This window comes from Hyperolius riggenbachi, chromosome 1 (genome assembly GCF_040937935.1).
Source record: "Hyperolius riggenbachi isolate aHypRig1 chromosome 1, aHypRig1.pri, whole genome shotgun sequence".
NCBI lineage: Eukaryota > Metazoa > Chordata > Amphibia > Anura > Hyperoliidae > Hyperolius > Hyperolius riggenbachi.
The window spans coordinates 30,736,949-30,809,037 of record NC_090646.1 but is presented as its reverse complement, the minus strand read 5'-3'; the positions used below and the strand labels follow the sequence as shown (position 1 = coordinate 30,809,037).

At 47.2% G+C, this 72,089-nt stretch overlaps 2 pseudogenes; both read right to left on the bottom strand.

The window, feature by feature from the left end:
- Nucleotides 1-47,194: 47,194 nt before the first annotated feature.
- LOC137544959 (ATP-dependent DNA helicase PIF1-like) lies at nt 47,195-48,175 on the bottom strand (annotated as a pseudogene).
- A 108-nt stretch (nt 48,176-48,283) lies between these two features.
- On the bottom strand, nt 48,284-52,487 carry LOC137544896 (uncharacterized; annotated as a pseudogene).
- Between the last annotated feature and the right edge of the window lie 19,602 nt (nt 52,488-72,089).

Here is a 72,089-nt window from a genome sequence, read left to right as displayed (position 1 = left end):
CCTGAGGGGCAGGTGGCCCCCGACTGTGCAGGGACTATCTCTTTAAGCGGATAGAGATAATATTACAACCAGTGATTCCCTGATGGATTGGGAATCAGACTGTACTGCAGGCAGTGGACTCCTAGGGGTAGAGGCCACTGGCCGGACTGCAGGAAGGACTCTCTGAGGAGCAGGAGGTCCTTGCAGCTAACTGACACCTGGTGGATTAGTGTCACGGGTAATACAGACAGACTGATCACTTGAGGGATGAGTGACAGTCAGAAGGGTCAGACAGGCCAGGTCGGTAACACACGAGCAGATAAGGTACAGAGACAGAAGCTGATTCGGTAACCGGGTACAGGCAAGGTTGGCAACTGGTAGACAGATAGGCAGAGGTACCGAATCAGAAAGCAAGAGAGAGGTCAACAGAGCCAGAGGTCATAACAGATATCCGTATAGCACAATACTAGTATGGGGTGTGAGGTCCTTGGTCTCAACACCCGGGAACTAGTCTAGATAATAACAGAGGTAACACAGTTCCTAATCTTGGTGTGAGGTCCTTGGTCTCAACACCCTGGAACTAGTCTAGATAATAACAGAGGTGACACAGTTCCTAATCTTAGTTGTGAGGTCCTTGGTCTCAACACCCTGGAACTAGTCTAGATAATAACAGAGGTAACACAGTTCCTAATCTTAGGTGTGAGGTCCTTGGTCTCAACACCCTGGAACTAGTCTAGATAATAACAGAGGTAACACAGTTCCTAATCTTAGGTGTGAGGTCCTTGGTCTCAACACCCTGGAACTAGTCTAGATAATAACAGAGGTAACACAGTTCCTAATCTTAGGTGTGAGGTCCTTGGTCTCAACACCCTGGAACTAGTCTAGATAATAACAGAGGTAACACAGTTCCTAATCTTAGGTGTGAGGTCCTTGGTCTCAACACCCTGGAACTAGTCTAGATAAAAACAATAAAATAATAAAATAGAGATCAAGCGGATTCTGGCTAAGTGTGAATTCCCAGCTCCGGCTGGTTTTAACACACTGTACGATCTGACTGGTCTGAGTGCTCACACGTAAGTATTCGCAACGGCAGACCACCAGCAACTGACAGGCAAGATCTATATATACTACAGCGCTCCGCAGCGCCGCCCCCAGCCACTCAACCAATCAGGAGTTCCGCTGAGATCAGCTGATCGTCCTGATCAGCTGATACCTCTCCTACTGGCATAAAGGTCCTGTCTTCTGGCGCGCACACGCGTAGCTCTCCATATGTGTGCACTAGAAGGCCCAGACAAACCAGACACATGTTGCTGTGCGGAAACCGCCGGTCTGAACGCAGAGACAGCCGCCCCGCCGCCAGACCGCGCGGCGGCTTCTCCGCTATTCATTACAGTACCCCCCCCTGAGGAGTGGACTCCGGACACTTCCCACCCGGCTTCCCAGGATGTGTGTCATGAAATTCTTTCTTTAATTCTTCCGCATGCATGCGACAATCTGGCACCCAAGTTCTTTCCTCCACACCATATCCCTTCCAGTGGACCAGATACTGCACAGAATTTTGCACTAAGCGAGAGTCCAGAATCTTCTCGATCTCATATTCAGGTTGGTCATCAACCATCACAGGGGGGTGGGGGGGGAGGAATCCACGTGCACTGCCGGCTTCAACAGAGACACATGGAATGATCTCACATCTCTCATGCTGGCTGGGAGATCAATCGCATAAGTGACATTATTAATCTTTCTGGTCACTGGAAATGGTCCTATGAATCTAGGACCCAGTTTGGGTGACAGTTGCTTCAAGGCCAAATGCCGAGTGGATACCCACACCATGTCTCCTGGAGAAAACTTCCATTCTACAGACCGCCTTTTATCTGCCTGTTTCTTCTGAGTCTGGAAAGCTTTTCCCAAGTTCCTCTTAACCATTCCCCAAATCTCCCTCAGAGCTCTCTGCCAATCCTCCAGGGCTGGAAATGGTGTAGACGCCACAGGTAACGGGGCAAACTTGGGTGATCTTCCCGAAACTACCTGAAATGGGGAAAATCCTGAAGAGGAACTCTTCAGATTGTTGTGTGCAAACTCCGCAAATGGTAAAAATTTTACCCAATCGGATTGAGCATCTGCGACATAACATCTGAGAAATTGCTCCAGAGATTGGTTAACTCTCTCGGTCTGGCCATTGGTCTGTGGGTGGTAGCCTGATGAAAATGCAAGGTCCATATCCAGTTGATGGCAAAAAGCCTTCCAAAACTTCGATACAAATTGGACTCCCCGATCTGACACTACATTTTCCGGAATGCCATGCAGCCGGAAAACGTGCTGGATGAAGAGATCAGCCAACTCCTGGGCCGAGGGGAGTCCTTTTAATGGAACAAAATGGGCCATCTTACTGAATCTATCCACTACCACCCAAATGACTGTCTTGCCCTCAGACCTGGGGAGTTCTTCTACAAAATCCATGGACAGATGAGTCCATGGTTCACTTGGCACTGGTAAGGATTGTAACTTACCCACAGGTGCCTGGCGAGAAAACTTACTCCTAGCACATACTGCACATTCCCTCACGAACTCCTTACAATCTGTTGCTAATGTAGGCCACCAAGTGCATCTGGCCAGCAAATCCTGAGTTCTGGTGGCCCCGGGATGACCTGCATTCTTATGGGAATGAAACAGATGTAAGAGTTGCAGATGAAAAGGTAGCGGTACAAACATCACCCCCTCGGGTTTCCCCTCAGGAACATCCTGTTGGTAAGGACTCAGAGTGACTGTCCAATCTTTCCAGGTCTCGGTAGCTGCCAGGACTACCTTCTGAGGTAGAATGGTCTCAGGGGCTGAGGGCTGTACTGTCTCGGGCTCAAAACACCTGGACAAAGCGTCAGCTTTGATGTTTTTACTACCGGGGGTATACATTATAACAAATCTGAATCTTGAAAAGAACAAAGACCACCGGGCCTGACGAGGGCTAAGTCTCTTGGCGCCCTCTATGTACTCCAGGTTTTTATGATCTGTATAAACTGTGATAGTATGCTCTGCACCTTCTAGCCAATGTCGCCATTCTTCAAAAGCTAATTTAATAGCTAAAAGCTCCCGGCTGCCAATATCGTAGTTTTTCTCTGCAGGTGAAAACCTACGAGAAAAGTAAGCGCATGGGTGAAGTTTGCCCTGCAAACCAGAGCGCTGAGACAATACAGCCCCCACCCCAACTTCTGAGGCATCAACCTCGAAGGCCGTCTTCCATTCGTCACCATCTCTAATTCGAACTAGGTTGTATGCGCCTCTTAAATCTAGTTTAGAGAAAATCTTGGCGTTGGTAACCTGAGTGAACAAATCATCAATCAAGGGCAATGGATAACGATTTTTCACTGTAATCTTGTTCAAACCTCGATAATCAATGCAGGGGTGCAGTCCTCCATCTTTCTTTTTTACAAAAAAGAATCCTGCCCCTGCTGGTGAACGAGAGGGACGGATGAAACCCTTGGCCAAGTTCTCTTTAATGTACTCCTGCATTGCCACTTTCTCAGGCCCAGATAGATTATAGAGGTGACCCCTAGGAGGCATACAACCAGATCTTAATCTTAAATCGATGGGACAGTCGAAGGTACGGTGAGGGGGAAGTTTATCTGCCGATTTGGGACAGAATACATCAGCAAATTCTGCGTACTGAGTTGGCACACCTTTAACCTGAATCTTGGTGTTTCCTACGGTTACTTTTGCTAAACAGTGATGATGACAATGGATAGACCAGCTCGTTAGCTGACCTGAAGCCCAGTCAATCTGAGGGGGTGAAGTTGTAACCATGGCATGCCAAGAATAATGGTGGAGGTTGTCATACGCAGGACCAGAAACTGTAAACTCTCTTTGTGTAGTACCCCAACATTACATATCAACTCAGGGGTTCGAGAAAGGGGTTGTCTACTTTGCAGAGGAGAGTCATCTACAGCAGTGACCAAAAGCTGTTGGTCTAACGGAAGTAAGGGAATTCCCAAATTCTTTGCAAACTCGTAGTCTATAAAGTTAGCCGCTGAACCAGAGTCTAGAAAAGCTTCAGTGGGAACAGTCTGACCCTCCCATGTGATAGAGCAGGGAAGGAGCAGACGATCCTTGTTTAGAGGTAATGACTGCGTGCCTAGGGTATTACCTCTGACTACACCTAGGCGGCAGCGTTTCCCGACTTTTTAGGACAATTCTGTACCTTATGACCCTCCTCTGCACAGTACAAACAGAGCTGTTCTGTTTTCCTGCGATTCTTTTCCACCTGTGTCAATCTTGAATGTCCAATTTGCATTGGCTCTGGCGGAGGCAACACAGGTGAAGGAGAGGCGTAAGAGACATATCTTACAGTTTTCTTACCCCGGGTTTGTCTTTGATAGCGTAAACGGCGATCAACCCGAACTGCTAAAGAGATTGCCTCATCAATAGATTTCGGTTCAGGATGTCCCAACATCAAATCAGAAACTGTATCTGATAAATCTGACAGAAAGCAGTCTAACAATGCAAATGTCCCCCACCTAGCTGACACAGCCCACTTCCTGAATTCAGCTGCGTAAACTTCTACTGGATCTTTACGCAAAGTCTTAAGCTTCCGCTCAGCGGTAGAAGAAATGTCCGGATCATCATAAATTATGGCCATAGCCTTAAAAAATTCCTCAACTGATGACAAAGCTTCATGCCCTGCCTGAAGGCTATATGCCCATGTTTGTGAGTCCCCTGATAAAAGGTTCTTTATAAAAGTAATTCTCTGTGCCTCAGTTCCCGATAAATTAGGTCTTAACTCAAAATAAGACAATACTCGATTTCTAAAGTTTTAAAAGTCAGATCTATGCCCAGAAAACCTTTTGGGTACAGACATACGCAAGTCTGTAACAGGAGGAGATCGCACTGCATTCACAGCCATTTGGAGGACTTGTATGGACCCAGACAAAGCTGTGATCTGGGTCTGTTGGCCATCCAACACCCTGATGAAATTCTCCACCGAGGTGGTTAGTCCATCAATGCGGCTGCTGAGTGCATCCATTTTGTTTTATGGGTCTGCCGTTCTGTAACGATTGGTGTCAGCACACAGAGAGTATCTGATCATTGATGATCTGCAGAATCACCAACAATACAGATGTATACCTGATTATGGGTGATCTGCAGAATCACCAATAATACAAGTATGACTAACCTCTGGGCACCTAAAGAGTGTAAGTGCTTGGTGCAACTGTAAGGCTATCTCCAGTGGAGCGGGAGACACAGATACTACTGCAGCCAGTGACCACCTGAGGGGCAGGTGGCCCCTGACTGTGCAGGGACTATCTCTTTAAGCGGATAGAGATAATATTACAACCAGTGATTCCCTGATGGATTGGGAATCAGACTGTACTGCAGCCAGTGGACTCCTAGGGGTAGAGGCCACTGGCTGGACTGCAGGAAGGACTCTCTGAGGAGCAGGAGGTCCTTGCAGCTAACTGACACCTGGTGGATTAGTGTCACGGGTAATACAAACAGACTGATCACTCGAGGGATGAGTGACAGTCAGAAGGGTCACACAGGCCAGGTCGGTAACACACGAGCAGATAAGGTACAGAGACAGAAGCTGATTCGGTAACCAGGTACAGGCAAGGTTGGCAACTGGTAGACAAATAGGCAGAGGTACCAAATCAGAAAGCAAGAGAGAGGTCAACAGAGCCAGAGGTCATAACAGATATCCGTATAGCACAATACTAGTATGGGGTGTGAGGTCCTTGGTCTCAACACCCGGGAACTAGTCTAGATGATAACAGAGGAAACCCAGTTCCTAATCTTAGGTGTGAGGTCCTTGGTCTCAACACCCTGGAACTAGTCTAGATAATAACAGAGGTAACACAGTTCCTAATCTTGGTGTGAGGTCCTTGGTCTCAACACCCTGGAACTAGTCTAGATAATAACAGAGGTGACACAGTTCCTAATCTTAGTTGTGAGGTCCTTGGTCTCAACACCCTGGAACTAGTCTAGATAATAACAGAGGTAACACAGTTCCTAATCTTAGGTGTGAGGTCTTTGGTCTCAACACCCTGGAACTAGTCTAGATAATAACAGAGGTAACACAGTTCCTAATCTTAGGTGTGAGGTCCTTGGTCTCAACACCCTGGAACTAGTCTAGATAATAACAGAGGTAACACAGTTCCTAATCTTAGGTGTGAGGTCCTTGGTCTCAACACCCTGGAACTAGTCTAGATAATAACAATACAATAATACAATAGAGATCAAGCAGATTCTGGCTAAGTGTGAATTCCCAGCTCCGGCTGGTTCTAACACACTGTAAGATCTGACTGGTCTGAGTGCTCACACGTAAGTATTCGCAATGGCAGACCACAAGCAACTGACAGGCAAGATCTATATATACTACAGCGCTCCGCAGCGCCGCCCCCAGCTACTCAACCAATCAGGAGTTCCGCTGAGATCAGCTGATCGTCCTGATCAGCTGATACTTCTCCTGCTGGCATAAAGGTCCTGTCTTCTGGCGCGCGCGCGTGTAGCTCTCCATCTGTGTGCACTAGAAGGCCCAGACAAACCAGACACATGTTGCTGTGCGGAAACCGCCGGTCTGAACGCAGAGACAGCCGCCCCGCCGCCAGACCGCGCGGCGGCTTCTCTGCTATTCATTACAATTTTGTTTCAAGACTACTCCTCACGGTTTAGGGCCCCTAAAATGCCAGGACAGTAAAGGAACCCCACAAGTGACCCCATTTTAGAAAGAAGACACCCCAAGGTATTCCGTTAGGGGTATGGTGAGTTCATAGAAGATTTTATCTTTTGTCACAAGTTAGCGGAAATTGATTTTCATTGTTTTTTTTTTCACAAAGTGTCAATTTCCGCTAACTTCTGACCAAAAAAAAATCTTCTATGAACTCACCATACTCCTAACAGAATACCTTGTGGTGTTGTATTTCTAAAATGGGGTCACTTGTGGGGTTCCTAAACTGCCCTGGCATTTTATGGGCCCTAAACCGTGAGGCGTAGTCTTGAAACCAAATGTCTCAAAACGACCTGTGAAATCCAAAAGGTACTCATTGGACTTTGGGCCCCTTAGCGCAGCTAGGGTGCAAAAAAGTGCCACACATGTGGTATCGATGTACTCAGGAGAAGTAGTATAATGTGTTTTGTGGTGTATTTTTACACAGTTGTGTGTAAAAAAAATCAAAACATTGTCATTGACAGAGATATTTCTCCCACCTAGCATGGGTATGTGTAAAAATACACACCAAAACACATTATACTACTTCTCCTGAGTACGGCAATACCACATGTGTGGCACTTTTTTGCAGCCTAACTGCGCTAAGGGGCCCATAGTCCAATGAGCACCTTTAGGCTTTACAGGGGTGCTTACAATTTAGCACCCCCCAAAATGCCAGGACAGTAAACACACCCCACAAATGACCCCATTTTGGAAAGTAGACACTTCAAGGTATTTAGAGATGGGCATGGTGAGTCCGTGGCAGATTTCATTTTTTTTGTCACAAGTTAGCAGGAATTTTTGTCTCAACGTGTCATTTTCCGCTAATTCGTGACAAAAAATAAAATCTTCTAGGAACTCACCATGCCTCTCAGTGAATACTTTGGGATGTCTTCTTTCCAAAATGGGGTCATTTGGGGGGTATTTATACTATCCTGGAATTCTAGCACCTCATGAAACCTGACAGGTGGTCAGAAAAGTCAGAGATGCTTCAAAATGGGAAAATTCACTTTTGGCACCATAGTTTGTAAACGCTATAACTTTAACCCAAACCAATAAATATACACTGAATTTTGTTTTTTTATCAAAGACATGTAGCACAATAAATTTGGATACAAATGTATACAGAAATTTTACTTTATTTGATAAATGTTATCACAGAAAGTTAAAAAAATCATTTTTTTGACAAAATTCATGTCTTTTTTGATGAATATAATAAAAATTAAAAATCTCAGCAGCAATCAAATAGCACCAAAAGAAAGCTGTATTAGTGACAAGAAAAGGAGGAAAAATTCATTTAGGCGGTAGGTTGTATGACCGAGCAATAAACCGTGAAAGCTGCAGTGGTCTGAATGGAAAAAAAGTGCCTGGTCCTTAAAGAGACTCTGTAACAAAATGTTCAGCCTTAGTTCTTCTATCCTATAAGTTCCTTTGCCTGTTCTAATGTGCTCTGGCTCCTTCCCCCCCCCCCCCCCCCCCAGAATGGTCTGTCCACTTGCACCCCTTGAAAGGTGTCACTGTAACAAGGTAGCTTCTCACTTTAACTGTCAGTAACTTTGTGGGTGATCATTGTAAATTCTGCATCGATTAATTAATCTGTGAGCATACTGACCTACTGGAAGGAAGAACTCCCTAAAGAGGAAGATAAAGATGAAAAAACAACAACAAAAACAAAACAAAAAAGTTTGGAGTATATCATTCCAGGTCAATAAAAAGTCAAACTTCAGCTTTTACTGAAAAAGAAAAAAAACATAGCTTTGTGCAAACTGGATGAGAAGGGGATGTATTTACTTAAAAGATACATCATTGTTAGAGCATCATTCCAAGACAATTAACAATTATATCACACATTTCTCCTGGCGGACTCAAAGCACCAGAGCTGCAGCCACTAGGACGCACTCTATAGGCAGTAGCAGTGTTAAGGAGTCGTGCCCAAGGTCTCATTGAATAGGCGTGGACTTACTAAACAGGAAGAGCCAAGCTTTGAACCTCAGTCTCCTGTGTCCCTCCAGAGGCAGTACACTATCCAGCCATTCCTGTAGGTGTTGAAAATTAAATTGGAGAGGCCCTTTAACAAAAGTGAAGAAGAAAATGAATATTTACTTTGAACATTGAGAAAATATTTGTCGGCCTTCAGGATCAAAAGCTTCATCAAGAGTTTCACAATGAGCAGAAATCAGCCCCCCAATAATAAAATCTCCTGCTTGGTAATATTCATACTCTAAAACAGGCCTAATGGGGTAGAGACTGCAAGGAGAGGGAGGGCACTCAGTTGCTATTTCACAAGATTTTATGTGTAAAATAAAAGCAAGAACATAACAGAAAATGCCGAGCAAAGTCCTCTTCACGTCACACATCACATCCGCAGCTGTGCAGATCCTCACACAGTTGTGCTAAGTCACTAAAGGACACAGTTTATATACCTAGCTGAGGATATTTCAGTGCGTCACACAGAATCTCTGAGGAAAGTTATTGCAATGCTTGAAACTAGTATTAAAAAATAAATAGATAAATAAGTTGTGTCTCTATTTTCTTTTTGAGTGAAGAAACCAGTAAAACATAACTTAGTAATGAAGAGGAACTCTCTGAGATATTGCAGACTTTCTTTATTAAGATTGACTTTAAAGGGGTTCTGTGGTAGTCAAAATGTAAAACAAGCTGACACTTACCTGGGGCTTCTATCAGCCCCCTGCAGCGATGATGCCCCATGCCGTCCTCCTCCCATCTGCCGTTCCCCTCCGCCAGCACCGGGCATTTTACGTCCCGCATACCCGAATAATGCACGCTCCCGTTCGTGTCATTGGGAGCTTACTGCGCAGGCGCAGTACGAAGTCTTCTTGTACTGCGCCTGCACAGTAAGCTCTGATGGCGTGTGCAGAAGCGGGAGCTCGGCCGCGCAGCCGCAGTTTAAACACTCGCGTGATTACACAGGGACCGGCGGCGGGGAACGGTGCATCGGGGGAGGACGGCGCAGGACATTACCGATGCAGGGGGCTGATAGAAGCCCCAGGTAAGTGTTAGTTTGTTTTACTTTTTTACTGACACAGAACTCCTTTAAAAGTGTAAAAAAAGATGGTGTAACTGGAAATCCCTGCCCCTCCCCTCCTCAAAACTTTAGGTGCCCCCCCCCAAATGAAATTGGAAAGACAGGCCACAAAGGATATTTAAAAAAGGAAACCTTACAGTATAGCTAGCCAGATATAGGTGTCCCCAGTATAGTTAGCCTGTTATAGATGCCCCCAGTATAGGTAGTCAGTTATAGGTTCCCTCAGTATAGGTAGTCAGTTATAGGTTCCCTCAGTATAGGTAGCCAGTTATAGGTTCCCTCAGTATAGGTAGCCAGTTATAGGTGCCCCAGTATAGGGATGCAGGTATATGTGCCCCCAGTATAGGTAGACAGTTATAAGTATTCACAGTATAGGTAGACAATTATAGGTGCCCCTAGTATAGATAGCTTGCTATAGGTGCCCCAGGGTTAGTAGGGGGGAGCAGTAGGCACACACAGCAGCAGGTACTCTCCCCCTCCCTCACCTCATGCTCCCTGCTCCCCCTGATGGGCCCAAGGTGAGGGAGGGGGGAGTCACAAACCTCCACCACTGTATATGCCCACTGCTCCCCCTTCCTGCGCTGCACCTTTTCCTGCCCCTGAAAACGGCCCCAGTTGCGCCCCAGAGCCACCGGCCACCTCTAGGCTTCTCCCCCCACAGCCCGTTCCTTCCCCCCACATCTGCATCTATTGTGGGGTGACTATTATGCTTCTTCCCCCATGTTTAAAAATAATTAGAGGACCTCATAATTTTAGCACCATCGTAGCTGGTGATACCCTCCTGACAACAATACTGAATCCATGTGGTGAATTTGAGTTTGGCCATTGGTTGACACTGGAAGGATAAGAAGCACTGAAAATAACATTAGTAACAACACTAACACAATGGGCTCTATTCACAAAACTTTCCATAAATGACTTATTTATCAAGTAATTGATAAAAATAACCTTTCAGCACATTAACAAGCAAAATAATCTCTCACAATAAGCTGTTCCTGATTAACTTAATTTCAATATTACTTTTCTTACCTTAATTATATTACATTTTTGTTCTGTGGGAGCTTAAAAATGTAACATAGATGAAAACAGAGGAAAACAGGTGAACAAGCTTTATGAATCATGCTCATAGTGGCCATATTATTTTTTCAACATTTATATAAAAAAAAAATATGAACTAATAGCCAATAACTAAAGGCAAACATTGATTTTATACATTACTATCTGATTGCCCGGCGTTGCCCAGGTATGTATTTGGCTGGTGTTGGCTCCACCCATTTTTTCTAGCTCTAACACACAATTACTCAATGACCAAGTTTGTGAGCTTTGCAGTCTTTGGTATCAATAATTTGCATTGAAATTAAAAAATCTGATTGGCTGTTTGTGGCACCACACCCTTTTCTGAATTTGAACCCCAGTCACCCAATGACCAACTGTACCAGGTTTGAGGCTTGTGCCATTAACAGTGCAAGAATGGCAGCAATTAAATATTCCCCTTGAAAAGCAATAGGTGAAGTTTGATTCACTTTTGTAGGCTCCACCCACTTTTCTGAATATTAATCTCAGTCACCCAGTGACCAACTGTGCAAAGTTTGAGAACCCTGCCATTAACAGTGTAAGAATGGCTGCAGTTTACATTTTTCCAGGGAAATTTGTATTTGTCTCCACCCACTGATGACCCGGCGTTGCCTGTGTATGTATTTGACTGTTGTTGGCTCCGCCTACTTTCTAGCCCTAACGCACAAACACTCAATGACCGAGTTTGTGAGCTTTGGGGTCCTTGGCATCAATAATTTGTATATTCCCATGAAATGAAACAAATCAGATTGGCTGTTTGCGGCTTCACCCCCTCTCCAGCATTTGAACTCCAGTCACCCAATGATCAACTGTAGCAGATTTGAAGCATCTGCTATTGGCAGTGTAAAAATGGCAGCAATTTAAATATTCCCCTTGAAAATCAACAGGTGAATTTTTATTGGCTATTATAGGCTCCATCCACTTCCCTGAATATTAATCTCAGTCTCCCAGTGAACATCTGGGCAAAGTTTGAGAACCCTGCCATTAACAGTGTAAGAATGGCTGCAGTTTATATTTTCCCAGTGAAATTTGGTTTTGGTTCCACCCACTTTTTGTAACCTGGACACACAGTCACTCAATGACCAATTTTGTGAGCTTTGGGGTCCTTGGCATCGATAATGTGTACTTTCCCATGAAATGAAACAAATCTGATTGACTGTTTGTGGCTCTGTCCCCTTTTCTGAATTTGAACCCCAGTGACCCAATGGCCAACTGTACCAGGTTTGCGGCTTGTGCCATTAACAGTGCAAGAATGGCAGCAATTTTAATATTCTCCTTGAAAAGCGATAAGTGATTTTTGATTGGCATTTTTAGGCTCCACCCACTTTTCTGAATATTAATCCCAGTCACCCAGTAACCAGCTGTGCAAAGTTTGAGAACCCTGCCATTAACAGTGAGGAAAGGCTGCAGTTTACAATTTCCCTGAAAAATCTGTCTTTGACTCCAAGCAGTTTTTGTAACCTTGACACACAGTCACTCAATGATCAAGTTTGTGAGCTTTTGGGTTCCTGGCATCAAAATTCTGCTAATGGAAGCAGTTTATCCAGCAAAGAAATCTGATTGGCAGTGTTTGGCTCCGCCCCTTTACTGAATTTGAACCCCAGACACTTAATGACCGACTGTAGCAGGTTTGAGGCCTCTGCCATTAACAGTGTAAGAATGGCTGCAGTTTCAATATTCCCCTTGAAAATCAATAGGTGAATTTTGATTGGCTCTTGTAGGCTCCACCTACTTTTCCGAATATTAATCCCAGTCACCCAGTGACCAACTGTGTGAAGTTTGAGAACCCTGCCATTAACGGTGTAAGAAAAGCTGCAGTTTATATTTTCCAATGTAAAAAGTTAGTTGTTTTTGGCTCCTCCCACTATTTCTAACCTTAACCACTTGAGGACCCAGCCTTTACCCCCCCTTAAGGACCAGCACTGTTTACAGAGATCTGTGCTGGGTGGGCTCTACAGCCCCCAGCACAGATCAACCGTTAGGCAGAGCGACCAGATCGCCCCCCTTTTTCCCCCACTAGGGGGATGATGTGCTGGGGGGGTCTGATCGCTCCTGCCTGCGTGTGGCTGTCCTACACCGCAGGATTCCCCCTCTCCCTCTCCTTCCTCCCTGCCCCGGAGATCGGAGGCTGCACAGGAACGGATCTGTCCTGTGCAGCCTCTAACAGGCTCCTGCCTGTCATGTGACAGCGATCCCCGGCCGCTGATTGGCCGGGGATCGCTGATCTGGTGTGTTTACATTTAACCTGCGAGCCGCGATCGGCGGCCCGCAGGCTATTCACGGAGCCCCCCGCCGTGAATTAACAGGAAGCAGCCGCTCGCGCGAGCGGCTGATTCCTGATTAATTAGCCTGCAGCCGGCGACGCAGATGTGCGTCGTTGGTCCTGCAGCTACTGCTTTGCCTATGCGCGTTATGAGTGCGCGGTCGGCAAGTGGTTAACATACAGTCACTCAATGACCACGTTTATGAGCTTTGGGGTCCTTGGCATAAATAAGTTGCATTTTACCATTGAAATTAAACAAATTTGATTGGCTGTATTTGGCCCGCTCCCTTCAGAATTTAAACCCCAGTCTCCCAGTGACTGACTGTACCAGATTTGAGGCCTCTGCCATTAAGAGTGTATGAATGGCAGCAATGTAAATATTCCCCTTGAAAATCAAAAGGTGAATTTTGATTGGCTGCTGTAGGCTCCACCCACTTTCCTGAATATTAGTCCCAGTCACCCAGTGGCCAACTGTGTCACGTTTGAGAACCCTGCCAATAAGAGACCGGCTGAAATCAATCAAACAAATCGGATTGGCTGTTTGTGGCTTTAGTGAATTTGGACCCCAGTCACCCAATGACTGACTGTATCAGGTTTGAGGCCTCTCCCATTAACAGTGTAAGAATGGTAGCAATGTAAATATTCCCCTTGAAAATCAATAGGTCAATTTTGATTGACACTGTAGGCTCCACCCACATTTCTGAATATTCATCCCAGTCACCCAGTGGCTAATTGTGTAAAGTTTGGGAACCCTGCCATGTGAAAAATTTAGTTGTTGGCACTGGCCACTTTTTCTAACCTTGACATACAGTCACTCAGTTATCAAATTTATCAGCTTTGGGGTCCTTGGTATCAATACTTTGTATATTCCCATTGAAAAATAAACAAATATGGCTGTTTGTGGCTCCGCCCCCTTTCTGAATTTGAACCCTTGTCACCCAATGACTGACTGTATCAGGTTTGAGGCATTTACTATTAACAGTATAAGAATGGTAGCATCTTAAAGAGAATCTGTATTGTTAAAATCGCACAAAAGTAAACATACCAGTGCGTTAGGGGACATCTCCTATTACCCTCTGTCACAATTTCGCCGCTCCTCGCCGCATTAAAAGTGGTTAAAAACAGTTTTAAAAAGTTTGTTTATAAACAAACAAAATGGCCACCAAAACAGGAAGTAGGTTGATGTACAGTATGTCCACACATAGAAAATACATTCATACACAAGCAGGCTGTATACACCCTTCCTTTTGAATCTCAAGAGATCATTTGTGTGTTTCTTCCCCCCTGCAGCTATCTTCCACTGAAGTGTCAGGCTGTTTCTTCCTGCAGAGTGCAGACAGCTCTGCCTGTATGTAATTCCTCAGTATGTGAAAGCCCAGCCAGCTCAGAGGAGGATTTATCCAGCTTGTAAAAGAAGAGAGAAGCTGTCCTAATCTAAATAATACACAGGCAGTGTGCAGAGAGGGGCTTGGAGGGGGGAGATGCATCACAGAACCACAACACTGAAGAACTTGGCAGCCTTCCAGACACAGGCTGACAAGTCTGACAAGAGAGAGATAAGTTGATTTATTACAGAGGTGGTGATAGTAGAACATGCTGCAGTAAGCCAGAACACATTAGAATAGCTTTTGGAACTTGCAGGATGATAAAAAACAGGATGCAATTTTTGTTACGGAGTCTCTTTAAATATTTCCGTTGATCAGAAGGTGAATTTGTATTGGCTGTTGTAGACTCCACCCACCTTCCAAAATCTTAATCTCATTCACCCAGTGACCAACCATGCAAAGTTTGAGAACCCTGCCATTAACAGTGTAAGAATGGCTGCAGTTTATATTTTCTAGTGAAATTAGTTTTTAGCTCCGCCCACTTTTTGTAACCTTGACACACAGTCATCCAGTGACTAAGTTTGTGAGCTTTCAGGTTCATGGCATCAGAAATGTGTGAATGGAAGCAGTTTATCCACCAAGGAAATCTGATTGGCTGTAGGTGGCCCCGCCCTTTTAGTGAATTTGGACCCCAGTCACCCATTGACCAACTGTTGCAAGTTTGAAGCCTCTGCCATTAACAGTGTAAGAATAGCAGCAGTTTAAATATTCCCCTTGAAAATCAATGGGTTAATTTTGATTGGCTGTTGTAGGCTCCTCCCATTTTCTTGAAACGTAATTGCATTCACCCAGTGATCAACTGTGGCAAGTTTGAGAACCCTGTGATTAACAGTCTAAGAATGGCTGCAGTTTACATTTTCCCATTTAAAATGAATGGCTGAAATTTGATTGGCTGTGTTATGCTCCGCCCACTTTTCCTGGATTTGTAACCTCGGTCACCAAGTGACCAACTGTGCCATGTGTGGGGACTCTGGCTTGATTACTGTTAGAATGGCAGCCTTTTACATTTTTTCCATTGACTTGAATGGGTGAAATCTGATTGTCTGTTTGTAGCTCCGCCCAGGTGTGCAGGGGGGCCGCGAGACCCCCAGAACATATCATCCCAGGTAGTAAGGGATCTGTGTACCAAGTTTCGTTCAAATCGGTCAAGGCGTTTTCGCGTGATCGCAGCACATACACACACACACACACGCACGCACGCACGCACACACACACACATACACACATCCGGTTTTATATATATAGATACTGTATAATAAGTGTTTCTTTTACAATATTTACACTGAGTGGTTAAATGCATAGAGACACCCTCCAATAACCTTGGTCCACCTTTAGCTCTGATCACAGCCAATATTCCTCTTGGCATGGACTCCACAAGATGCTAATACCGTTGCTGAGCAATGTTGGCCCATGCTGACATAATGGCAACTCTAAGTTGGGCCAGATTTGGTAGTGGCGTTTCCAAGCTTTGAAGTGATCTTTCAGCTTTGCCCCACAAATGCTCAATAGGATTTAGGTCGGGGGACTGAGCTGGCTATGGAAGCAGGTCAAACTCTGATTGATTTTCCTCAAACCAATTTGAGACTGATCAAGCATGGTGGCAAGGGCCCACAACACGCGTCTTTTTCTATTTTTCTGTGATGCTAAAGGCACTCTTTATTTTATGTATTTATAAAGCACCAACATAACATATTACGCAGCGCTGGACATTAGTTAAAGCTACAGACAATATTTAGGGGTGATATACAGCAATAATACAACACAGGAATAGATGCAATATAAGGGGTGGGGGTCCGTGAGGGAGTGCAGGCTGATTGGCTACCACGTGCCTGCTGACTGTGATGTAAGGGGCCAAAGTTTAACCCAATGATGATGTATGTGGCGGATCAAATATCGTCATGTGCTCACTGCATGCGGTGAGCGCGAATACATGATCTCCACCAAATAGTGCTCGCCGGCAAGCAGCTTGGGCCATCTCTACTGAGAATGTGCAACAGGTGAGGTCAAACACAATGGAATGATAATAACAGATGTCCTGGAGCACAGTAGTGGAAAACTGTGCTTGTGCTTTTATGTGGCGCACAATTCAATATTGCTACAAGTGGGCACAGGTGAGTCTCAGTGCCAGTGTGCTTTGCTTACCACAAGAGAATTTATGCGTGCTCAAACGCCAAGTTTAACCCTAACAAATCTGGCTTTGCAAATCCGACCTAATTGGCTTATCAAGAGGCATTGCTCATGCAAATATGCATTTGCTTTCGCATGCCAAACTATGCAGGGTCAAAAACCAATACTGCAAAGCAGTTGCCCTGTGGGAATTAGTTCATGCCACATAAGCACTATCCAGGAGCGCCACGGGAGGCTTCCCAATGCCCCCATACAACCGGGGGGCCGCAGGGGCCCCAAGTCCTCTCACTGCCTGGGAACCACAGCAGCGCCACGGATAGACTTCCCAATGCCCAGTGTGCTTTGTCTGTGCACTATCAGACAGACACTGAGAATATTCTGCAACAGTTCAAACACAATTTAGTGATTATAACAGAGGCTCTGGAGCACTATTGTGCTTGTAGTGGGCACTGGGCACAATGGTGGGTGCTTGTGGGCTGTGGAGTGTCACACACACAAAACAAAAACAGCAGAAGGATGAATTAGCCCTCAGAAGGATGATTAAACAGCAATCTGCCAGCAAGGATCAAAGTAAACTAGCCTAACTACCGCTTTCCCTATCTCCAGCAAGCTCTGTCCCTTCCTCTCTCTAATCCAGCCAAAGACAGACTGGAACATGGCGGGTGCTGCAGCGTTTTTATAGGGGGTAGGGGGCTGATTGGCTGCCATGTGCCTGCTGACTGTGATGTAAGGGCTCAAAGTTTAGCCCAATGATGATGCATGGGGGTGGAACTAATAGCGCCATGTGCTTGCCGCTCGCAGCGAGTGCGAATAGCTGAATTTTGACGAATACTGCTCGCTGGCAAAGCATTCGGGGCTATCTCTATTTGCCATTTCATTCTCTAAAGTTAGTCAATTATCCCTATCACCACAATAATTTAGCTTGATCTAGACGTGACATAATATAAACTACAGTATATAACAACCACCTTTTGTTTTTTTCTCTCTTGCCCCAGGGTGACCTTACCATACCTCCTGACTAAGTTTAGAAAGTATGGCAACTGTCAAATTTCAAGATGGGAGAAATGTGAGGCCCTAGGGGTGGCTTTAGATAACCACGAGATAGAACATATAAAGGAAAATTTCCAAAGTAAAGGGTCCCGGTGGCATTAACATAGCTGGGAGTGAAGATCATGGTGGACATGCAGAACTTAATGAGAAGGGAGATAATAAATGATCTTTGTAAATGCAGCCAACTGAAATTTTAGTAGTCGAGGGAGAAGGCTCCATGAAGCTGACCCCCCCCCCTCCCCCAATCAGCACAAATAAAAATTCCATCATGCTTGGTTAGTGCTACATTTATGCCGCAAAAATTAAGATTTGTGATGTTTTTGTTTTGAAGATAAAAGCACTTCTATCTTTTATAGTTTTTGAGATATTCACGTTTTTACAAAGGTCAAAAGTTCACTCAGCCTTAATCAGCCTTTGTGATGTTGTGAGGGGGCTGAGTGAACTTTTGACCTTTATAAAAATCTGAATATATCAAAAACTATAAAAGATAGAAAGATGTTTTTTTTTGCAGCACAAATGAGCACATGCACAGCACTACCCACCCATAGCAGTTTCATGTCTGTAGGTAGTTGTACAGGGGCTGGGTGTTGTTGTTGTTGTTTTGGGCAACATAAGTGCTTTTATTTCCCAAATAAAACTAGCACAAATCCTAATTTTTGCGGCACAAATGGGCACAAATGTAGCATTAACCAAGCATGATGGAAATTGTTTTTTTGTTGTTGTGCTGATTGTAGATTGTAGGGGGCCACCTTCACGGAGCTGATGGAGAATTAGCATCTTAAAGATGAATGTAATGCCGAGGCTCTTGTACTTGTTTCAGACCTTCCCGGTGCCCCTCCCCGAATCAGCCATAGATGATGATCCAGCCCAAGGAAAGGGGAGGCATAACAGTTCCGGACCCCTACCTATATTATTATTATTATTTAGTATTTATATAGCGCCAACATCTTACGCAGCGCTGTACAGTATATATATTGTCTTGTCACTAACTGTCCCTCAAAGGAGCTCACAATCTAATCCCTACTATTATCATATGTCTAAATGATGCAGTGTAAGTACTGCAGCCTAGGGCCAATTTTAGGGGTGAGGCAATTAACTTATCTGTATGTTTTTGGGATGTGGGAGGAAACCGGAGTACTCGGAGGAAACCCACGCAGACACGGGGAGAAAATACAAACTCCTTGCAAATGGTGCCCTGGCTGGGATTCAAACCGGGGACCCAGCGCTGCAAGAGCACTAACCACTACACCACCGTGCTGCCTGCATATTACATGGCGGCTGTTTTAAAGAGGATCATAGACTGGCATAAGAACCCCGTAGATAAACTATGGGTTGAATTGGAGCAAAACCTGGTAACAACAACCCCCCTCTATGGCATACCGTAGCTGAAGAAAAAAAATAAAGTTGTACATCTGGCAAGCAGCTTATTAATCAATTACATTAAGGCTGTTATAGAAACATTTGTCTCGAGCTTCCCTGACATTGCATCCCTCTCCTTTCCTCCCTATTCTGGACAATCCTAAATTTGTACAGAAAAGTCAAAAGAATGCCTTTCCCCTCATGCTGCATCCCCTCCAGCCTGCCCCCCCCCCCCCCCCTCCCAGGAGCAGGGGCTGCAGGCCCTATTGTTACACCCGTGAACACACCAGACAGGTCAGGGATAAAGTTATTGAGAAATGTAAAGCAAGCTTAGGCTACAAAAAGATTGCAAAGCCTTGAACATCCCACAGAGCACTGTTCAAACAATCATTCAGAAATGGAAGGAGTATGGCACAACTGTAAACCTACCAAGACAAGGCCGTCCACCTAAACTCACAGGCCGAACAAGGAGAGCGCTGATCAGAAATGCAGTCAAGAGGCCCATGGTGACTCTGGACGAGCTGCAGAGATCTACAGCTCAGGTGAGGGAATCTGTCCATAGGACAACTATTAGTCGTGCACTGTACAAAGTTGGACTTTATGGAGTGGCAAGAAGAAAGGCATTGTTAACAGAAAGCATAGGTTTGCAGTTTGCCACAAGCCATGTGGGGGACACAGCAACCATGTGGAAGAAGGTGCTCTGGTCAGATGAGACCAACATGGAACTTATTGGCCAAAATACAAATCGCTATGTGTGGCGGAAAACTAACAGTGCACATCACTCTGAACACACCATCCCCACTGCCAAATATGGTGGTGGCAGCATCATGCTCGGGGGTGCTCTTTAGCAAGGACTAGTGTTGGGCGAACATCTAGATGTTCGAGTTCGGGCCGAACAGGCGAACATGGTCGCGATGTTCGGGTGTTCGAGCCGAACTCCAAACATAATGGAAGTCAATGGGGACCCGAACTTTTGTGCTTTGTAAAGCCTCCTTACATGCTACATATCCCAAATTTACAGGGTATGTGCACCTTGGGAGTGGGTACAAGAGGAAAAAAAAAATTTGCAAAAAGAGCTTATAGTTTTTGAGAAAATTGATTGTAAAGTTTCAAAGGAAAAACTGTCTTTTAAATGTGGAAAATGTCATGTTTCTTTGCACAGGTAACATGCTTTTTTTCGCCATGCAGTCATAAATGTAATACAGAGAAGAGGTTCCACGAAAAGGGACCGGTAACGCTAACCCAGCAGCAGCAGCAGCACACGTGATGGAACAGGAGGAGGCGCAGGAGGAGAAGGCCACGCTTTGAGACACAACAACCCAGGCCTTGCATGAGGACAAGAAGCATGCGGATAGCATGCTTTGTACCGGCATGCAGTCATAAATGTAATAAAGATAAGTGGTTCAATAAACAGGGACCACGCGGCAACGCTAACCCAGCAGCAGCAGACGTGATGGAACAGGAGGAGGCGCAGGAGGAGAAGGCCACGCTTTGTGAGACACAACAACCCAGGCCTTGCATGAGGACAAGAAGCATGCGGATAGCATGCTTTGTACCGCCATGCAGTCATAAATGTAATAAAGATAAGAGGTTCCATAAACAGGGACCGGCAACGCTAACCCAGCAGCAGCAGCAGCACACGTGATGGAACAGGAGCAGGCGCAGGAGGAGAAGGCCATGCTTTTTGAGACACAACAACCCAGGCCTTGCATGAGGACAAAAAGCGTGCGGATAGCATGCTTTGTACCGCCATGCAGTCATAAATGTAATAAAGATAAGTGGTTCAATAAACAGGGACCACGCGGCAACGCTAACCCAGCAGCAGCAGACGTGATGGAACAGGAGGAGGCGCAGGAGGAGAAGGCCACGCTTTGTGAGACACAACAACCCAGGCCTTGCATGAGGACAAGAAGCATGCGGATAGCATGCTTTGTACCGCCATGCAGTCATAAATGTAATAAAGATAAGAGGTTCCATAAACAGGGACCGGCAACGCTAACCCAGCAGCAGCAGCAGCACACGTGATGGAACAGGAGCAGGCGCAGGAGGAGAAGGCCATGCTTTTTGAGACACAACAACCCAGGCCTTGCATGAGGACAAAAAGCGTGCGGATAGCATGCTTTGTACCGCCATGCAGTCATAAATGTAATAAAGATAAGTGGTTCAATAAACAGGGACCACGCGGCAACGCTAACCCAGCAGCAGCACACGTGATGGAACAGGAGCAGGCGCAGGAGGAGAAGGCCATGCTTTTTGAGACACAACAACCCAGGCCTTGCATGAGGACAAAAAGCGTGCGGATATAGCAGCAATGCTTTTTGCCGCCATGCAGTCATAAATGTAATACAGATGAGAGGTTCAATAAACAGGGACCGGAAACGCTACACCATCCAAGATGTTCATTGGTCATGTTACTTGGTTGGGGTCCTGGAGTGTTGCGTAGTCATTTCCAATCCAGGATTGATTCATTTTAATTTGAGTCAGACGGTCTGCATTTTCTGTGGAGAGGCGGATACGCCGATCTGTGACGATGCCTCCGGCAGCACTGAAACAGCGTTCCGACATAATGCTGGCTGCCGGGCAAGCCAGCACCTCTATTGCGTACATTGCCAGTTCGTGCCAGGTGTCTAGCTTCGATACCCAATAGTTGAAGGGTGCAGATGGATTGTTCGACACAGCTACGTCATCTGACATGTAGTCCTTGACCATCTTCTCCAGGCGATCGGTGTTGGAGGTGGATCTGCATGCTTGCTGTTCAGTGGGCTGCTGCTGCATGGGTGTCAGAAAATTTTCCCACTCCAAGGACACTGCCGATACCATTCCCTTTTGGGCACTAGCTGCGGCTTGCGTTGTTTGCTGCCCTCCTGGTCGTCCTGGGTTTGCGGAAGTCAGTCTGTCGGCGTACAACTGGCTAGAGGAGGGAGAGGATGTCAATCTCCTCCCTAAAGTCTCCACAAGGGCCTGCTGGTATTGTTCCATTTTGACCTGTCTGACTCTTTCTTCAAGCAGTTTTGGAACATTGTGTTTGTACCGTGGATCCAGAAGGGTATAAACCCAGTAATTGGTGTTGTCCAGAATGCGCACAATGCGTGGGTCGCGTTCAATGCAGTCTAGCATGAATTGAGCCATGTGTGCCAGAGTCCTACCAGAATCCTCATCATCCTCTTGTGAGCGTTGTGATAGTTGTTGTGATGCATCATAGTCGTCACCTTCCTCCTGGTCTGCTTCTGCTGACCATTCGCGCTGAATTGTGGAAGTCCAACGTGCACCGCTCTGGCCCTCGTCAGTGGTGGCATGAAATTCCTGCTCCAACTCCAGCTGTTCCTCCTCCTCTTCTTCGTCATAGCTGCTGGGGCCAGCGTTTCCTGAGGCGGATGGCCTGATGTTGGTATCATCACGCTGATCGTTTTCTCCTTCAGATTCCCCCAGTTGCATCATGACAGCTGTTTCCTTGATTTTCAACATTGACCTCTTCAGTAAACACAGCAGTGGTATGGTAATGCTGACTGAAGAGTTGTCACTGCTCACAAGCAACGTGGATTGCTCAAAATTTTGGAGGACTTGGCAGAGGTCCAACATGTTGGCCCAATCGGATCCACAGAAGCTTGGCAGCTGTCCGGATGCGCCTCGGTACTGCGCCGTCATGTACTGGACCACTGCACTCTTCTGCTCGCAAAAGCGGGCTAGCATGTGCAGCGTAGAATTCCAGCGCGTAGGGACATCACACAGCAAGCGATGGTGGGGGAGATTGAAGCGCTCCTGCATCTTGGCGAGTGCCCCCGAAGCAGTACTGGAATTTCTACAATGTTTGGCCACTCGACGCACCTTCAACAGAAGATCGGCCACGCCTGGGTATGTCCTCAGGAACCGCTGAACTACTAGGTTCATCACGTGCGCCAGGCAAGGGATGTGTGTCAGCTTAGCCAACCTTAAAGCGCGAATGAGATTACTCCCATTATCACACACAACCATGCCCGGTTTCAGATCCAGCGGTGCCAGCCACAAATCCGTCTGTTCCTTTATTCCCTTCCAAATTTCCTCCCCTGTGTGCTGCTTATCCCCAAGGCAGATCAGCTTCAGCAACGCTTGCTGACGCATGCCAACAGCTGTGCTGCACTGCTTCCACGATCCTACTGCTGCTGAGTTAGCGTTTCCGGATGAGGTACAGCTTTGAGATGCGTTGGAGGAGAAGGAGTCAGAGAGGTAGGTGCTGCTGTTGTTATCCAGTGGGAGGGACGGCGGGCAACACCCGCGCCGTAGCAGGTGAGGAATCGCTGCCAGGCTCCACAAGGTTCACCCAGTGCGCGGTAAGGGAGATGTATCGACCCTGGCCAAACGCACTCGTCCAGGTGTCAGTGGTGAGGTGAACCTTGCAGGCAACGGCATTCTTCAAGCTTCGGGTTATTTTGCTGACCACGTGCTCATGCAACTCAGGCACTGCAGAGTGTGCAAAGTGGTAGCGGCTGGGAACCACGTAACGTGGGATGGCCACTGACATCATGCCCTTGAAGCTGTTTGTCTCCACCACTCGATATGGCAGCATTTCGCAGGCCAGAAGCTTGGCTATGCTGGCTGTTACTGCCACGGCCCGGGGGTCATTTGCTGGCAATTTCCTCTTGCGCTCAAACATCTCCGACACAGACAACTGAACCGTAGCACTGCACACGGAAGGGCTGTTGGTTGTTGTGTTTGATGAACACTGGGAGACCTCAAGAGCACTACTCCGGAAAGTGACAGTGTCAGCGTCGTCTGATGTTTGTGAATGTTGTGAACCACGCAATGGCTGGGCTACTGCTGCTGCTGAGGCGGGTCTGGTGGTGAGTCTGGTGAACCCAAGGGAGGCAGTGTTGCTGGTACCCTGTCCTGCCGAGTTTGCCCACAGAGTGGGATGTTTGGATAGCATGTGGCGGCTCATGCTGGTGGTGGAGAGGTTGTTAATACTTTTCCCCCTGCTCAGGCGGGTCTTGCACACCTTGCAAATCGCCATGGTAACATCCTCAGTGCAGTCTTCAAAGAAAGCCCAGACTTTGGAGCACCTGCCTTGCTGGCGATTTCTGTTTGCGCCTCTTTTGCCTCTCACTTGAACTTCCATGCTTGCGGTGCCTGAAATTGCGCGCCGCCTACCTGAAACTCGTCATATGTCATTGTGGGGGGCCGCCGCCATGGAGTAGAGCTCCCCAGAACAACCTCTGCGCAGCTCACTCCAACGTCGTCTTCCAGATCTTGTCGGCCGACCTCCTGCAATTGCAACCCCTCCTGCCCAACTTGCTCTGGGATTTGGGTTTCCGAGTCCTCCTCGGACTCGCCTTGTATTTCAGTGCGCGGTGCATTTCCCACAGTTAATGGTTGTGAATCCGGGCACAACATTTCTGGCTGTTCCTCCATTGACCTTTGAAAGGTGGAAGTTTGTTGGGCTGGGAATAGCTCCTGCGAATACCCCATTGTGTCCTGAGGTAATTCATCGGACTGGTTATCTGGCAGTTGTGTGCGTGGTGTCGCTGCCGGTTGTGTCAGCTTTGTGCCCACTGGCTCCTTGTAACTGGCTGAGGACTCGGACCTCGTGCGTGATGTGCTGGTGCTGCTTAACCCACTGCTGGACGCTTGAGAGGCCATCCAAGTAATTATCTGGTCCTGTTCTTTTGGATTTGTGAGGGTTGTTGTCCTGGACAACATGGGCGGTATTGAGTGGGTTTTCTTGGGTGCTCCCCTGTGGCCTGTACGTGAACCGTCAGGGGAAACACCTCTTCCCTTGCCCCTTCCTCTTTCACCGGATTTCTTCCTCATTTCACTTATCACTTATCCTTAGATTACACGCTGACTGGCAGCAGTACAGTGGCAGTACAGAAATGCTATACAGTACCACTATTCCCAGCAGCGACCCAAAGCACAATGCTATACAGTGGCGGGTGAGCGGTGTACCACTATTCCCAGCAGCGACACAGAGCACAATGCTATACAGTGGCGGGTGAGCGGTGTACTACTGTTCCCAGGCCCAGCAGACACAGAGTGGAAGTAAACACAATGCTATATAGTCTGGCTGAGCTGTGTACACAGAGTGGCAGTACACACAATGCTATATAGTCTGGCTGAGCCGTGTACACATGGTGTCAGTACACACAATGCTATATAGTCTGGCTAAGCGGTGTACACAGAGTGTCAGTAAACAACGGTATATAGTCTGGCTGAGCGGTGTACACAGAGTGGCAGTAAACACAATGCTATATATAGCGTGGCTGAGCAAGGTGCACAGTGGCAGTACACACAATGCTATATAGTCAGGCTAGGCCGTGTACACAGAGTGTCAGAAAACACAATGCTATATATAGCGTGGCTGAGCGAGGTGCACAGTGGCAGTACACACAATGCTATATAGTCAGGCTGAGCGGTGTACACAGAGTGTCAGTAAACAATGGTATATAGTCTGGCTGAGCGGTGTACACAGAGTGTCAGTAAACAATGGTATATAGTCTGGCTGAGCGGTGTACACAGAGTGGCAGTAAACACAATGCTATATATAGCGTGGCTGAGCGAGGTGCACAGTGGCAGTACACACAATGCTATCTAGTCAGGCTAAGCCGTGTACACAGAGTGTCAGAAAACACAATGCTATATATAGCGTGGCTGAGCGAGGTGCACAGTGGCAGTACACACAATGCTATATAGTCAGGCTGAGCGGTGTACACAGAGTGTCAGTAAACAACGGTATATAGTCTGGCTGAGCGGTGTACACAGAGTGTCAGAAAACACAATGCTATATATAGCGTGGCTGAGCGAGGTGCACAGTGGCAGTACACACAATGCTATCTAGTCAGGCTAAGCCGTGTACACAGAGTGTCAGAAAACACAATGCTGTATATAGCGTGGCTGAGCGAGGTGCACAGTGGCAGTACACACAATGCTATATAGTCAGGCTGAGCGGTGTACACAGAGTGTCAGTAAACAATGGTATATAGTCTGGCTGAGCGGTGTACACAGAGTGTCAGTAAACAACGGTATATAGTCTGGCTGAGCGGTGTACACAGAGTGGCAGTAAACACAATGCTATATATAGCGTGGCTGAGCGAGGTGCACAGTGGCAGTACACACAATGCTATATAGCCAGGCTAAGCCGTGTACACAGAGTGTCAGAAAACACAATGCTATATATAGCGTGGCTGAGCGAGGTGCACAGTGGCAGTACACACAATGCTATATAGTCAGGCTGAGCCGTGTACACAGAGTGTCAGAAAACACAATGCTATATATAGCGTGGCTGAGCGAGGTGCACAGTGGCAGTACACACAATGCTATATAGCCAGGCTAAGCCGTGTACACAGAGTGTCAGAAAACACAATGCTATATATAGCGTGGCTGAGCGAGGTACACAGTGGCAGTAAACAATGCTATATATAGTGTGGCTGAGCGAGCGGTGTACTACTGTTCCCAGCAGCGACACACAATGACTGGGGGGGACCCTGGCTAGCGTGGCTGGAGAGCGAACTACCCTGCCTGCCTACCCAAAGCTAAACCCACAGAGAAATGGCGGAGATATGACGTGGTTCGGGTATTTATTTACCCGAACCACGTGACCGTTCGGCCAATCAGAGCGCGTTCGGGCCCGAACCACGTGACCCGTTCGGCCAATCACAGCGCTAGCCGAACGTTCGGGGAACGTTCGGCCATGCGCTCTTAGTTCGGCCATGTGGCCGAACGGTTTGGCCGAGCACCGTCAGGTGTTCGGCCGAACTCGAACATCACCCGAACAGAGTGATGTTCTGCAGAACCCGAACAGTGGCGAACACTGTTCGCCCAACACTAGCAAGGACAGGGAAGCTGTTCAGAGTTGATGGGAAGATGGATCGAGCCAAATACAGGGCAAACTTGGAAGAAAATCTCTTGGACTCTGCAAAACACTTGAGACTGGGGCAGAGGTTCACCTTCCAGCAGGACAACGACCCTAAACATATAGCCAGGGCAACAATGGAATGGTTTAAAACAAAACATATCTATGTGTTAGTATGGCCCAGTCAAAGTCCAGATCTAATCCAATCGAGAATCTGTGGCAAGATCTGAAAACTGCTGTTCACAAACGCTGTCCATCTAATCTGACTGAGCTGGAGCTGTTTTGCACAGAAGAATGGGCAAGGATTTCAGTCTCTAGATGTGCAAAGCTGGTAGAGACATACCCTAAAAGACTGGCAGCTGTAATTGCAGCAAAAGGTGGTTCTACAAAGTATTGACTCAGGGGGCCGAATAATTACGCACACCCCACTTTGCAGTTATTTTTTTTTTTTTTAAATGTATGATTTTCGTGCCACTTCTCACGTGTACACCACTTTGTGTTGGTCTTTCATGTGGAATTCCAATAAAATTGATTCATGTTTGTGGCAGTAATATGACAAAATGTGGAAAACTTCAAGGGGCCGAATACTTTTGCAACCCACTGTATATAGGGTGGGAAAGGGTGTAAACTTTAATAAAGAAGAGTGAGTTGGTGAAAAAAAATTTGAAAGGTGTTTTTTTTTTTTTGTTTTTTTTTTACACTAGTAGACTAGACAAGTCACTCAGTCAGTCACAACAAGTCACGGACGATGACAGGTAGTTCACTTCCAATGCACCAATGCACGTAAACGGTCAGTGAATGAACTACAAGCACAACACTTAACTGAGAAAAAAGTGAAAGACAGTCAGTGACACTAAGAATGTCTGTCACACTCACAAAATACAGGCAGCAGTCAGAAACAGATGCTGCCTGGCTGGAGTAGCACACACTGCACTATACTAGCGGACTAAGTAAATGTAGCACTAACAAGAGTGACAGATAGTGACACTAAAAGACTGTCTGTCACACAATCAATACAGGCAGATGCAGCAGTCAGAAAATAACCAAACAGATGCTGGCCTGCCTACTAAGTTAACTGGTACTGCAGCTACTAGTCTAACACTAAATCAACTACTAACAGTACAAATGAACTGCACTACACCACAACTAACTACTAATCCCTAACCTACCTACAGAGACTAGTAGGCTAAGGCTACCTAGGCTAGCAGGCCTAGCCTGCACACAGACCTAACACTAGCCTAGCACACTATACAGTACGCACTAGCTGACTGAAAATTATAACACTCAAATCGCTATCCATCTACAGTGGTGCTCGGATGTAGATTCATGATCATGAATTGCCGTGGATCACGACCATTTTTTTGCTATTCGCCTCCGGTATTCAACGCCGTGGATACATTTTCAATCACTAAAATTCGCTTCGGCAGACCGTGAATGCGCAAAATCCGATCACATTCACGCTCGTGAAAACGGCGCAGAAGCCGTGGTTAGGTCGTGATTAGTGGAAATGCACGGAACTAGGTGGAAATGACTTCCCTGGGCCAATCAGAGGCCCCCAGCCAGGCCCTAGCAACCAATCATAGGAGGGGAGGCTATATAAATTGGCGGCCATGATGAAAAGCTCCATGCTTGCTAAGACTGTGGCACTGAGAGGATCATCTCCAGGCCATTTGTTGCTAAAGCAAGCAAATTTTGGGTTGTAAACAAAGCGTTTTTACTCCTAACAGTGCTCTTATACTGTACACTACAGTTGTATTCAGCTGGCTTGCCAGTGCGTCATTGCTGAAGTTAGTTGTAGTCAGTGTAGTCAGAGTGTACTGGTGATTAGTGTGTTTAGTGCAGGCAGGCAGGTTCAGACTGATTGTACTGCTCACTTGTATTCAGCTCATTAGGCAGTGATACACTTCAGTTACCACTGCAGTTCATTCAGTTAGTTTTGTAAGTGACGATGTACTACTCACTGGCTGCCCACTTGTGTTCAGCTCATTAGCCAGTGATACACTTCAGTTACTACTTACAGACAGCCACACTGCCACTGCAGTTCATTTACTAAGTTTTGTGAGTGACGTTGTACTGCTCACTGCTCACTTGTATTATTCAGCCTGATTTTCGTGTTCTATTATTGCATTCATTTTTTTTTCCCTTTAATCAATAAAAGCCGCCTGTTATATTCCGTCTGTCCCCAGGCCCACACAAGTTTTGATTGTAAAAATCATCACACTTTCTCCTTGAAATATTTGTTCCAACATGTCTGGCAGGGGGCATGGGGGTAGCAGGAGAGGGAGTGCCATTGCCTCTGACAGTTCTGGGACTGGTCCATGGCCAGGGAGAGGGCGCTCAGCTGTAGGGGGTGCAGCAGAGAGGCATCTATCCGCAGCACTGCCTGGGCCGAGTCAGCAGACAGCGGTGTTACCCATTTTCAGCACCTTGGCTCTACGCCATGTGGTCGTTCAGGAGCTGAACTCACAGGCATTGATGGACATGATGACGGAGGAGCAGCCCATTATGAGTTTCTCACAGACCTCCGCTGTGAGCAGCACTCCCAGCAGCATCAACAGCCAACGCAAGTTGTGACATCCATGGTCAGAAGCCCTCCCCAGACAAGAGCGTTGTGTCCCTCAGTCCGGCATCTGGGCGAGTATAGAGGGCTGCCATTGAGGAGATGATGGGGCCTGATGTGGAGGAGGAGGTTGGGCTCAGGCCAGCATCCCAAGTTTATGTTGAAGACGTTGAGGGGTCTATGTCTGGGAATGTTGGGGAGGCAGAGGTTGGGGGGGGGGGTCAGGAGTAGAGTTCTGTGATGATGATGATGATCGGATTCGGGACCATCTGTATGTGCCTCAGACCCCGGAAAACATGTTGTATCGTGTGTTTAGGTACTAAAGTCTGCGTTCACGCTGCCCGGGTCCACTGACGCATCTATTTTTTTGGGCAGCACTATCAAACTGTGGTACTACCAGTGAGTTGCCATGGTCCTTCTGTGCTGCCGCAATGACCAGCCACTTAGTCCTCCTGACTCAGTCGCTACTAAAGTCTTTGCTCACACTGCCTGGCCACTGACAACTCTGCTGTCATGTCATTGCTAATCGCTGCAAATAAATAAATAAAAACCTCTCTGGGTCTTTTTGGCATTGACCACTCATCCTCCTCCAGTGGTACCATCACTGCCAGGTGCCATTGGGACTCACCATCACCTCTGCGATTGCTTAAAGTTTATTTCCCTGTTTAAAACCACTTATTACCAATTAACAGCCCCATTTAAAGCATTGATTTCAATTTAAAATCCATTTTTTTCAAAAATGAAAAATTATTTTTGGAATGTTTTTTTTGTTTAAGTTGTAGCCCCTTATCACATTGATAATCCATGCAATTTGACGGATTGTAGCATGTATGGGGGCTTTGCTATTAATGTTAAAAGAAAATCAGGATCCGGTCATGGATCCAGCCGTGATTGCGTCATTCACGACCGAAAATCCGCGTCGAAGCGTGGGCGCGTATCAAAGTCCAGAGCCAATCACGTCAGAGGCAAATTTTGGGGGGGCAACGGCCGTGGTTGCCGAATTCGTGGATAGGGACATCCGAGCATCCCTATCTATCTAAACAGCAATATAATCAATGTGTTCAGAATGTGGTTAGGATGCAAAACGCTCTGCTTTCACAGTGAAAAAGAACTTGCTATAAGACACAGCAGCACTGGAGATGCGCCTCTCAGTACCACAAGTCACAGCAAGGACGAGATCCTTAAAGAGACACTGAAGCGAAAAAAAAATTATGATATTATGATTTGTATGTGTAGTACAGCTAAGAAATTAAACATTAAGATCAGATACATCAGTCTAATTGTTTCCAGTACAGGAAGAGTTGAGAAACTCCAGTTGTTATCTCTATGCAAAAAAGCTATTAAGCTCTCCGACCAAGTTAGTCGTGGAGAGGGCTGTTATCTGACTTTTATTATCTCAACTGTAATTGAAATGTTTACTTTTCCTCTGCAGAGGAGAGTTCATTATGTCACAGACTGCTCTGAAAGACTCATTTTGAATGCTGAGTGTTGTGTAATCTGCACATATTATAGAATCATGCAATGTTAGAAAAAACACTATATACCTGAAAATAAAAGTATGAGAATATTTTCTTTGCTGCTAATCTTCTAGTAATTATTCATAGTACACAACCAATTCATTATATCATATTTTTTTTTTCACTTCAGTGTCTCTTTAAGATGGCCATTGCCTTATATAGAATAGGGGAGGGCCAGGCTCCACTCCTCTGATTGGTTGCTAAGGCCTCGGCTGGGGGCCCTCTGATTGGCCCAACAACATCATCCAATGGTTACCGTGCGTGTATCCGGGTTCATGATCATGGGTTCAACCCGAGATCAAGCCCAAATTTGATGTAATCACAGGTGCACTCGAATTCGGATCCCGTGATCTTTATTGATCACGGGTTCCGAATTCGAAGCCAAAAAATGCTCATGATCATGGGTATTCACTGCAATGACTGTCATGATATCGCAGCTAGTTATGATGTTGGGATAATATGGAAGCCATATACTGTATTTCATTTTTCTGCCTGTGTCATATGTGTACGTCTGGTCAAAGCCAGCTGGCTTCAGGGTAATTGGACAGGCTCATGGAGTTCCTTATGTAGATGTAAAGTGAATCTGCATTCATTGTCCAGCAGGAGAAGCTATCATTGTCTGCTTCTAATTAGGAAACATTTAAGAGCAGGGAATGCTAAATGGATTTGCTAGCCTCTATGCAAGGAGATGGCTAATTAGTCAATAGCCAGCCAGATCCTTACCTTTGATCTGCTAGGAATACTGTCACCATTGTGGTTGTCACCTGTAACCTGCAGTAGGGAAGTCTTTTGATGTGTGTGCTATAATACACTTTTACATGTGGAAGTTAGATCTCTAGGAATTAAATTATGTCTGGAAATTTAATTAAAACTAGTTCCCCCCTTCCAAATGGACTTGCAGCCTCAAGGCAAATCTCCCAGCATAAAAAGCAGGGGCAGATACCTAAAGTCAGTCCGCTCCTGACGGTAGCTGAAGCTACGGGGACTCCTTGTCCAACCAGAACTGTGCCCATCCACAAAAAACAAGTCCAAGGTTCTTCTATCTTGATTCCTATTTATTTTGGTAAGCAAATATCTTTGTGTGTATCTTTGTAACTTTTATTTTGTCACTTTTACTGTTTTTGTAAATCTCGTGTATATATTATTTTCTGCATTGTTCCACTTTTTTTCTGGAATATTAAATCGTTATTTAATAAGTTTGACTTCTGCTGTACTGAACTAACGCTCATAGCCTAGAAGAGACTGCAGTGTAGCTTGCATTACAAGTCAGTGCCTAATTGTGCTGTGCTACTGTACGATTGTACTGTGTGTGTGTGTGTGTGTGTGTGTGGCATTCCTGTATTTGGCCTAAAGCGCAAAGCTGACCCGAATACGAAAACGCGGATTGCGTGCAGATTACTCGACAGCAGAGTGGAAGTGTCTAGCGGCAGATAGTGGTGGCAGTGAGAAGTGTTTGAGGGGTCCCAGCCTTGTTTTTAGCTTGAATAAGGCTGCTCCCCGCTTGATCTGGTCAAACGCGCAGTCGGGAACCATATCTGCAGGCGTGCCGCGGGGCCGGTTCCTGACAATGACTGCCAAAGCAGATGATAGAGGTGAATAACATGGATCTCAAAGGAGGTAAAGTGTAAGGAAGAGGGTGGCATGAGGACACGGAAAGTGCAGGATGGGGAGAGGAGCAGGCCTACCCCACCTCTGGGTCGGTTGTCGGGTCTGGGATTGTGACTGAGGTGTAGTCCCCCGTAGGAGAGGGCTGCCACTGCAGAAGAGTGAGAGGGGATGAGCCATGTCTCAGTGAGGGCAAGAAGGGAGAGGGAATTGGAGAGGAAAAGGATGTGTAAGTATATTGTGGACTGATCTGGCATTCCAGAGGTCGCAGGAGAGAGGGGGAGTGTGCTTGTTAGAGTTCTGGATGGGAATGAGGGAGGGGAAGGGGTGATTATGGGTAAGATATGGAAATATGTGGGAGGAATACGATTATACATGCACAAGTATTCCATAAAAAGGTGTTCATACGTCTCTATAGGAACATACCACAAGGCTATATAATTGTGTATTCATTCAGGGTAATTGCCTCACCCATTCACACATCTCTTGCACACAAACAAGACATGTGGCGTTCCCTTTAAAAATGCAACACTATATGGCAGTTTGCCTAAAAAAAGAGGGGGCGGTATGTAAAAAATTGTACCAATTATAAAAAATTGTATAAAAAGGAGGTAGAAAACATTACTAATGGCTGTCTCACCAGCGCATCAGTCAACGTTCCTGCTCACTAATATACTAATCAAAATGCTGTTCCTGTTCAGAGGCCGCAAACACAGTCTATTGTATTCCAACACAAAGAACCCTCCACAGTGCTTTAATTCTAAACACGCAGTTGCTGCTGCTTCCAAGTTATATATAATAGAGTGGGAGGCTTGGACACAGTGGTGGCAGGTGGGGGTGTGGGGGAGCGGGGTGGGAGGTAAGCAGCTAGGGGCAACAGATTGGGGGGCTCAAATTAGAGTTTAGTGAGGAATAGGTGGTGGGAGTGGTGAAGGAGCAGGTGGAGGTAAAGCATATGATGCCTCCCTGGATATCTGGCTTGTTTAAAGTGGCACTGTTACTGGCCTGAGGAAGTGGGCAGGACCCACAAAATGCATTCTTTAATCCTGTTAGTGACAGATAAGCCACCTCGTATTTTCTTCTTTTATTCTGCTGTTAGCAAAGTTTTATTCATCTCGGGTGCCTCTTCACCCTTCTTGTGCTAAGTCTAACCTCCCCCTTGTTGTCTCTCGGGGGCGGTTTGTATTGTCTGCAGTGGTGTAGCTTCCTGCAGATCTAATCTACAATTTTTAAAGAGTGCAACCAAATTCCATCTGGCCAACACTGGATTGCCTGAGTGGAGATAGGCTGATTCTCTCCACTTGCCTCCAGTGGTTGGTTGCCCCTCATAGCAACCCACCTTTGTGAGTCTATTTCCTGTTGTTGACGTATTCATTTCAGAAAATGAGTTTTTCAGAAAAAGAGTTTGCACAAAATGCATTATAACATGCGTAATGGTTTACGTGTGCTAATGTGAATTCCTGTGCGCAAATGCGAATTTTCGTGCACAAAAGCCTCTGTGTGTTTTTTTCCTAAGGTGATCCTTCACCTCACCCCTCACTTGACATCCTTTTGGAATTCCATTGCTTTATTGTCCATTAAATGTTGTCAGTATGGTTCCTTGTGCCTATCCCTCTTCTAAAACCAGCTTGCACATCTGGCAATTCTCACTCCATATATTTATGTATTATTTATTTATTTATTGTATTTATAAAGCGCCAACATATTAAGCAGCACTGAATATTGCTGCTGTCTGGCCTGTAGAATTTTCAGCATTACCTTGCTAGAATATGAGATATGAGCAACCGTCAGATAAGTTGAGCACTCTTTGACATTGCCCTTTTTGGGATTGGAATATTAACTGACCTTTTCCAATCCAGTGACCCCCCCACTAAACGCAGTCAAAAATAACTGAATAACTGCCATGTTTTTTGTAACTTTATTTTTTCATTTTCATTGACATATAAAAGATGCCGGAATCTCGTTGCAATAAAAGATGTCTTCCTGGAAATAGGAACGTTCAGACAAGGACTAATGCATGCTGCTACCAATGTACCCCATGTTCTACAGGGGAGGTGTCTAATATAACAGGTAAGCGCCACTGCTATACTTTTAAACACGTCCCATTTTACATTATTATTTAGGTGTAAAGTCCCAAAAGCTCAATAGTAGTGAGAAATTTAGTGATCTGTTTTTTGTGGTTCATTGTTGTATATGTTTATTGCAGATGGTGAAGACTGTCAGAAATGCCCATTGGAATTATGGCCAGATGAGCGAAAAATGAAATGCATTCCTAAAATGTATGACTTTTTGTCATATGAAAAGGACATTATTGTTCTACTTTTTATTATAGCTACATTAATGTTTTCTTTTACAACATTATTTGTATTTAGAGAATTTATACGTAACTGGGACACCCCGATAGTGAAAGCCAATAACCGGACAGTGAGCTTCATTCTTCTGGTCTCCATCCTGCTGAGCTTCCTCTCCATATTCCTGTTTCTTGGACGTCCCGTGGATATAACTTGCATGTTAAGACAAATATTATTTGGTATTTTCTAGAGATGGGACGACGAATCCGGCGAATCCACGAATCCCTCGAATATTGGGAAATATTCGAGATTCGTGGATTCGAATCCCGACGCCATTTTTCACTTTACGAATCCGCCGAATCCCGACGCTGCATCGCCGCGCATCCGCCGCTCGCACTCGTCCTCCTCCGACCCGCGCCTCCTCCGCCCACCCCGCGCCTCCTCCGCCCGGCCGCCCGCATACTTTGTATCAACTCACCCGTCCAGTGGAGCGCAGACAGAGCGGCAGACCTCTCGCTGACTTCCTGGTTCCCTCTAGTGACGGCTTTTACAATGACGTCATCAGTAAAAGCCGGTCCGGCCACTAGAGGGAACCGAGAAGTAAGGACGAGGTCTGCCGCTCTGTCTGCGCTCCACTGGACATGTGAGTTGATACTTATGCAGGGGTGAGCGGAGGAGGCACGGGGGACGGAGGAGGCCATGGGGGTGAGCGGAGGAGGCACGGGGGGGGGGGGGGGGGGAGCGACACCTACCTACCTACCTACCACTTTACCTACCTACCTGCCACTATACCTACCTAAAGGCCCCCTATACGTACCTACCTACCTACCGGGCACTATACCTACCTACCTACAGGCCCCTATACCTACCTAAAGGCCCCCTATACTACCTACCTACCTACCTACCGGCCACTATACCTACCTACCTACAGGCCCCTATACCTACCTAAAGGCCCCCTATATGTACCTACCTACCTAAAGGCCCCTATACCTACCTACAGGCCTCTATACCTACCTACCTAAAGGCCCCCTATACGTGCCTACCTACCTAAAGGCCCCTATACCTACCTACCTAAAGGCCCCTATACCTACCTACCTACATACCTACCTATACTTAAGGCCTTATACCCTGCTACCTATACTGAAGGTCCCTTTAACTACCTACCTACCTACAGGACACTATACCTACCTACCTACCGGCCACTATACTTACCTACCTACCTACAGGCCACTATACCTACCTAAAGGCCCCCTATACGTACCTACCTACCTACCTACCTAAAGGTCCCTATACCTACCTACCTACCTAAAGGCCCCTATACTTACCTACCTACCTACCTACCTAAAGGCCCCTATAATTACCTACAGGCCTCTATACCTACCTACCTACTTAAAGGCCCCCTATACGTGCCTACCTACCTAAAGGCCCCTATACCTACCTACCTAAAGGCCCCTATACCTACCTACCTACATACCTACCTATACTTAAGGCCCTATACCCTGCTACATATACTGAAGGTCCCTTTAACTACCTACCTACCTACAGGACACTATACCTACCTACCTACCGGCCACTATACTTACCTACCTACCTACAGGCCACTATACCTACCTAAAGGCCCCCTATACGTACCTACCTACCTACCTAAAGGCCCCTATACCTACCTACATACCTACCTATACTTAAGGCCTCTATATACCCTGTTACCTATACTGCAGGCCCCTATACCTTACCTTGCTACCTATACTGAAGGCCCATATACCCTGCTACCTATATTGAAGGCCCATATACCTTTCTACCTATACTGCAGGCCCCTATACCTTGCTACCTATACTGAAAGCTACCAATATTGAAGGCACCCATACCTAGCTAGCTATACTGAAGGCACCTTTACCTCGCTACCTATACTGCGGGCAACTATACCACGGATCGCACAATTCGTATGTGCAGGATTCGTTAGATTCGGGATTCGAAAGGTTAGAGATATTCGAGAACCTTTTTAGATTCGGATCCGGATTCGGATTCGAAGAAATTGTGGATTCGTCCCATCCCTAGTATTTTCTTTTCTGTGGCTATTTCATCTGTTCTGGGCAAAACTATCACTGTCTTCATTGTTTTTAAAGCCACTAAACCTCAAAGCCACTGGAAAAAATGGGTCACAGTCAATGTGGCATGTTATGTGGTCTTGTTAGGTTCCTCTGCTCAGATTCTGAACTGCATTATTTGGTTGTCCACCTTTCCACCGTATCAAGAGAGTGATATGAGCACTTTTCCAGATATAATCATCATTCAGTGTAATGAGGGATCTGCTGTTGGGTTCTACTCTGTGTTGAGTTATATGGGGTTTCTGGCAGCTGTGAGTTTTCTTCTGGCTTTCATGGTGAGGACATTACCAGACAGCTTTAATGAGGCCAAGTACATCACGTTCAGCATGCTGGTGTTCTGCAGTGTCTGGATTGCCATGATCCCGGCCTATCTGAGTAGAGTTGGGCCAAACCTCCGATTTTAGGTTCGCGAACCGGGTTCGTGAACTTCCGCGGAAGGTTCGGTTCGCGTTAAAGTTCGCGAACCGCAATAGACTTCAATGGGGATGCGAACTTTGAAAAAAAAAATTATGCTGGCCACAAAAGTGATGGAAAAGATGTTTCAAGAGGTCTAACACCTGGAGGGGGGCATGGCGGAGTGGGATACATGCCAAAAGTCCCGGGGAAAAATCTGGATTTGACACAAAGCAGCGTTTAAGGGCAGAAATCACATTGAATGCTAGATGACAGGACTACAGTGCTTTAAAACATCTTGCATGTGTATACATCAATCAGGTAGTGTAATTAAGGTACTGCTTCACACTGACACACCAAACTCACCGTGTAACGCACCGCAAACAGCTGTTTGTGTAGTGACGGCAGTGGCGGGTTCACTGAACAGAACAGGTATACAGTGGTGGGTTCACTGAACAGAACAGGAATACAGTGGCGGGTTCACTGAACAGAACAGGTATACAGTGGCGGGTTCACTGAACAGAACAGGTATACAGTGGCGGGTTCACTGAACAGAACAGGTATGCAGTGGCGGGTTCACTGAACAGAACAGGTATGCAGTGGCGGGTTCACTGAACAGAACAGGTATGCAGTGGCAGGTTCACAGAACAGGTATGCAGTGGTGGGTTCACTGAACAGGTATGCAGTGGTGGGTTCACAGAACAGGTATGCAGTGGCAGGTTCACTGAACAGGTATGCAGTGGTGGGTTCACAGAACAGGTATGCAGTGGCGGGTTCACAGAACAGGTATGCAGTGGTGGGTTCACAGAACAGGTATGCAGTGGTGGGTTCACAGAACAGGTATGCAGTGGTGGGTTCACTGAACAGGTATGCAGTGGTGGGTTCACAGAACAGGTATGCAGTGGTGGGTTCACAGAACAGGTATGCAGTGGTGGGTTCACAGAACAGGTATGCAGTGGTGGGTTCACAGTACAGGTATGCAGTGGTGGGTTCACAGAACAGGTATGCAGTGGTGGGTTCACAGAACAGGTATGCAGTGGCAGGTTCACTGAACAGGTATGCAGTGGTGGGTTCACAGAACAGGTATGCAGTGGTGGGTTCACAGAACAGGTATGCAGCCAGGGACAAGCTAAGCCTAACTAATGTTTCCCTATGAGAGAGTGTGCAGCAGCTCGCCCTACTCTAACTAATGCAGGCACACGAGTGACCGTAATGGTCGCCGCTGCCTGCCTTTTAGTAGGGGGGGAGTGGCTCCAGGGGCTAGTGTAGCCTAATTGGCTACACTGGGCCTGCTGACTGTGATGTAGAGGGTCAAAGTTGACCCTCAGTGCATTATGGGGCGAACCGAACTTCCGCAAACGTTCGCCTGCGGGACGCGAACGCGAACCACGGAAGTTCGCATGGAACCGTTCGCAGGCGAACCGTTCGGCCCAACTCTATATCTGAGCACCAGAGGGAAATACATGGTGGCTGTGGAGGTATTTGCTATACTGACATCCAGTGCTGGAATATTAGGATGTATATTTTTTCCTAAAATGTACATAATTCTCATAAAGCCTGAAAGGAACTGCCAAAAACAAATAATGAGCAAACACAAAGATTAACTCTTAAACAGATACATTAGCCAATTGTACTATTACGATATATCATGAATTGTACAATATCCTACTAATATAATAAATGGGAAAGTTCGGATGTTTGGATGTTTGTTACTCGATCAGGCAAAAATGGCTGAACGGATTTGAATGAAATTTGGCACACACATAGTACACTACCTGGAATAAAGTATAGGATACTTTTTATTCCCATAACCAAAAAGGGGGCAGAGACAAATACAAATTTCACTGGTAAAATGTAAACTGCAGCCATTCTTACACTGTCAATGGTAAGGTTCTCAAACTTTGCACAGTTGGTCATTGGGTGACTGGGATTAATATTCAGAAAGGTGGGAGGAGCCTATAAAAGACAATCATTATTCACCTATTGATTTTCAAGGGGAATATTTACATTGCTGTCATTCTTGCACTGTTAATGGCACAAGCCTCAAACCTGGTACAGTTGATCATTGAGTGACTTGGGGTGGAGCCACAAACATCCAATCTTATTTGTTTCATTTTAACGCAGGTTATTGATGCCAAAAACCGCAAAAGCTCACAAACTTGGTCATTGAGTAATTGAGTAAATGTTTGTTAAGGTTAGGAAAAGTGGGCACAGCCAACACCAGCCAAATACATAATCGGGCAATACCGGGTCATCAGTGGGTGGAGACAAATACACATTTCACTGAGAAAATGTAAACTGCAGCCATTCTTACACTGTTAATGGTAGGGTTCTCAAACTTTGCACAATTGGTCACTGGGTGACTAGGATTAATATTCAGAAAAGTGGGTGGAGCCTATAAAAGCCAATCAAAATTCACCTATTTATTTTCAAGGGTGATATGTAATTGCTACCATTCTTGCACTGTTAAAGGCACAAGCTTTAAACCTGCTACAGTCAGGGATTTGTACTTTTCACCGCCCAAGGCCCGCTGTCACCAGTTGCCCCTCAGCTAACCGCATCCTTAACAACTCAACTACACTTGTCGCACACAAACATTTTCCCACAATAAAACCAGCATTTTTCTGGGTAAAATATAATGCTCCCTGGGAAGCTATGGAAGTAATGTTGGATCATTGCATTGACTTCCACACCACCCAAGGAGGTGCTAAAGGAAGCAGCACCTTTACTATAAGTTACAATGCCTGTACTGCCACGTAGCCCTCTATGTATCCCAAAGGGAACTTACAGGATGTGCTACAGCCAGCTCAGTCACTCACACCCATGTGACATGTATACTGCAAAAGTCAGTAATCAGCACAAGTGCATTATGCAGTGTCGAAAGGAAAAAGTGTCCAGAGCTGAGCTTGTAAATTACCTGTGGAAGAAGACATATACCGTTGTATGGGCCACATAGCGGACAGTAAAGAGTGCAGCTTCCTCTACTGCTCCTTTGGGGGGTGTTGCATTTGTTAGAATGATTTAACGTTACTTACAGCCTCCTGGTGACATTATATTTTACTAAGGGAGAATGTACTCTTCCAAACAAAGAAAAAGACATCCACCTGATGTGGAAATATATCCAACTAGCCGACCCGCGGCGTAGCATATGCCGCATAATTATTAATGCGTGAAGACTTCCTGATAGACACAGTTGTGCAGATGGGGTGGGTTTGAGGTTATCACTGTTAGGGAATTAAAAGATGGAACTCTGGACAGAGCAACATACAGTTGTCCATGACTGAATACTGGTTTTGGTAGGTACAGGCATTTCTTTTTGTAAGTTTGCCCCTGTGCCTTATTAATTGTCATAGCAAAAGATAATCTAACAAGAAATTGTCTGCGTGTAAAAGTAAAAGGCAAATTTGAATCTGATGGGGTGAGGAAAATGCGGGGAATAAGGACAGTTTGTGGGGTAGCAGTAGTGTTGGGCGAACAGTGTTCGCCACTGTTCGGGTTCTGCAGAACATCACCCTGTTCGGGTGATGTTCGAGTTCGGCCGAACACCTGATGGTGTTCGGCCAAACCGTTCGGCCATATGGCCGAACTAAGAGCGCATGGCCGAACGTTCCCCGAACGTTCGGCTAGCGCTGTGATTGGCCGAACGGTCACGTGGTTCGGACCCGATTGCGCTCTGATTGGCCGAACGGGTCACGTGGTTCGGGTGAATAAATACCCGAACCACGTCATTTCTCCGCCATTTGTCTGTGGGTTTAGCTTTGGGTAGGCAGGCAGGGTAGTTCTCTCTCCAGCCAGGCTAGCCAGGGTCCCCCCAGTCATTGTGTCGCTGCTGGGAACAGTAGTACACCGCTCACCCACACTATATAGCATTGTGTTTACTGCCACTCTGTGTACACCGCTCACCCAGCACTATATAGCATTGTGTTTACTGCCACTCTGTGTCTGCTGGGAACAGTAGTACACCGCTCACCCACACTATATAGCATTGTGTTTACTGCCACTCTGTGTACACCGCTCACCCAGCACTATATAGCATTGTGCTTACTGCCACTCTGTGTCTGCTGGGAACAGTAGTACACCGCTCACCCGCCACTGTATAGCATTGTGCTCTGTGTCGCTGCTGGCAATAGTGGTACACCGCTCACCCACCACTGTATAGCATTGTGCTCTGTGTCACTGCAGGGAACAGTAGTACACCGCTCGCTCACCCACGCTATATAGCATTGTGTTTACTGCCACTCTGTGTACACCGCTCACCCAGCACTATATAGCATTGTGTTTACTGCCACTCTGTGTCTGCTGGGAACAGTAGTACACCGCTCACCCGCCACTGTATAGCATTGTGCTCTGTGTCGCTGCTGGGAATAGTGGTACACCGCTCACCCACCACTGTATAGCATTGTGCTCTGACTCGCTGCTGGGAACAGTAGTACACCGCTCACCCACACTATATAGCATTGTGTTTACTGCCACTCTGTGTAAACCGCTCACCCAGCACTATATAGCATTGTGTTTACTGCCACTCTGTGTCTGCTGGGAACAGTAGTACACCGCTCATCCGCCACTGTATAGCATTGTGCTCTGTGTCGCTGCTGGGAATAGTGGTACACCGCTCACCCACCACTGTATAGCATTTCTGTACTGCCACTGTACTGCTGCCAGTCAGCGTGTACTTTAAGGATAAGTGAAATGAGGAAGAAATCCGGTGAAAGAGGGAGGGGCAAGGGAAGAGGTGTTTCCCCTGACGGTTGACGTACAGGCCACAGGGGAGCACCGAAGAAAACCCACTCAATACCGCCCATGTTGTCCAGGACAACAACCCTCACAAATCCAAAAGAACAGGACCAGATAATTACTTGGATGACCTCTCAAGCATCCAGCAGTGGGTTAAGCAGCACCAGCACATCACGCACGAGGTCCGAGTCCTCAGCCAGTTACAAGGAGCCTGTGGGCACAAAGCTGACACAACCGGCAGCGACACCACGCACACAACTGCCAGATAACCAGTCCGAAGAATTACCTCAGGACACAATGGGGTATTCGCAGGAGCTATTCCCAGCCCAACAAACTTCCACCTTTGAAAGGTCAATGGAACAGCCAGAAATGTTGTGCCCGGATTCACAACCATTAACTGTGGGAAATGCACCGCGCACTGAAATACAAGTCCGAGGACTTTGAAACCAAAATCCCAGAGCAAGTTGGGCAGGAGGGGTTGCAATTGCAGGAGGTCGGCCGAGAAGATCTGAAGACGACGTTGGAGTGAGCTGCACAGAGGTTGTTCTGGGGAGCTCTACTCCACGGCGGCAGCCCCCCACAATGACATATGACGAGTTTGAGGAGATGGAAGAGGAGGGTATGGACAATGTGGACACAGACCCAGATTTTGTATGTGAAGGAGAACATCACCGTCGTAGCAGCACAGATGAGTCTGTCGAAGAACCCACTGCTGCACGAGTTCGCCTTGTGCCACAAGGTAGGCGGCGCGAAATTTCAGGCACCACAAGCGTGGAAGTTCCTTTGAGATGCAAAAGAGGCGCAAACAGAAATCGCCAGCAAGGCAGGTGCTCCAAAGTCTTGGCTTTCTTTGAAGACTGCACTGAGGATGTTACCATGGCGATTTGCAAGGTGTGCAAGACCCGCCTGAGCAGGGGGAAAAGTATTAACAACCTCTCCACCACCAGCATGAGCCGCCACATGCTATCCAAACATCCCACTCTGTGGGCAAACGCGGCAGGACAGGGTACCATCAACACTGCCTCCCTTGGGGTCACAAGACTCACCACCAGACCCGCCTCAGCAGCAGCAGTAGCCCAGCCATTGCGTGGTTCACAACATTCACAAACATCAGACGACGCTGACACTGTCACTTTCCGGACTAGTGCTCTTGAGGTCTCCCAGTGTTCATCAAACACAACAACCAACAGCCCTTCAGTGTGCAGCCCTACGGTTCAGTTGTCTGTCTCGGAGATGTTTGAGCGCAAGAGGAAATTTCCAGCAAATGACCCCCGGGCCGTGGCAGTAACAGCCAGCATAGCCAAGCTTCTGGCCTGCAAAATGCTGCCATATCGAGTGGTGGAGACAAACAGCTTCAAGGGCATGATGTCAGTGGCCATCCCACGTTACGTGGTTCCCAGCCGCTACCACTTTGCGCGCTCTGCAGTGCCTGAGTTGCATGAGCACGTGGTCAGCAAAATAACCCGAAGCTTGAAGAATGCCGTTGCCTGCAAGGTTCACCTCACCACTGACACCTGGACGAGTGCGTTCGGCCAGGGTCGATACATCTCCCTTACCGCGCACTGGGTGAACCTTGTGGAGCCTGGCAGCGATTCCTCACCTGCTACGGCGCGGGTGTTGCCCTCGCCGCAAACAGCTGCACCGCCGTCCCTCCCACTGGATAACAACAGCAGCACCTACCTCTCTGACTCCTTCTCCTCCAACGCATCTCAAAGCTGTACCTCATCCGGAAACGCTAACCCAGCAGCAGTAGGATCGTGGAAGCAGTGCAGCACAGCTGTTGGCATGCGTCAGCAAGCGTTGCTGAAGCTGATCTGCCTTGGGGATAAGCAGCACACAGGGGAGGAAATTTGGAGGGGAATAAAGGAACAGACGGATTTGTGGCTGGCACCGCTGGACCTGAAACCGGGCATGGTTGTGTGTGATAATGGGAGTAATCTCATTCACGCTTTAAGGTTGGCTAAGCTGACACACATCCCTTGCCTGGCGCACGTGATGAACCTAGTAGTTCAGCGGTTCCTGAGGACATACCCAGGCGTGGCCGATCTTCTGTTGAAGGTGCGACGAGTGGCCAAACATTGTAGAAATTCCAGTACTGCTTCGGGGGCACTCGCCAAGATGCAGGAGCGCTTCAATCTCCCCCACCATCGCTTGCTGTGTGATGTCCCTACGCGCTGGAATTCTACGCTGCACATGCTAGCCCGCTTTTGCGAGCAGAAGAGTGCAGTGGTCCAGTACATGACGGCGCAGTACCGAGGCACATCCGGACAGCTGCCAAGCTTCTGTGGATCCGATTGGGCCAACATGTTGGACCTCTGCCAAGTCCTCCAAAATTTTGAGCAATCCACGTTGCTTGTGAGCAGTGACAACTCTTCAGTCAGCATTACCATACCACTGCTGTGTTTACTGAAGAGGCCAATGTTGAAAATCAAGGAAACAGCTGTCATGATGCAACTGGGGGAATCTGAAGGAGAAAACGATCAGCGTGATGGTACCAACATCAGGCCATCTGCCTCAGGAAACGCTGGCCCCAGCAGCTATGACGAAGAAGAGGAGGAGGAACAGCTGGAGTTGGAGCAGGAATTTCATGCCACCACTGACGAGGGCCAGAGCGGTGCACGTTGGACTTCCACAATTCAGCGCGAATGGTCAGCAGAAGCAGACCAGGAAGAAGGTGACGACTATGATGCATCACAACAATCACAGCGCCCACAAGAGGATGATGATGGTTCTGGCAGGACTCTGGCACACATGGCTCAATTCATGCTAGACTGCATTGAACGCGACCCACGCATTGTGCGCATTCAGGACAACACCAATTACTGGGTTTATACCCTTCTGGATCCACGGTACAAACACAATGTTCCAAAACTGCTTGAAGAAAGAGTCAGACAGGTCAAAATGGAAGAATACCAGCAGGCCCTTGTGGAGACTTTAGAGAGGAGATTGACATCCTCCCCCTCCTCTAGCCAGTTGTACGCCAACAGACTGACTTCCGCAAACCCAGGACGACCAGGAGGGCAGCAAACAACACAAGCCGCAGCTAGTGCCCAAAAGGGAATGGTATCGGCAGTGTCCTTGGAGTGGGAAAATTTTCTGACACCCATGCAGCAGCCCACTGAACAGCAAGCGTGCACATCCACCTCCAACACCGATCGCCTGGAGAAGATGGTCAAGGACTACATGTCAGATGGCGTAGCTGTGTTGAACAATCCATCTGCACCCTTCAACTATTGGGTATCAAAGCTAGACACCTGGCACGAACTGGCAATGTACGCAATAGAGGTGCTGGCTTGCCCGGCAGCCAGCGTTATGTCGGAACGCTGTTTCAGTGCTGCCGGAGGCATCGTCACAGATCGGCGTATCCGCCTCTCCACAGAAAATGCAGACCGTCTGACTCAAATTAAAATGAATCAATCCTGGATTGGAAACGACTACGCAACACTCCAGGACCCCAACCAAGTAACATGAACAATGAACATCTGTGATTGGTTAGCGTTTCCGGTCCCTGTTTATTGAACCTCTCATCTGTATTACATTTATGACTGCATGGCGGCAAAAAGCATTGCTATATCCGCACGCTTTTTGTCCTCATGCAAGGCCTGGGTTGCGTCTCAAAAAGCGTGGCCTTCTCCTCCTGCGCCTCCTCCTGTTCCATCACGTGTGCTGCTGCTGCTGCTGGGTTAGCGTTGCTGGTCCCTGTTTATTGAACCTCTCATCTGTATTACATTTATGACTGCATGGCGGCAAAAAGCATTGCTATATCCGCACGCTTTTTGTCCTCATGCAAGGCCTGAGTTGCGTCTCAAAAAGCGTGGCCTTCTCCTCCTGCGCCTCCTCCTGTTCCATCACGTGTGCTGCTGCTGGGTTAGCGTTTCCGGTCCCTGTTTATTGAACCTCTCATCTGTATTACATTTATGACTGCATGGCGGCAAAAAGCATTGCTATATCCGCACGCTTTTTGTCCTCATGCAAGGCCTGGGTTGCGTCTCAAAAAGCGTGGCCTTCTCCTCCTGCGCCTCCTCCTGTTCCATCACGTGTGCTGCTGCTGGGTTAGCGTTGCTGGTCCCTGTTTATTGAACCTCTCATCTGTATTACATTTATGACTGCATGGAGGCAAAAAGCATTGCTATCCGCACGCTTCTTGTCCTCATGCAAGGCCTGGGTTGTGTCTCAAAGCGTGGCCTTCTCCTCCTGCGCCGCCCTCCTCCTGTTCCATCACGTGTGCTGCTGCTGGTGCTGGGTTAGCGTTACCAATCCCTTTTCCTGGAACCTCTTATCTGTATTACATTTATGACTGCATGGCGGCAAAAAGCATTGCTATATCCGCACGCTTTTTGTCCTCATGCAAGGCCTGGGTTGCGTCTCAAAAAGCGTGGCCTTCTCCTCCTGCACCTCCTCCTGTTCCATCACGTGTGCTGCTGCTGCTGCTGGGTTAGCGTTGCCAGTCCCTGTTTATTGAACCTCTCATCTGTATTACATTTATGACTGCATGGCGGCAAAAAGCATTGCTATATCCGCACGCTTTTTGTCCTCATGCAAGGCCTGGGTTGCATCTCAAAAAGCGTGGCCTTCTCCTCCTGCGCCTCCTCCTGTTCCATCACGTGTGCTGCTGCTGGGTTAGCGTTGCCGGTCCCTGTTTATTGAACCTCTCATCTGTATTACATTTATGACTGCATGGCGGCAAAAAGCATTGCTATCCGCACGCTTCTTGTCCTCATGCAAGGCCTGGGTTGTGTCTCAAAGCGTGGCCTTCTCCTCCTGCGCCGCCCTCCTCCTGTTCCATCACGTGTGCTGCTGCTGGTGCTGGGTTAGCGTTACCGGTCCCTTTTCCTGGAACCTCTTATCTGTATTACATTTATGCCTGCATGGCGACAAAAAGCATGTTACCTGTGCAAAGAAACATGACATTTTCCGCATTTAAAAGACAGTTTTTCCTTTGAAACTTTACAATCAATTTTCTCAAAAACTATAAGCTCTTTTTCAAATATTTTTTTTCCTCTTGTACCCACTCCCAAGGTGCACATACCCTGCAAATTTGGGGTATGTAGCATGTAAGGAAGCTTTAGAAAGCACGAAAGTTCGGGTCCCCATTGACTTCCATTATGTTCGGAGTTCGGCGCGAACACCCGAACATCGCGGCCATGTTCGGCGAACGTTCGCGAACCTGAACATCCAGGTGTTCGCCCAACACTAGGTAGCAGCTGCGATAGTTTTACACTCCAGTACATTGCAGCGAATGTTCGTGACAGTCAGTCTAGTGCCATTGCACAGACCTCTTGCTGGCATGAGGTTTCTGAGAAGCATAAGGACTGCACCAATTTTAATTTTCAGTTTATGCGGAGGCATGCCAGTGGGCGTAAGACTGTTAAGAAATTTTTCTGGGAATGAAAGTTGATCTGCGGGATCATCTGTGACAATGTAGTCAACACTGGTGAAAGTTACTTCGTGGGTAGGGATACGTTTCAGTACTTGTTCATTAAGGTGTAGTGAGTCGTCGTTGGTGACGCTTAATATAGCTTGGGTACTCAGTATTTCGGGAGTGACAGTTGAGAAGTCGATGTCACCATATAGTTCTTGAACGGGATCAGAAGTCAGAGGAAAACAATGTGTAGGCAATGTTACAGCTGTTCCGGTTTTTCCGTCTCCAACATCGAGGAGCCATTTTGCAAAATCTTTTTCGTGAGGGAGAGCTCTCATATTTGTCATCAGTGTAAGTACATGCATGTGATGCCACAAAGGTTGTTTGTTAATGCAACTGGCAACAGTAAGTGCTCAGGAGCCACACATAATGACGGGGAGTATTTGTCTGAAATCTAACCCGAATAATATCGTTTTCCCTCCAAATGGTTGCGTCTCACCCGTGAGGTCACGTAATAACCTGTCAACAGCCTGGAATACGTATGCATGTGTCATTGGCACCTCGTCCCATATTATCAATTTCGATTGCAGCAGATGTTGAGCGTGTGGTGAGGTAGGTTTGATGTTGCATGTGGAAGCATTAGTCAGCTTCAAAGGTATTTTAAAAACAGAATGTGCAGTACGTCCACCCGGTAACAATGATGCAGCAATTCCGGTAGATGCTATGGCTGTAGGAACGTCTACCCTCCCTCTGATGGTATGAATCAGGGTTTTGTAGACAAAGGTTTTCCCTGTTCCTGCAGGACCGTCTAAGAAAAAGCATGTTTATCGCGGATAGGCATCGCTGTATGCAGCGTGTAAAACAGAGTCAACAGCGATTTTCTGTTCTGTGTTGAGTTCAGCGTAGTGTTCCATAGCGTTTCAGTGTTCAACCTGAGCGTCAATGGTGACAGATAAATGACACAGGGGAATAATATCAGTGGTTGGTAGGTGTAATTTGTGCAGGTTGAGGCCATGTGGTTGGAGCATGCCATTAATTTCCGCGAGAGCATACATGGAAGCGGTGGCTGGAGAGTATTTTGTGAGAAGGTCCTCACAAAGGGAGAGTTTATGCGTGTCCCAAAGGTGTGAAACATTGTGCGGTTCACCGAAGACACAGACAAAAACAAAAAGATGTCGCAAGAAGAATGGCATTCGTATCTGGGATGCCTCTGTAAGAGTGTCATCCCATATCTTGTCGTCTTTAAGAAGACCTAATTGTTGGCACGCTTCTTTGAAAGGGTTACATTGGACGCCGTTGACAGTTTGTAGATGCTGAAAACTTTTGACGCCTACGGAACGGGTAAGGAGAAGTCTGATATAATAGCATTCTGTGTCGTTAATAGCAACAACAGGTATTCTACCGATTACTTTGGTGCCTCCTCTGATTCTCTTTTCCATTTTCCAGACGACTGTTGGAATGTGTAATGTTGTGGAACATCCGTGTAATGTAGGTCCACAGCTTCGGGATCTGTCTTGTTCAGTTCAAACCATGCTAAGAGCATAGTGTTTTTGTTAGCTTGTCTTTGTAGCGCTTGTTCCTCGTGACCTTCATGAAAGAAGATGACTTGTTGTTCTGGCAAAAGAACCGGTAATCGTGTAATAACGTGAGATTTTTCAGAAAGACTGTATTCGTTCAAACGCCACATAGCCTCCGGAGCACTAACATACCTACCGTCAAGAAAAGTCTGTATTTCGTCATGTTGGAAAACACCATTGGCAGGCTCCTTGTGAAGTGCAATGGATGCAGCGTCATGTCCTTTGTACACATACTTATTCAGGTACTTGATACATTAAATGGAGGCGCAAACTTCAACATTAATATGCACATTGAATTTCTGAGAAAGCCAGGGATTGTAAGGAACTATCCAATGGTTGTCGATATCGTATTTGCCTACAATGGCAGTTCTCCCCTGTCTTCGGCGGTATATGGGGTATCCTTGTGTGTTTTCTTGCGTCTCAATGTTGAAGTCCTTTGGGAAACTTTTGGTACACGTGCTGTCTTTCATGCAAGGTGAGTTGGCGTTGAGCGTTCCACATGGACTATGGACCATGCATTTAGTGACAATTTGGAAAAGTCAACAGTGTATTTGGGGATTTGGAAGCTTAGCGCAGACATACTTGTCAATGTCATCTTTGGTCCTTATTTTGGATTGTGAGTCAAGTGTAAGTAACATATGGCAATGAGGCAATCCTCGTTTTTGGAACTCAATGACGTATATATAAGCGATAACATTGCCAAAAATATTCTTGTCGAGAATATCTGTTAGGAATTCTCGCAGTTTGATATGAAAGACGTGGGCAACGATGTCGGGTCTGTGTTCTGGTCGGTCATGAGGAGAAATGAGACATTTGCGGACAATTGCCATTGCATCTTGGTAGTTCTGTTGCATGTACCTTGGACTCCCTTGAAAGGTAGAGGGAAGAATGATCAATTGTCCAGGGCGGAGGTTATGGTCTTGTGCTTTAGCAGCGACCGCATCAAGCAGTACCCTGTATTGCTCTACACGCAAATCTTGTTGATGGGAGTGTAGGTAATGTAAACACGCGCCTTCTGTTCAGACATACGCGTCAACAACGTATTGCTGGAAGAGTTTGCCACTGGAATGCAAGGTGGAAAATGCAGATCGCATGGCAAGCCTGCAAGCATAATATTGAAGTTCTGTGACTCGTGTTCGTTTAGCGGTTTGCTTGTGCTCAACATGGCTCAATTGTATGTGCCAGCCTGGATCTCCGTAAGGGAATAGAAGTGGATAAACCATGGGATCGCAGTTCATATTGAGTACAGAGATACGCTTGCAAGCGTCTCCCGTTGGGTATATGCAAATGTTGCATTGGGCAGGAGGTTCCCCGTCTTCCCCTACAAAGATAGCAGCAACATCAGTTTGACAGGATGGGGCGTTATACCTTCTGATATCCAGACTTGGTTTTTCCATGAATACCATTCGTACAGCAGCAACAGAGTTACTGTGACTGAAAATGTCATGCATTTGTATGTAAGACTTAGCAAAGGGATTAACCTGTCATATCATTTTGTCTAGTTTCATCAACAAAATGTCCTCGCAAGCGCTGTTACATTCGTTTTGCAAACGTTGAGTGGTAGCCTCAGCGGAATCAAAGATATACTGTATAACTGACCGTATTGTGGTGACGTGTTAGGATTGGTATATAAAGGAGAGACTTGGTGATAAATTTGACCATGGATTCTGAAAGCATACGGTCCGTGGCCAGGTGGTTGAGCGATGTGGGCGCCCATTGAAGCAAAAGCTAAAGCAGAGTTGTATTCCCTGATATGATCACAGTAATTTCGGGACAACGGGTTCTTGCCATTCAAGAGGTCTTGTAATAAAACAGGAGGTTGCGCTAGGGATGGCAAACACACCTTGGGCTTGATTCACAAAGCAGTGCTAACCTACTTAGCACGTCTAAAGTCTTTAGACGCGCTAACCAGGGTGCTAAGTAGGTTAGCACCGGATTTCTCAATCAGATCACGCGGTAACTTTGCGCGCGCAAAGTTTTACGCGTGCAAAGTTTTACGCGCGCTAAGTCCCATAGGCTTTAATGGGCACTTCGCGCGGAGCACCCTGCGCTCTGTGCAGTACGCGCGTAAAGTTTTACGCGCATAAAGTTTTGCGCGCGTAAAGTTTTATGCGCGAAAAGCTTGTTAAGACGTGCTAAGGGGGTTTTCACAGGCGTGCTAACAGTTAGCACCGCTTTGTGAATCAAGCCCCTTGCCGTTATGACAACACTTAGTGTAATGTCCCGATTTGTCGACCTCTGATGGCCAATGAAGAGCATTGCAAGAAGTACATAGTGCGGTAGGTAGGCCAATGTTATGTTCCTGGACGGGAATGGTGGTATCTTCTTGGAAAGCAGCGAAAAGTTGAATGCGGTGACTGCGCATGTGGTTTGCAAGAAGATGTGAGCTTTTGTAAGAGGTTTTGCAATGTACACATTGAAAAATTGTGTTTTGGGAATGTGTTTTCGTATGTTTGTTGAGAAGAAATGATGTTTGGAAGCATTGACTGCAGTGTTCACACTGATAGCACTTAGTCACAGAATGTGTTTTGACATGCTTGGTAAGAGATGTGCGTGCGTTAAAGTTTTTGTCGCAAATGTTGCATACAAATATATTTGTTGTATGTATTTTGACATGGTTGAGGAGATCCACGTGAGCCGTGAAGTGTTTGTTACAGACTGTGCAGTAGAATGTGTGACTGGAATGAGTTTGTAAGTGGTTCTTGAGAGCGCAAGTAGTTTTGAAGCATTGGAGGCAATGTTCACATTGTATCATTCGTTCAGTGGAGTGGGTTTTGAAATGTGCGCTGAGATATCTCTGCTGTCGGAACGTTTTGGAACAAATGGTGCATTTATACGTTTGTTCAGTGGAGTGAGTTTCTAAATGTGCGTTGAGATATCTCTGCAGTCGGAGGATTTTCGAACAAATGGTGCATTGAAAGTTCTGTGTGGAATGTGTTTGTTCAGTACCGACGTTGTCAATAGATGGCAGCAGAACGTCATCACATGATTTATGCGTTTGTTCAGTGGAGTGGGTTTTGAAATGTGCGTTGAGATATCTCTGCTGTCGGAAGGTTTTGGAACAAATGGTGCATTCGTGTGTTTGTTCAGTGGAATGAGTTTCTAAATGTGCTTTGAGATATCTCTGCAATCGGAAAGTTTTCGAACAAATGGTGCATTGAAAGTCCTGTGTGGAATGTGGTTGTTCAATACCGATGGTGTCAATAGATGGGAGCAGAATGTCACCACGTGTGATTATAAGAGGCAAGAGAACTTTGTAATGGCCATGATCCAACGGACCACTAAAGAGCAGGGAGATGGAGAGACATTGGCCGGGATTGTAAACTCGAGGAGAGGCATGAGGACGTTCTCTGAAGTGAATGGTGATAGTTGCGGGAAGTATTTGGGACATAGCGACAATTTCTGCCTCCCCACCATAAACACCAGAAGTGCTCATGTAGTCAGCATAGTGTTGCGCAGTCTGTATGACTATGTTTCCGCGGCTAAGAACAACGGACAGCACATCGCCGAAGTAATCCCAATGTTGGTAAACATAGTTCACAGCCATGTTGCGAAGTTCGAGAGCAACAGTTTCCTCAATGACATTTTTCCAAAAGTATGCGACCGATAGAAACAAACAGTTACCTGATGCAGGAATTTGTATAACATTGAAGGAGACGTTGTTTCCATGAAAGACATGTAACGCAGCAGCCATCTTCTATCTATCTATCTATCTATCTATCTATCTATCTATCTATCTATCTATCTATCTATCTATCTATCTAATAGAGTACGTGCCTCAACCTTGAAGCAAGAAAGAGAAGGAGGCTTTCCATGAGAAAATGTATGCATGCTCAAATAGCAAGTTTAACCCTAGCAAGTCTGGCTTTGCAAATCTGGCCTAATTGGCTATTCATGAGGCAATGCTCATGCAAAAATGCATTTGCTTTCGCATGCCAAACTATGCAGGGTCAAAAAACCAATACCACAAAGCTGTCGCCCTGCGGGAATTAGTTCATGCTACATTAGCACTATCCAGGAACGCCACGGGGAGGCTTCCTAATGCCCCCATACAACCGGGGGGACCGCGGGGTCCCAGGCTCTCTCGCTGCCTGGAAACCGCAGTGGTACCCCGGAGGGGGAGGCTGGCTGGCGCAGCCGACCCCCCCCAAGCGTGGTCAGCGCCAGGGAGAGCCGTCCGCACCCACTTACCAATATTAAAAACAGGCACTTACCTTAACATCCATTGCATTCTGCTACATGCACATTAACTTGGGGGCACCACATGAGAAAGGAGTGAAGCATGGGTCACCCCAAGCTTTAGAGCTCAGGGCTGGATCACATACAACACTCCAGAGGGGGGGGGGGGAGGACAGGCGCAGACAACTCACTCCAGGGCTCACACCACCGGAGCAAGCCATCCACCACCTGCCTCCAAAGGATACAAACTGCAAAAATTGCTTTTCATGAGAAAATTAATGCGCATGTAGCAGAACGCAATGGACGTTAAGGTAAGTGCCTCTTTTTTATATTGGGAGGTGGGTGCGGATGGCTCTCTCCGGCGCTGGCCATGCTTTGGGGGGTTGGCTACGCCACCCAGCCTCCCCCTCCAGGGTGCCGCTGTGGTTCCCAGGCAGTGAGAGAGCCTGGGACCCCGCGGTCCCCCCAGTTGTATGGGGGCAATGGGAAGCCTTCCCGGGGCGCTCCTAGATAGTGCTAATGTAGCATAAACTAATTCCTGCAGGGCGACCGCTTGAGTACATACGAAAACGGCGCCGATAGACTTGGGCGCAGGATACAGCAAGTATATGGCTGATCCTGCTTCTGCACAAGTCGTCCGTGTTAATTACTATTCCCCCTCCAGGCCGCCATGGATAGTGGGGGAATGATATAAATCGGCGTCCAGCGACTGCTGGAGGTCAAATTATTGTGTTTTTTAAGCAACTTCGGCTCCGTCTTCTGAGGCGCCGACGTTACTCACTGAGCGCCGCTATAGACTGATTCCCATTACAGTCTATGGCGGCGCTCGCTGCGCCCAAATCTAGCAGTGCCGAAAAGCACTGCTCCACGACCGCTTTGCAGTATTGTTTTTTTGACCCTGCATAGTTTGGCATGCGAAAGCAAATGCATATTTGCATGAGCATTGCCTCATGAATAGCCAATTAGGCCAGATTTGCAAAGCCAGACTTGCTAGGGTTAGTGCGAAATAAACTATTCTCATTTACCTTGTTTAAGAGTCCTCACTACCAGGTAAGATTTTCTTACTTACCTTGGCACATTGCTGAACTATATATATATTTTTTCATAGGGCGCCTCCTATAGTGTTTGATTACATGTTGTAACCCTCCTATGGAGGGGTAAGCACCACACTATATATATTTATAGGGTGCATTTTTTTGGGAGCAGCGACCTACAAGACCGAGTGGAGACGGTTATTCTCCACACGCATTGATGGTGGTTGCCCGCACAGGCAACCTACACTTGTGAGTATAATCTTCTACGATACCTAGATCCTGTACCTGTACGATAATACACGATATCGGGCTCCCGGTGTCCCTGTGTTTTTTGTCTTGCTAGCCGATTGCTAGGGTTAGGCCTCCTTTCCACGGACTGTTGATAGGCAGTGAAATGCCTCTCAAACTCTCTCAACTGCTCACTGCTGCCTAGTAACTGCTTGTTGCTGCCTGATAACTGCTTGTTGCTGCCTGATAACTTCTTACTTGTGCCTGGTAACTGCTTGCTGAGCACACAGCTCAACAGTCCGTGGAAAGGAGGCCTCAAACTTGGTCTTTGAGCACGCATACATTTTCTCATGCAAAGTACTTCTTCTTGCTGGAAGGTTGAGGCACTTACTCAATTATATATATAGAAGATAGTCCAGACTTTACCACAAACAATCAGAAATGCTTTACTGAGAGTAATCCCTTTAAAAAAAAGAACAATTAAAAACATATGCAAAGTGAACAGGTCTGTTATAAATGCAGAATATTTAAGAAGTGTGAATATATATAACAATATGTCCAGAGTAGACCACATCACAGGGTATGCATGCATAATCACTATGTGTACAACCAGCCCATACAGTAATACAAAAGATAAATTGCATGAAGTCAGTGAAACCCATACGCTGAAAGGCTGAGCTTCCTCCACACGCTGGATCAGGAGTGTCAGCCCCAGCAGCTGCAGCTGCAAGACCTCTGACCTCATCTGCCAAGGGGAGAGAGATGGTGGTGATGAAGGCACAGGAGACCGAGGCAGCAGAATAGTGTCTTCGCTGTCTTGCGACGTGCGGAAGAGAGAAAGCTGGGAATCGTCAGCAGACAGCACAGTGTCCTCTTCTTTTACGGCTCACATCAGCACCCAGGGAAACATGTCACTTCAAATCTGCAACGTGCAGTCGTGCACGTGTAACCAGTTTGTAACAAAGGCAGAGCTGCAGGTATTATAGGCTAGGTTGCAATAAGCGTGCGGCCGCTGACTGTTATTGCTGTAGCGATGCTCCTGGCCCTCTCTTCACGTGTTTAGCCGCCCCTTGTACTGCCTGCACGTAAGCACACAGGCTTCAGTGTGCACAGCAAGCAGACGACTATGGCCGGACGAGGAGCAAGCGACCTTTATCACTATCAATGTGAAGAAGATGTAGACTGCTCTCTACCCGCCCGTGTGCGTTCATCCGCCCTAGGCACATGCTTTGGGGGCCTTCCCAGAAATCCGGCCCTGGGTACAGTTGGTCATTGGGTGACTGGGGTTCAAATTTAGACAAAGGGGTGAAGCCACAAACAGCCTATCAGATTTGTTTAATCTCAATGCAAATTATTGATGGCAAAGACCGCAAAGCGTACAAACTTGGTCATTGAGTAATTGTGTGTTAGGGTTACAAAAAGTAGGCGGAGCCAACACCAGGCAAATACATACCTGAACAATGTCTGGAAATCAGTGGGTGGAGGAAAATAAAACTTTCATTGGGAAAAAGTAAACTGCAGCCATTCTTACACTGTTAGTAGTAGGGTAATATTAGTTAGTGGAAGGGGAATATTTAATTGCTGCCATTCTTGCACTGTTAATGGCACAAGACTCTTGCACTGTTAATCACCTGTACCTGGTACACTTGGCCATTGGGTGATTGGGGTTCAAATTCAGAAAAGGGGTGGGGCCACATCCAATCAGATTAATTTTATTTCATTGCAAATTATTGATGCCAAAGACCGCAAAGCTCACATACTTGGTCATTAAGTAATTGTGTGTTAAGGTTAGGAAAAGTGGGCAGAGCCATCACTAGCCAAATACATACCCGGGCAATGCCGGGCATCCAGCTAGTATAATAAAAGGGAAAGTTTGGATGTTTGGATGTTTGTTACTCGATCACGCAAAAACGGCTGAACAGATTTGAATGAAATTTGACACACACATAGTACATTACCTGGAATAAAGTATAGGATACTTTTTATTCCCATAACCGAAAAGGAGGCAGAGACAAATGCAAATTGCACTGAGAAAATTTAAACTGCAGCCATTCTTACACTGTTAATGGTAGGGTTCTCAAACTTTGCACAGTTGGTCATTGGGTAACTGGGATTAATATTCAGAAAGGTGGGAGGAGCCTAAAAAAGCCAATCATAATTCACCTACTGATTTTTCAAGGGGAATATTTACATTGCTGCCATTCTCCAGAGGCGTAGCTAGGGCTTTCAGCGCCCGGGGACAAAGACTATTAATGCGCCCCCTAAGGGGAAGGCTGCGCCGCGCCAAAAAAGGGGCGTGACCATATAATGTGGGCGTGGTTATAGGTGGAGCCAAATGTACAGGAAGTTGCAGGCTCACGCTCACCCACCCTCCCTCAGTATGTACCTTCCAGCATGTTCCAAGACAAATTCAGCAATCATGAGCCCCCCCCATCAAGACAAATTCAGCAATCATGAGGCCCCCAACATGACCAACTCAGCAATCATGAGGCCCCCAACAAGACAAATTTAGCAATCATGAGGCCCCCAACAACACAAATTCAGCAATCATGAGGCCCCCAACAAGACAAATTCAGCAATCATGAGGCCCCCAACAAGACAAATTCAGCGATCTTGAGGCCCCCAACAAATCATGAGGCCCCCAACAAATTATGAGGCCCCCAACAAGACAAATTCAGCGATCTTGAGGCCCCCAACAAATCATGAGCCCCCCCCATCAAGACAAATTCAGCAATCATGAGGCCCCCAACATGACCAACTCAGCAATCATGAGGCCCCCAACAAGACAAATTTAGCAATCATGAGGCCCCCAACAAGACAAATTCAGCAATCATGAGGCCCCCAACAAGACAAATTCAGCAATCATGAGGCCCCCAACAAGACAAATTCAGCGATCTTGAGGCCCCCAACAAATCATGAGGCCCCCAACAAATCATGAGGCCCCCAACAAAACAAATTCAGCGATCTTGAGGCCCCCAACAAATCATGAGGCCCCCAACAAGACAAATTCAGTAACCATGAGGCCCCCAACAAGACAAATTCAGCAGTCATGAGGCACATAAATAGACAGCATTTCACATAAATAGGCAGAATGCCCCCTTAATATGGTAGATACCTCTCACCTGGCAGCAGTTCCCCAAAATACACTCAATCCGACAGCAGTGGTTCCCCAAAAATAGGTAGCCCCAGGTCTATAGGTGTCCCCAGAATAGGTGGGCAGCAGTATAGATGTCCCCAGAACAGGTAGCCAGGGGTAGAGATGTCCACAGAACAGGTAGCCAGGGGTATATGTGACCAGTATATGTAGCCAGGTGTATATGTGCCCAGTATATGTAGCCAGGTGTATATGTGTCCAGTATGTGTAGTCAGGGGGTATATGTGCCCAGTATATGTAGGCAGGGGGTATATGTCCCCAGTATATGTAGGCAGGGGGTATATATCCCCAGTATATGTAGCCAGGGGGTATATGCGCCCAGTATATGTAGTCAGGGGGTATATGCGCCCAGTATATGTAGGCAGGGGGTATATGTCTCAGTATATGTAGGCAGGGGTATATGTCCCCAGTATATGTAGGCAGGGGGTATATGTCCCCAGTATATGTAGGCAGGGGGTATATGTCCCCAGTATATGTAGGCAGGGGGTATATGTCCCCAGTATATGTAGCCAGGGGGTATATGTCCCAGTATATGTAGGCAGGGGTATATGTCCCCAGTATATGTAGGCAGGGGGTATATGTCCCCAGTATACGTAGGCAGGGGTATATGTCCCCAGTATATGTAGGCAGGGGGTATATGTCCCCGTATATGTAGGCAGGGGGTATATGTCCCCAGTATATGTAGGCAGGGGGTAAATGTCCCCAGTATATGTAGCCAGGGGGTATATGCGCCCAGTATATGTAGGCAGGGGGTATATGTCCCCAGTATATGTAGGCAGGGGGTATATGTCCCCAGTATATGTAGGCAGGGGGTATATGTCCCCAGTATATGTAGGCAGGGGGTATATGCGCCCAGTATATGTAGGCAGGGGGTATATGCGCCCAGTATATGTAGGCAGGGGGTATATGTCCCCAGTATATGTAGGCAGGGGGTATATGTCCCCAGTATATGTAGCCAGGGGGTATATGCGCCCAGTATATGTAGGCAGGGGGTATATGCGCCCAGTATATGTAGGCAGGGGGTATATGTCCCCAGTATATGTAGGCAGGAGGTATATGTCCCCAGTATATGTAGGCAGGGGGTATATGCGCCCAGTATATGTAGTCAGGGGGTATATGCGCCCAGTATATGTAGCCAGGGGGTATATGCGCCCAGTATATGTAGCCAGGGGGTATATGCGCCCAGTATATGTAGCCAGGGGTATATGTCCCCAGTATATGTAGGCAGGGGGTATATGTCCCCAGTATATGCAGGCAGGGGGTATATGTCCCCAGTATATGTAGGCAGGGGGTATATGTCCCCAGTATATGTAGGCAGGGGGTATATGTCCCCAGTATATGTAGGCAGGGGGTATATGTCCCCAGTATATGTAGGCAGTAGGTATATGTCCCCAGTATATGTAGTCAGGGGGTATATGCGCCCAGTATATGTAGCCAGGGGGTATATGCGCCCAGTATATGTAGCCAGGGGGTATATGCGCCCAGTATATGTAGTCAGGGGGTATATGTCCCCAGTATATGTAGGCAGGGGGTATATGTCCCCAGTATATGTAGCCAGGGGGTATATGTCCCAGTATATGTAGGCAGGGGTATATGTCCCCAGTATATGTAGGCAGGGGGTATATGTCCCCAGTATATGTAGGCAGGGGGTATATGTCCCCAGTATATGTAGGCAGGGGGTATATGTCCCCAGTATGTGTAGGCAGGGGGTAAATGTCCCCAGTATATGTAGCCAGGGGGTATATGCGCCCAGTATATGTAGGCAGGGGGTATATGTCCCCAGTATATGTAGGCAGGGGGTATATGTCCCCAGTATATGTAGGCAGGGGGTATATGTCCCCAGTATATGTAGCCAGGGGGTATATGCGCCCAGTATATGTAGGCAGGGGGTATATGCGCCCAGTATATGTAGGCAGGGGGTATATGCGCCCAGTATATGTAGGCAGGGGGTATATGTCCCCAGTATATGTAGGCAGTGGGTATATGTCCCCAGTATATGTAGTCATGGGGTATATATGCGCCCAGTATATGTAGTCAGGGGGTATATGTCCCCAGAATAGGTAGTCAGGTGTGTCCCCCAGCATGAAGGGAGCAGCGCAGAGAAGAGGGAGAGCTGTAGGCAGCGGTGGAGAAGGGGGGCCATCTCCCCCCTCCTTCTCTCACCTTAGGGGGCTCTCCCTCCCTCGCTGTCCCCTCCACAACTAATGTCCGTCCGGGTGGCTGGCAGCGACGGGCGGGACTTTCCTGCGTCTCGTCGCAGCGCCGGATGGATCTGCCGCTACTCTGGTCTAGTCCAGACCAGAGCAGCGGCTGCAGGACCCGAACTTCCGGCCGTCGCTGGAACGAGACGCAGGTAAGTCCCGCCCGCCGCTGCCAGCCACCCGGACGGACATTAGTTGTGGAGGGGACAGCGAGGGAGGGAGAGCACCTAAGGTGAGAGAAGGAGGGGGGAGATGGCCCCCCTTCTCCACCGCTGCCCACAGCTCTCCCTCTTCTCTGCGCTGCTCCCCCTCCTAAAAAAAAACAAAAACCCTGTAGCTCAGCTGGGCGCCCTCGGGGACCCGGCGCCCCGGGGCACCTGTCCTACCCCGACCTCCCCTAGCTCCGCGCCTGCACAAGCCTCAAACATGGTACAGTTGATCATTGGGTGACTGGGGTTCAATTTGAGAAAGGGGGGTGGGGCCACAAACAGCTAATCAGCTTTGTTTCATTCCAATGCAAATTATTGATGCCAAACACCGCAAAGCTCACAAACTTGGCAATCGAGTAATTGATTAATTGTGTGTGAGGGTTAGAAAAGTGGGCGCAGCCAACACCAGCCAAACACATAAGCGGACAACACGGGGTCATAAGTGGGCGGAGACAAATACAAATTTTACTGGGAAAATGTAAACTGCAGCCATTCTTACACTATTAATAGTAGGGTTCTCAAACATTGCACAGTTAATTACTGGGTGACTGGGATTAATATTCAGAAAAGTGGGTGGAGCCTACAAAAGCCAATCAAAAATTACCTATTGATTTTTCAGGGGAATATTTCATTGCTGCCATTCTTGCACTGTTAGTGTCACAGGCCTCAAACCTGGTACAGTTGATCATTGGGTGACTTGGGTTTGAATTGATAAAAGGGGGTGGAGCCACAAACATCCAATCTTATTTGTTTCATTTTAACGCTGGTTATTGCTGCCAAAAACCGCAAGGCTCACAAACTTGGTCATTGAGTAACTGAGTAATTGTGTGTTAGGGTTAGGAAAAGTGGATGCAGCCAACACCAGCCAAATACATAATCGGGCTATACCGAGTCATCAGTGGGCGGAGACAAATACACATTTCACGGAGAAAATGTAAACTGCAGCCATTCTTGCACTGTTAATGGTAGGGTTCTCAAACTTTGCACAATTGGTCACTGGGTGACTGGGATTAATATTCAGAAAAGTGGATGGAGCCTACAAAAGCTAATCAAAATTCACCTATTGATTTTCAAGTGTAATATGTAATTGCTGCCATTCTTGCACTGTTAATGGCACAAGCTTTAAACCCTGGTACAGTTGGTCATTGGATGACTGGGGTTCAAATTTAGACAAAGGGGTGGAGCCAAAAAGAGCCTATCAGATTTGTTTAATCTCAATGCAAATTATTGATGCCAAAGACCGCAAAGCGCACAAACTTGGTCATTGAGTAATTGTGTGTTAGGGTTACAAAAAAGTAGGCGGAGCCAACACCAGCCAAATACATACCCGAACAATGTCAGGAAATCAGTGGGTGGAGAAAAATAAAAATTTCATTGGGAAAATGTAAACTGCAGCCATTCTTACACTGTTAATGGTAGGGTTCTCAAACTTTGCACGGTTGGTCACTGGGTGACTGGGATTAATATTCAGAAAGGTGAGTGGAGCGTACAAAAGCCAATCAAAATCCACCTATTGATTTTTAAGTAGAGATGTAGCGAACGGTTCGCCGGCGAACCGTTCCCGGCGAACCTAGGTGGTTCGCGTTCGCCTGCCTAAGGCGAACTTTTGCGGAAGTTCGGTTCGCCCCATAATGCACTATGAGGGTCAACTTTGACCCTCTGCATCACAGTCACATTGTAGCCAATCAGGCTAAACTAAGCCCTGGAGCCGCCGCCCCCCCCCCCCCCTTATATAAGGCAGGGTCCGGCGGCCATTACACTCACTCATGTGCCTGCTAGAGAGGAAAGGGACAGCTGCTGCAGACTTTTTCTCCTAGGGACAGATTAGTTAGGTTCTAGGCTGCTTTGCTTGCTCCTGGCTGATTATTATTGCTTTTAAAGCACCCCTCAACAACAACAGCTCTTTTCAGAGCTAATCCTATTCTTTTTTTTTTTTTTCCTTCTGTGTGTCAAACTGACACTTTTGTTGCATACACAGCCTTGCTAATTCATACTGTGTGTGCCACTGCCAGCAGCCCAGCCTGTGTGTGTGAGAGCTGCACATTGTACTACCCACCCAGTACTGCATATACCTACTACCTGTTGTGTTTACTTAACCCACCTCATCACTGCACATAACTACCGGTTGTGTAGAGTGAACCCAGCTCACTGCATCTACCTACTACCTGTTGTGTTTACTTAACCCACCTCATCACTGCACATAACTACCTGTTGTGTTGAGTGAACCCAGCTCACTGCATCTAATTACTACCTGTTGTGTTGAGTGATCCCAGCTCACTGCATATAACTACCTGTTGTGTTGAGTGAACCCAGCTCACTGCATCTAACTACTACCTGTTGTGTTGAGTGATCCCAGCTCACTGCACATAACTACCTGTTGTGTTGAGTGAACCCAGCTCACTGCATATACCTACTACCTGTTGTGTTTACTTAACCCACCTGATCACTGCAAATAACTACCTGTTGTGTTGAATGAACCCAGCTCACTGCATATACCTACTACCTGTTGTGTTGAGTGATCCCAGCTCACTGCATATACTGTAACTACTACCTGTTGTGTTGAGTGATCCCAGCTCACTGCATATACCTACTACCTGTTGTGTTTACTTAACCCACCTCATCACTGCACATAACTACCTGTTGTGTTGAGTGAACCCAGCTCACTGCATCTAACTACTACCTGTTATGTTGAGTGATCCCAGCTCACTGCATATAACTACTACCTGTTGTGTTGAGTGATCCCAGCTCACTGCACATAACTACCTATTGTGTTGAGTGAACCCAGCTCACTGCATCTAACTACTACCTGTTGTGTTGAGTGATCCCAGCTCACTGCACATAACTACCTGTTGTATTGCGTGAACCCAGCTCACTGCATATACCTACTACCTGTTGTGTTGAGTGATCCCAGCTCACTGCATATAACTACTACCTGTTGTGTTGAGTGAACCCAGCTCACTGCATCTAACTACTACCTGTTGTGTTGAGTGATCCCAGCTCACTGCATATACCTACTACCTGTTGTGTTTACTTAACCCACCTCATCACTGCACATAACTACCTGTTGTGTTGAGTGAACCCAGCTCACTGCATATACCTACTACCTGTTGTGTTGAGTGATCCCAGCTCACTGCATATAACTACTACCTGTTGTGTTGAGTGAACCCAGCTCACTGCATCTAACTACTACCTGTTGTGTTGAGTGATCCCAGCTCACTGCATATAACTACTACCTGTTGTGTTGAGTGATCCCAGCTCACTGCATATACCTACTACCTGTTGTGTTTACTTAACCCACCTCATCACTGCACATAACTACCTGTTGTGTTGAGTGAACCCAACTCACTGCATCTAACTACTACCTGTTATGTTGAGTGATCCCAGCTCACTGCATATAACTACTACCTGTTGTGTTGAGTGAACCCAGCTCACTGCATCTAACTACTACCTGTTGTGTTGAGTGATCCCAGCTCACTGCACATAACTACCTATTGTGTTGAGTGAACCCAGCTCACTGCATCTAACTACTACCTGTTGTGTTGAGTGATCCCAGCTCACTGCACATAACTACCTGTTGTGTTGCATGAACCCAGCTCACTGCATATACCTACTACCTGTTGTGTTGAGTGATCCCAGCTCACTGCATATAACTACTACCTGTTGTGTTGAGTGAACCCAGCTCACTGCATCTAACTACTACCTGTTGTGTTGAGTGATCCCAGCTCACTGCACATAACTACTACCTGTTGTGTTGAGTGATCCCAGCTCACTGCACATAACTACCTGTTGTGTTGAGTGAACCCAGCTCACTGCATCTAACTACTACCTGTTATGTTGAGTGATCCCAGCTCACTGCATATAACTACTACCTGTTGTGTTGAGTGAACCCAGCTCACTGCATCTAACTACTACCTGTTGTGTTGAGTGATCCCAGCTCACTGCATATAACTACCTGTTTGTTGAGTGAACCCAGCTCACTTCATATAACTACCTGTTGTGTTGAGTGAACCCAGCTCACTGCATCTAACTACTACCTGTTGTGTTGAGTGATCCCAGCTCACTGCACATAACTACCTGTTGTGTTGAGTGAACCCAGCTCACTGCATATACCTACTACCTGTTGTGTTGAGTGAACCCAGCTCACTGCATATACCTACTACCTGTTGTGTTGAGTGATCCCAGCTCACTGCATATATCTACCATCCACCCGAGATGGACAAAATGGACAAACCAGGTAGAGGAAGAGGTAGAGGCAGACCCAGAGGAAGGCCACCTGTCACCAGCAGGTCTGTGCGAGGTGGTGTAGATGTGATTTTGTGCGGCCCTGCCCCAAAGTACAGTGCTCAGAAGAAGGCACGTGCCATCAATTCCCAAAATCGTGAGGAGGTGGTTGAGTATTTAACACAGAACACCTCATCTCCCGCAGCCAGTGCCACCAGCGCTAGTACAAGCACCACATCCGCTGCATTTGACACTTCGCAGGAGTTATTTGGTGGTGGTGGTGGTGGTGAAATCACTGATTCACAGCCACTACTGCAACAACAAGAAGAATGCGCAGGTACACCACCTCATATGTCTGAGTTAGGTGGCGATAGTATGGACGTAACGTGTGAGGAGGGGGATGATGAACCACCTGATGTTGGTGCAGCTGTGGAGGTGTCTAAGGAAAGTGAAGCTGGGCAGGAGGATTATGACGACGATTATACGGATTGTACGTATGTTCCCAATAGAGGAGATGACCAGGAGGACAGTTCAGAGGGGGAGTCAGAGAGTAGGAGGAGATGAGTCCATGATAGAAGCAGAGGGAGCTCGTCCTCAGAAACAGCTGGGGGCAGTGTCCGGTGCCATGTATCGCCAGCTATGGCCAGCCAGCCAACATGCCCTTCAACGTCAGCTGCTGATGCCACCGTAGCGCCCTCACAAGAGGGGGGCTCAGTGGTTTGGACATTTTTTAACATGTGTGTCTCAGATCGGAGCAAAGCCATCTGTTGTCTCTGCCAGCAAAATTGAGCCGTGGAAAGGCCAACTCTCACGTAGGGACAAGTGCCTTACGAAGGCACCTGGAGAAAAGGCACAAACAGCTATGGCAAGAACACCTGAGGAAAAGCAGCACCCCTCAAAAGACAAGCCACCCTCCTTCTCCTCTTCCTCCTTCAGGTGCATCATCTTATTCATCCACTTTCTCCCATGCACCTTCACAGCCACCCTCCTCCACACAGCCTCTGCCCTTCAGCGGTTCCTTCTCCTCTGCCCACAGCAGTAGCCAGCTGTCCGTAAAGGAAGTATTTCAGCGTAAGCAGCAAATGTCTGCCAGTCACCCTCTTGCCCGGCGTCTGACAGCTGGCGTGGCGGAACGATTAGCTCGCCAGATATTACCATACAAGCTGGTGGAGTCAGAGGCTTTCCGTAAGTTTGTGGCCATTGGTACACCGCAGTGGAAGATACCACGCCGCAATTATTTCTCACAAAAGGCCATACCAAAACTGTACCGTGCAGTTGAGAGGCAAATGGTGTCATCTCTTGCGAAGAGCATTGGGTCAAGGGTCCACCTGACCACGGATGCCTGGTCTGCCAAGCACGGGCAGGGCCACTACATTATGTACACAGCCCATTGGGTCAACCTGGTGACCGATGGCAGCAAGCAGGGAGTATGTGGCTGCGCAGCGGACAAACTTGTGACACCTCCACGGCTTGCAGGCAGGCCTCCTGCCACCTACTCTCCGCCTGCAACATCCTCTTTGCCGTCATCATCCTCCTCCTCCTTGGCTGGTGCCGCCATCTCCTCTCCAGCTACACAGCCCCCACACCCCAGGGCCTATGCTGCATGCCAGGTACGACGGTGTCACGCCATCTTAGACATGTCTTGCCTAAAAGCGCAGAGTCACACTGGAGCAGCTCTCCTGGCTGCTCTTAACAAACAGGTGGAGCAATGGCTGACCCCGCACCAGCTGGAGATCGGCAACGTGGTGTGTGACAACGGCTGCAATCTCCTTTCCGCTTTGAATTTGGAAAAGCTGACGCATGTACCCTGCATGGCACATGTGCTGAATCTGGTCGTGCAAAGATTTGTGTCCAAGTACCCAGGCTTAGAGGACGTCCTGAAGCAGGCCAGGAAGTTGTGTGGGCATTTCAGGTGCTCTTATACGGCCATGGCACGCTTTGCGGAAATTCAGCGTAGAAACAACTTGCCGGTGAGACGCCTCATTTGTGATAGCCTGACTCACTGGAATTCCACCCTGCTGATGTTCTCTCGCCTGCTTGACCAGGAGAAAGCAGTCACCCAGTACCTCTACAATTACAGTAGAAGGACACAATCTGGGAAGATGGGGATGTTGTGGCCCAACAACTGGACACTGATGCGAAATGCATGCAGGGTCATGCAGCCCTTTGAGGAGGTGACCAAACTGGTGAGTAGCGCTGAAGGCACCATCAGCGACTTGATCCCCTACGCTTACTTCCTGGAGAGTGCCGTGCGTAGAGTGGTGGATAAAGCTGTGGATGAGCGTGAACGAGAAGAGTTACAGCAGGAGGAGTTGTGGGAGCAATTTACATCCGAAGCAGATGTTTCCTCAACACCTGCGGCACCACAGAGGGGGCAGGAGGAGGAGGAACAAGAGGAGTCGTGTGGGGAAGGAGAGAAGTCAGACTCAGATGATGATGATGAGGAAGGTGTTTCTGTGGAAGAGGAAGAGGCGGCGGAAGAAGAACAACCGCAGCAACCGTCACAGGGGGCTTCTGCTGCTCCACGTTCCCGTGGTATTGTTTGTGGCTGGGGGGAGGAAGAGGACTTGCGTGACGTCACTCGGGAAGAGGAAGAGGAGATGGAGAGTACGTCTGCATCCAGCTTTGTGCAGATGGCCTCTTTCATGTTGTCCAGCCTGTTGAGGGACCCCCGTATCAAAAAACTTAAGGCGAATGAGCTGTACTGGGTGGCCACGCTACTAGACCCTCGGTACAGGCATAAAGTGGCGGACCTGTTACCAACTCACCAGAAGGCGGAAAGGATGCAGCACATGCAGATCAAGCTGGCAACGATGCTTTACAATGTGTTTAAGGGTGATGTGACAGCACAACGCAATCAAGGTACCACTGGCAGTAATCCTCCTCCTACTCCCAAGTCCACGCAGGCAAGGACAGGACACTCCGGTGATCTCAGGGTGATGTCGGACATGTGGTCATTCTTTAGTCCAACACCTCGCCGTAGCCCTTCGGGATCCGCCCTCCACAAACGCCTGGACCGGCAGGTAGCCGACTACCTGGCCTTGAGTGTGGATGTAGACACTGCGAGCAGCGACGATGAACCCTTGGTCTACTGGGTGCGCAGGCTTGACCTGTGGCCAGAGCTGTCCCAATTTGCCATCCAACTTCTCTCTTGCCCTGCCGCAAGCGTCCTGTCAGAAAGGACCTTCAGTGCAGCTGGAGGCATTGTCACTGAGAAGAGAAGTCACCTAAGTCACGACAATGTTCAGTACCTGACCTTTATCAAAATGAATGAGGCATGGATCCCGGAGGGCTACTGCACGACCGAAGACTAAGTCAGTCCCCACACACAGCATCTCTGCCTGCAGGCCGCTTGACTGCCTTCTCCGCCACCACCAACAGGGTCCAGGACTGTAGGCGGATTCCTGAATCTTTAAGGCCGCTGCTAGCAGCGGCCGCTATACTAATTTTTCTGGTGCGTGTACATGCGTGCCTAATTTTTCTGGCTGCACTGCGGGTGGCTGCAACAAAAAAAAAAAGCCATGTACATGTGCCCATCCCCCTTCGTGATCATTACCTTGCCGTGGTGAAGGGGCTTGCGTATCACAATGAAGCAATGACCGCCGGCTATATGAGTGTCTCGGGTGGGGGTGGCACACCAAAGATAATAAGGTCGTTGCTTCATTGTGGTAAGACCAAATTTGATCAGCTGGCCCATTACCCATGGTCAGTGGTCACAATGGCAGACTTGACCTCCATAACACATTCTCGCCGGAGACCAACCAGGTGAATCGCAGTGAAGGCACCATCAGACTTGCCCTCCATAACTGGTTCTCGGTAAAGGATTTCAAGTACATTCATTTCAATAGGGCCTCAAAAGTCCTCCTGAGTCCTGTATTGTTATTTTTGGTCACTACCTTGGGGCGGCCATGCCTGCTGCCCTCCTTGCCTGGGTGTGTGGTGGTAGCCGTTTGTTAGGCTACAACTCCAGAACGGAATCGAAGCAGGATTCCTCGGCCTGTTGGATGGTTACCCGCCGCCCCTAGACACCATGGTACTGTGAAAGTACCAAAGAAAGTTTCACACAGTTCAATACATGGCAGACTTGCCCTCCATAAAACATTCTTGGCAAATGCTTTCGACTTGGTTTGTCTTACGCTGGGCCAAAGGTCCATCTGACCACAGATGCCTGGTCTGCAAACCGTGGTCAGGGCAGTTACAGGACTTATACAGCAAAGTCTCAGGCTCCCACTTCGGACCGGAATCAAACCTTGATTCCCCGTCCATTACCCGGGGTCACAATGGCAGACTTGCCCTCCATATGATTCTCGTGAAAGGAATGTGGTGTCATCTTTGCCCTCCATAACTGGTTCTCGTTAAAGGATTTCAAGTACATTCATTTCAATAGGGCCACAAAAGTCCTCCTGAGTCCTGTATTGTTATTTTTGGTCACTACCTCGGGCCGGCCATGCCTGCTGCCCTCCTTGCCTGGGTGTGTGGTGGTAGCCGTTTGTTAGGCTGAAACTCCGGAACGGAATCACACCAGCAACGATTCCCCGGCCATTACCCTTGGTCAGTGGTCACAATAGCAGACTTGACCTCCATAACACATTCTCGCTGGAGACCAACCTGGTGAATCGCAGTGAAGGCACCATCAGACTTGCCCTCCGTAACTGGTTCTTGTTAAAGGATTTCAAGTACATTCATTTCAATAGGGCCTCAAAAGTCCTCCTGAGTCCTGTATTGTTATTTTTGGTCACTACTAGTGTTGGGCGAACATCTAGATGTTCGGGTTCGGGCCGAACAGGCCGAACATGGCCGTGATGTTCGGGTGTTCGAGCCGAACTCCGAACATAATGGAAGTCAATGGGGACCCGAACTTTTGTGCTTTGTAAAGCCTCCTTATATGCTACATACCCCAAATTTACAGGGTATGTGCACCTTGGGAGTGGGTACAAGAGGAAAAATTTTTTAGCAAAAAGAGCTTATAGTTTTTGAGAAAATCGATTTTAAAGTTTCAAAGGGAAAACTGTCTTTTAAATGCGGGAAATGTCTGTTTTCTTTGCACAGGTAACATGCTTTTTGTCGGCATGCAGTCATAAATGTAATACATATAAGAGGTTCCAGGAAAAGGGACCGGTAACGCTAACCCAGCAGCAGCACACGTGATGGAACAGGAGGAGGGTGGCGCAGGAGGAGAAGGCCACGCTTTGAGACACAACAACCCAGGCCTTGCATGAGGACAAGAAGCGTGCGGATAGCAATTTGCATTTTATCGCCATGCAGTCATAAATGTAATACAGATGAGAGGTTCAATAAACAGGGACCGGAAACGCTAACCCATCACACATGTTCATTGTTCATGTTACTTGGTTGGGGTCCGGGAGTGTTGCGTAGTCGTTTCCAATCCAGGATTGATTCATTTTAATTTGAGTCAGACGGTCTGCATTTTCTGTGGAGAGGCGGATACGCCGCCGATCTGTGACGATGCCTCCGGCAGCACTGAAACAGCGTTCCGACATAACGCTGGCTGCCGGGCAAGCCAGCACCTCTATTGCGTACATTGCCAGTTTGTGCCAGGTGTCTAGCTTCGATACTCAATAGTTGAAGGGTGCAGATGGATTGTTCAACACAGCTACGCCATCTGACATGTAGTCCTTGACCATCTTCTCCAGGCGATCGGTGTTGGAGGTGGATCTGCACGCTTGCTGTTCTGTGTGCTGCTGCATGGGTGTCAGAAAATTTTCCCACTCCAAGGACACTGCCGATACCATTCCCTTTTGGGCACTAGCTGCGGCTTGTGTTGTTTGCTGCCCTCCTGGTCGTCCTGGGTTTGCGGAAGTCAGTCTGTCGGCGTACAACTGGCTAGAGGAGGGGGAGGATGTCAATCTCCTCTCTAAAGTCTCCACAAGGGCCTGCTGGTATTCTTCCATTTTGACCTGTCTGGCTCTTTCTTCAAGCAGTTTTGGAACATTGTGTTTGTACCGTGGCTCCAGAAGGGTATAAACCCAGTAATTGGTGTTGTCCAGAATGCGCACAATGCGTGGGTCGCGTTCAATGCAGTCCTAGGCCGAAGAGGTCATAGCCTAGGGTCACAAAACCTGTTTATTTGGGCAATTTCAATGGTGGCGAGTCTGACATACATAAATCGCAGCAATGGCCGTTAGCAACGTCTGAATCTCACGAAATGTCTCATGCAGGTAGAAGACATATTGTTAGACTTGGGCTCCAAAGATGGGTTCCCTCCATCTCTGCAAACCAGAGTTACAGGGCTCCAAATTTGGTAAAATCCCCCATAGGCTTTAATTGGGCCTCCTATTTACAGTTCCAAAATCTCACATCTTTTCAAAGGGCAATTACTCAGCAGTGGCAAATTTTCTAGCATTGTAGGGACCCTTAGGGGGAACATGACTGGTGAGTTTCGGGCCCCTAGGCCGAAGAGGTCATAGCCTAGGGTCACAAAAACCTGTTTATTTGGGCTATTTCAATGGTAGTGATGGTGACGTACATAAATCTCAGCCATGGCCATTAGCAACGTCTGAATTTCACGAAATGTCTCATGCAGGTAGAAGACATATTGTTAGACTTGGATTCCAAAGATGGGGTCCCTACATCTCTGCAAACCAGAGTTACAGGGGTCCAAAATTGGTAAAATCCCCCATAGGCTTTCATTGCCTTCCTATTTCACTTTCCAAAATCTCACATCTTTTCAAAAGGCAATGGCTCAGCAGTACCAAATTTTCTAGCATTGTAGGGACCCTTAGGGGGATCATGACTGGTGAGTTTTGCCACTGCTGAGCCATTGCCCTTTGAAATGGTGTGAGATTTTGGAACGGTAAATAGGAGGCCCAATGAAAGCCTATGGGGGATTTTACCAATTTTGGAGCCCTGTAACTCTGGTTTGCAGAGATTTAGGGACCCCATCTTTGGAATCCAAGTCTAACAATATGTCTTCTACCTGCATGAGACATTTCGTGAAATTCAGACGTTGCTAACGGCCATGGCTGAGATTTATGTACGTCACCATCACTACCATTGAAATTGCCCAAATAAACAGGTTTTTGTGACCCTAGGCTATGACCTCTTCGGCCTAGGGGCCCGAAACTCACCAGTCATGTTCCCCCTAAGGGTCCCTACAATGCTAGAAAATTTGGTACTGCTGAGCCATTGCCCTTTGAAAAGATGTGAGATTTTGGAAAGTGAAATAGGGAGGCAATGAAATCCTATGGGGGATTTTACCAATTTTGGACCCCTGTAACTCTGGTTTGCAGAGATGTAGGGACCCCATCTTTGGAATCCAAGTCTAACAATATGTCTTCTACCTGCATGAGACATTTCGTGAGATTCAGACGTTGCTAACGGCCATGGCTGAGATTTATGTACGTCACCATCACTACCATTGAAATAGCCCAAATAAACAGGTTTTTGTGACCCTAGGCTATGACCTCTTCGGCCTAGGGGCCCGAAACTCACCAGTCATGTTCCCCCTAAGGGTCCCTACAATGCTAGAAAATTTGCCACTGCTGAGCAATTGCCCTTTGAAAAGATGTGAGATTTTGGAAATGTAAATAGGAGGCCCAATGAAAGCCTATGGGGGATTTTACCAATTTTGGACCCCTGTAACTCTGGTTTGCAGAGATGTAGGGACCCCATCTTTGGAATCCAAGTCTAACAATATGTCTTCTACCTGCATGAGACATTTTGTGAAATTCAGACGTTGCTAACGGCCATGGCTGAGATTTATGTACGTCACCATCACTACCATTGAAATAGCCCAAATAAACAGGTTTTTGTGACCCTAGGCTATGACCTCTTCGGCCTAGGGGCCTGAAACCCACCAGTCATGTTCCCCCTAAGGGTCCCTACAATGCTAGAAAATTTGCCACTGCTGAGCAATTGCCCTTTGAAAAGATGTGAGATTTTGGAAAGTGAAATAGGGAGGCA